Source organism: Lathyrus oleraceus, chromosome 2 (assembly GCF_024323335.1).
Source record: "Lathyrus oleraceus cultivar Zhongwan6 chromosome 2, CAAS_Psat_ZW6_1.0, whole genome shotgun sequence".
Classification (NCBI taxonomy): Eukaryota; Viridiplantae; Streptophyta; class Magnoliopsida; order Fabales; family Fabaceae; genus Lathyrus; species Lathyrus oleraceus.
The window spans coordinates 113,010,412-113,082,500 of NC_066580.1; the positions used below are offsets into that span (position 1 = coordinate 113,010,412).

General features: G+C 37.6%; 1 protein-coding gene across 1 annotated transcript; it reads right to left on the reverse strand.

Annotated features, from left to right (window-relative positions):
* Positions 1–26,200: 26,200 nt before the first annotated feature.
* LOC127121205 (uncharacterized) lies at positions 26,201–26,934 on the reverse strand. The gene is made up of 4 exons (XM_051051777.1): positions 26,826–26,934; positions 26,666–26,735; positions 26,462–26,557; positions 26,201–26,365 (listed from the first exon to the last, which is right to left on the reverse strand). The coding sequence occupies exons 1-4, from the start codon at positions 26,912–26,914 to the stop codon at positions 26,273–26,275; spliced, it is 348 nt and encodes a 115-aa protein (XP_050907734.1). The 5' UTR covers positions 26,915–26,934; the 3' UTR covers positions 26,201–26,272.
* Between the last annotated feature and the right edge of the window lie 45,155 nt (positions 26,935–72,089).

Consider the following 72,089-nt stretch of genomic DNA (forward strand, 5'->3'; position numbering starts at 1 on the left):
TTTTTGGGCGAAGATATGCATTGAGTCTTCGTTCCTCATTAAGCTGGCTGGTAAGTTCTAACACTTTCTTCCTCTCGGCGCCGAACTGGGCTTCAAAAGTATCCCTTTCCTCTCTCAACTGGATCCAGGATCTCTTCAATTCTTCAACATCGGTAGGCATATCTGGATAAGGAATGATCTGAGGAGTACCTCCCTCAACTTCTGGTTCAACAATCAGCGGTCCGACTGCAAGATATGGCATGACAAGCTCACGAGCTCTGGCGCGTACCCATCTGAGATAAGGTTCCATAGGAATAGAATTTTTCTGTCCTAAAGTACCTCTTTTCACCATGCCCCAGGCTCGTACAAACCTTTGACGGAGACCTTGAGAGTCGTTGTCATAGTCAAACACAGTGCCTTGAATAATTACTTCATGTGGACCATCTCTTCGAGCATAACCAAACTGGCGTAGGGCTAAAGCTGGGTTATAAGTAATACCTCCTCTTATCCCCAGGAGTGGTACGTTAGGGAATTCTCCACAACGGTCAATGATGATAACATTTTCTTTGAGATGAGGACACCAACGGATGTCTGAATGGGAGAGCGACATTATCCTTTGAGACCATTTCAGATTTTGCTCATTCTTCAAGGCTGATTGAGGAAGGTGCGAAATAAACCACCTAGACAATAGAGGTATGCAGCACATGAGAGTCCCTTGCCTTTTCATAGTACGAGTGTGAAGGGAATGCAAGATGTCTCCAAGCAAGGTAGGCACAGGGTTATGAGTGAGGAATATCTTAATAGCATTCCCATCTATGAACTGGTCTGGATTAGGGAATAACACCAAACCATAGATTAGTAATGCTAGAACATCTTCGAAAGCATGGACATTCATAACTTTTAGGAATTCTCGGGCCTTACTTATCAGAAATTTGGCAAGTAATCCCTTAACTCCACTTCTCGTTACCCAATTAGTTTCAATGTCGGGTTTTGTCATGTGTAAAGCTGCGGCAACTTCTTCAGACTTTGGAATCCTTTCTAAACCACTGAAAGGTGTCTGATCAAGAATAGGTATCCCAAGCAACTTGGAGAATTCTTCTAATGTGGGTACCAACTGATAATCTGGGAAAGTGAAGCAATGATGTTTAGGATCGAAGAACTGGAATAGAACTCTCATCATATCTTCTTTGAAACCAGTGGTAACCAAATTGAGGATAGAACCATGTTTCTTGATGAACTGAGCATGATCGGGAAGTTCTGACACTAAATCCTTGAGTTGAGGAGAGATCGTTACAAGATTGATCCGGATAGTCTTCCTGGAAGCCATAACCTGTTTAATAGAGCAAAGCTAAATTCCTAAGTCCTTGAAATGGTTAGTACAATGATGTTATGATGTTATGATGTTATGTAAGCAGCAAACATAAACCAGTCACACAATCATTCCTAGGTTTTAAGGCTTGCATGAGTTCCATAGGTAAGTACCCTCCCCACTGAAGTTTGGTTGGTTTAACCTGTCCTAGAATAGTAACCGGGTTCTAGAAGGATCTCAAATCATTGACCTTTCTTTAAGTCCACTTCAGTGCAACACCAAGTGGTTGACTGAAGCTTCCCTAAAGTCCAATCTCAAAGAGTGTAGTATCGAGTCTCAACCAACCTCAGTCGGAACCGAAGCCAATTATCTCACTACTTTCTAATGGCTAGGATGAGTCAATTAGGGTTCTAAAGATCTGGTTAATGCTTTGATGACACCACGCGAATGCCAAATTTTTCCTCAAGTAAACATGAGGAACATCAGGACATCCAAAGTGTCACATTAACCGTAGCCATCATTTTAACCATTCCAGTAAACGCCGGATAGTCGCGATGATCTATTGCTACTTACCTAAGGTACACTAGATCCGGGTGTAGGATCTTTCACTCAAAAATTCCCTTAAAAGAAGGAACAATTTGAAAACATAAATGATTTTTTAAGGTGACCTCTCTTTCTCGTCCCCAGCAGAGTCGCCAGTTCTGTCATACGGTGAACTGACTTGGGGTGTTTTGCTTTTAGTCGCAATGTCGCGGATAGCAAGAGTCGCCACCGACTTTTCTTTTATCCAATAAGGAAAGGTGGAAAAGAACAGGAAAGACCTTAATTAGATTTTGGGTTCGGGAGGTACATTATACAAAGGGAAGGTGTTAGCACCCTTTGTATCCATGGTTATCCATGGGCTCTTAATTACTTGATCACTTATGTTTGTCTGAAAAAGTGGTTGTGCATTGTTTAGAAAGTGTTTTGAAAAGAGACTTTAACTTTGTAATGATTCTTGTGTGAATGTATACAAAGTGGTTATCTCGTTTAGTTTTGAAAGTTGTTTAGAAAAATATAACCCGGTAACGATTCTAGTATGAATGTATACCAAGTGGTGATTTTCTAAAAGATGTTTTGAAAAGTGTGAGCTGTGAAGAGTATTTTTAAATTATGAGTAAGCAATTAAGAGTTATACCTACCCAAGGTCTTTATGGGCATTTCCTATCCTTATGAGGGTAAAACTGTCTTTACTATTGAGAAGTAAGTAGTTTTATGCTTTGGATGTAGAAGGATCATCGAAGGGTCATTGATTGGTCATTGAAGGCAACAGTTGTGAGGATACATTAGCATTCGAAGGGAAAATCATCATTTAACCGTAGGCTATACCGAAGGGTCATCGAGGGACAAAGGCAACATTCGAGGGACTATGATGATTTAACCGAAGGGTCTTTGCTAAGTGCATCCCCACATTCGCGGGACATGACCATAATACCGTAATAATCATAGGGTAACAAAGAGAGGTCCAAGATCACTTATTTAAAGGCAAAGTTTTACAATTAATTAGAGAGCCGTAATCGACTAGGTAATTAGGTCCACATTAAAATTGATGAAATCAATACATTAAAATCAGCTAGGTAATTTAGGATGCATCTCCACATTAAAATTAAGTAATTCAGAATCCATCTCCATAAGGGTATCCCACACATGAGGTGGAATACCTGGCCGGCCGTTTCCTCGGGAATATGTAAGCCTTTACACCATTCAGCACACGGGTTAGAGCATCGAGATAAAGTACAATTGGAAATTGCACCACAACACAACAAACATTAAGTCAGGCCAAATAATGCAGAATTATAATGAATATTGATCAGATAAACATAAGGCAGAACAACAAAGGAACAAAACAGCCACTATCCTGTTCGCCCCTGCTTCGCCTAGCGAAGGCTTAGCGAGGGCTCGCTCCAGGCTCGCTTAGCGATGTGCTAGCGAGCGGCGACAAATTTTGAGTTTGACGGCAGCATGATCTCCGGAACCCTGACCTTCATGGCATTTAATTATAGGAATAGCATGGACAAACATTCAGGATATTCAGGCATACTTAAATTCATACATGAAATCATATTACATATCCGAAAGTTTAATCATGATGCCTTATATATGTAAAGATTATCGATTAAAAGCATAAAACATTGGTGATACGCAAACCTGTTTGTAACTGAACTTGGTATCGAATGGAGTTGGGCGGAGGTAGCTTCGGCGCGGATGAGCGGCCTTCAGGGTTTCTTTACTCGGAATACTCTGAGTTGATCTCCAGGGTTTCTATGCCAGGGTTTCCGTCCGTCTTTCTCTGTCCTCTCTTCGTGACTGAAGCTTGGCTATTTATAATGCTCTTGTTGTGACCTAATGGGCTCAGAATGAAGCCCATAAATTCTGATATTCGCAAGCTTCGCTAGGCGAAGGAGTTGCTCGCCTAGCGAGCCAGCTAGTTTGGGCTTTTTCTGGATCTGGTGCTTCGCTGGGGCGAGTGTCATAACGAGGGGTTCGCTAGGCGAAGGAATTGCTCGCCTAGCAAGCAGGCCAGTTTGGGCCATTTTCTGGATTGGGCCTGTTGTGAGCTGGGCTTTTGTCCCTTTAAGGTTAGTGCCTTGCAGAATAAGTCGGAGTACTTCGAGAAATGTTTTGCAAGATTAATGGGCAAATTTTGGGGTATGACACCAACCACCAACGCTTGGCTCATGTAGTAGGTTATATGAAAGGTGATGCCCTTGGATGGTATCAATGGATGTTTCACAACCTTCTATTGTCGACATGGGATGCTTTCATTAAGGATTTGGAGGTCCGTTTTGGTCCCTCTGCTTATGACAACCATCAACAAGCATTGTTTAAACTCAAACAAACAACAACAGTGACAGATTACCAAAGAGAATTTGAACGCCTCTGCAACAGGGTAAACGGTCTTTCACCTACCGCTATAATTGATTGTTTCATTTCTGGTTTGAAAAATCATATTCAAAATGAGTTAGCTATCCACCAACCCACCAGCATATCGCAAGCTATTGGCTTGGCAAAACTAATCGAATCAAAAACACTTGCTTCCCGACCTTACCAAACTAACCCCTCTAAGTTTTCTAAACCACCACTGTTACCCACTCCTTTCACTCCTACTTTACCAAAACCACCAGACCCACAACAACATATTCCAATACGCCGTCTAAACCTAACGAAAATGCAACAACGAAAATCCCAAGGCCTTTGTTTCAATTGCGATGAACGTTTCCATCCCGGTCACCGCTGCAAAACAAAACCCTTCTTGCTTTTACTCACAGATGAAAAACATTTAACCCTAACCGACACAACTGACCCCACTTCCACCCTTGTTGAAACCCATGATTCACCTGCATTTCCTACGGAAACCGAATCTGAAACAGCCCCAGATTCCATTCAACTTTCATTACAGGCAGCCACCGACCAACCATCTCCACACACCCTTCGTTTCACTGCCTCTATTTATGGCTACAATCTCACTGTCCTAGTTGACTCAGGAAGCTCCCACAACATTATACAACCTAGAATTGCAACATTCCTACACCTACCCATTCATAATTTCCCATCTTTCCCTGTCATGGTTGGAAATGGTGAATACTTGCATTGTTCCGGCCTATGTATGGATACACCATTAATGATTCAAAACCACCTTTTCACAACCCCTCTCTATGTACCTCCAATTCAAGGGGCAGACCTAGTCCTAGGAGTCTAATGGCTGCAAACACTAGGACCTTTTATCTCTGATTTCTCCGTCCCCTCAATGCAATTCCACCACCAAAATACACAACTTACAATCACCGGCACCAAACCACAACTTGCCACTCCCGCATCCATCCACCAACTTAACAGAATGATACACACACACACTCAGTGGCCACATTCCACTCGGTTACCATGATACCCCTCACCCAATCTACCATAACTCATGCACAAAATGATTCAACAGACAGGGACGACTTTATCCTCAACTGTCACCCAGATATACAACAACCACTCCTTCAATTTTCCCACATTTTTGACAAACCAAAAACTCTTCCACCAACAAGACCACACGATCACCACATACATCTAAACCCCAACACCCAACCCATCAACATCAAACCATATCGATACCCCCATTACCAAAAAGACGCTATGACAAAACTCATTTCGGAAATGCTTCAAGATGGTATCATCCAACCAAGCACTAGCCCTTACTCGTCCCCGGTACTATTGGTCAAGAAAAAGGACGGCACTTGGCGTTTTTGTGTCGACTATAGAGCCTTAAACACCATCACCATCAAAGACCGATTCCCCATTCCCACTATTGACGAACTCTTAGATGAGTTGCATGGTGCGATATTCTTCTCAAAAATAGACCTCCGTTCGGGATATCACCAAATCAGATTGGTCCCAGAAGACATTCATAAAACAGGATTTCGCACTTTTGATGGGCATTACGAGTTCCTCGTTATGCCCTTTGGTCTTTCTAACGCCCCCTCTACTTTCCAAGCTGCCATGAATGACCTTCTTCGACCATTCTTGCGCAAATTTGCGCTTGTTTTCTTTGATGACATCCTTGTATACAGTCCCTCATGGGAAACTCACCTTACTCACCTACACTAAGTTCTGTCCATCCTATCTACCCATAAATTTTTTGCCAAACTAGCAAAATGCTAATTTGGTGTGCACTCTGTTGACTACTTAGGGCATACCATCAAAAACAGTAGTGTACAAGCTGACCCAACTAAAATCCAAGTCATGACTGCCTGGCCAACACCTAAAAATATCACAGGCCTTCGTGCATTCCTGGGTCTAACTGGATTCTACAGACGCTTTGTCCTAAATTACGCAGCGATAGCTAGCCCTCTTACGGATTTACTCAAAGCTAACGCTTTCGTATGGACAGACACCGCAACCACAACTTTCGAGAAATTAAAACAAGCAATGGCAAAACTACCAGCACTTACCCTTCCAGATTTCGAGCAGCATTTTGAAGTAACCACAGATGCTTCAAACACTGCCATAGGCGCTGTGTTATCTCAGAACTCCCGACCCTTAGCCTTCTTTAGCAAAAAGTTGTGCCCCAGACTGAGTTCGTCCTCCACATACGTGCGTGAGCTCTATGCTTTAACTGAAGCAATAAAAAAATGGAGACAATACCTATTAGGATCCACCTTCAAAATTTACACTGACCACAAAAGCCTCAAAAACCTCATGACCCAAACCATCCAAACACCCGGACAACAAAAATGGTTGACTAAATTAGTTTGCTATAACTATGAGATCCATTACAAACCTGGTAAAGAGAATGTTGTCGCAGATGCATTATCGCGAGTAAATGAGCCACCAGTTGCAGAAATTTGTGCCATGATTAGTTCCCCCTGCTCCCTTGTTATTTCCAAATTGCAAAAAAAAATCTTGACTAACCCTGCAGGTCAGAAGTTGTTAAAGAAAGCATCGGAAGATCAACTTATGCAGCAAAAATTCACAGTTAAGGCAGATTTGCTCTACTTCAAAGACAAACTATTCATACCTACAGAATCAGGGCTCATTTCCTCACTGCTAACAGAATTCCATGCATCTCCTCTAGGTGGCCACTCCGGCATTCAAGCCACCCTTGCTCGTTTGTCCGCTTCCTTTTATTGGCCTGAAATGCATAAAGATTTCAAAACGTTTGTTACTGCTTGTCACATTTGTCAACACAACAAGTATAATACTCATGCCCCCTATGGTCTTTTGCAACCTTTACCATTACCTCAACAAGTATGGGACGATATCTCGATGGATTTCATCACCCATCTTCCATGTTCCAACAACAAAACTGCCATCTGGGTCATCGTAGATCGTCTCACCAAATTTTCTCACTTCATAGCGCTCCCCACAAGTTTTACAGCAACATCCCTAGCCCCAACTTTCATTTCTGAAATCTACAAGCTTCATGGTGCCCCCAAAACCATTGTCAGCGATCGGGACCGTATTTTCGTGAGCCAATTTTGGCGTTCTCTCTTCAAACACCTGGGCACAACATTACACTTTAGCAGCTCATACCATCCCCAATCAGATGGTCAGACAGAAGTTTTGAATAGGTGTTTGGAAACTTACCTTAGGTGTTTTGTCAGCGAAGAACCTAAGTTGTGGACACGTTTTCTCTCCCTTGCCGAGTTTTGGTACAACACTTCATTCCATTCTTCAATCGGCATGACGCCTTTCGAAGCACTTTATGGTCGAAAACCTCCATCCTTGTTACCATATCCTGCAGGAAAATCCAACATTCAATCATTAGATGAGATTTTGTCTAACAAATCCAGAATCCTCAGAGTTTTAAAGGAAAACCTTACCAGAGCTAGAAATCGGATGGTTCAACAGGAAACTCGTCATAGGAAGGACAAATCCTTTGCAGTAGACCAATGGGTTTTCCTAAAACTTCAGCCTTATCGCCAAAGCTCTGTCCACCAACGATCTTCTCAGAAACTCGCGAAACGTTACTTTGGGCCGTTCCGGATCATCAAGAAGATTGGTTCTGTGGCTTATGAGTTGGATCTCCCCAAGGCTTCACGAATCCACCCTGTATTTCACGTTTCTCTACTCAAACTTTGTCAGGGAACCCCTACTACCCAAACCGCTCCATTTCCGGATCTAGACGTTTTTCCGTCGGCGACCCCTAACCCCTTCGCCGTTTTGAACCATCGCACCATCAACAATGAAATCACCGAGGTTTTGATCCAATGGGAAGGACATCCTGCATCTGAGGCCACGTGGGAAAGCACTTGTGAACTGACATCGAAATTTCCGCACTTTAATCTTGAGGACAAGATTTGTCTCAATGGGTACGGTAATGTTATAAAGCCAAAGGAAACAGTTCAGAAAAATCTAACTGGGCTTACTAAAACAACACAACATGGGCTTGTTCGTAAGTCACAAAGGAAGATACAAAAGCCCATTAGGTTTATCACTTGAAGAATTCCTGATTAAGCATCCAATAGTACTAGTATTGAGCTGGATTTTGGTACTGTAAGCTGTCAACAACTGTCCTGCAAAAGGATAAGAACAAACAATAATTTAGAATTTTGTTTTATTTTTGAAGGATAAGGACAAGTGTCTCTAGATCCTTCTTCTAGAATGTAATTGTGGATCCCTACTCTATAAAGGGAATGACAGATAAATGAAAAAGGGCAGAAAAGTATAATATTCTTATTCTAATATTATCTCTCTCTCACCTTAAGACTTTTCCCTATACAGGGGAATTTAATTCTGGTACTGTTTTTCTAACAAAACCACTACAACTGCCTTCGAAGATTTTGTTTATCTCTTTCATTTCCTCTTGTGAGTTGTCTTTTTTATTTCACATTTTAATTGATTTCTCCAAAAAAAATTATTTAAGTCCTAAATTATTTATTTATTTTTATTTTGAAACATCACTGTTTTTATTAGAAATCACTTTCTTCATGTTGTTTAAATTTCTTTCAGTGTTAAATGTAAGTTTCAAAATAAATAAATAAAGGATCAAATTTTATTTAGATTTATAGCTTTTACGTCTATGTTTATGGATAAAGAGATATTTGATTAGTTTTTATAGTTTCTTTCCATTTATTATGTTTTTAATTATATTTGTGGAGATATAGAACATATGTTGAGAATCTAAGAGATACATTACATAGAAGGTGTGGTTGAAGCAATGAAAAACTAAAAAATCAAAATTCACAACACATTAATTTTGAAGGATGAATCTCATATTAAAGGTCTTTTTGATGGTGTCCTTAGCTTTTTCTAGACAAAAATGAATAATTTCGGAATTAGTGAAGAAAAATATTTATTACAAAGTTTAAAAGATATTCAAAAGGATTTTTATGTATTTCATCTTCTTGCGTGCGTGCGTGCGTGCGTGTGTGTGAAAAATTGATTATCGATTAAATGCATTGAGGTTGGAATTGTGAATAGTATCACTTTTCTTATAAGTATTTCAAGCACTCTCAAATGTCTTACAGTTGGAATGCAGTAATACCCAGGATAATTCTACCTATACTCGAGTTTGCATAAGACCGATGAAAACTCGAATGTAAGAAAGATGAAATCCATAATTTTCTATGAAGAATATAGGCTTTTCTAATATGTTTTATGAATCCATAATTCTCAATTTATAGGCCAAACTGGTGTTGTTTCATAAGGTTGTGACCCTTGATGAAACACACACTTTCAGCAACACCTATCTTAAATGTTGTATTGTTTCGTCTGCAACATTACTTTTTTCACCTACACCAACAGTTTTACCAAAATTTGCACTATTTCACATACAATAACAGTTTTCAAAGATTGATTGTTTTACATTCTGCAACACTTCACGAAGTGTTACCTATTTCCGAATTCAAACCTACTGCGACATTTCACAAGTGTTTCCTATTTTTGAATTCAAATCTACTGCAACATTTCACAAGTGTTGTCTCTTTCTGAATTCAAAAATTAATCTTCACTTGAATTTTCTTGTCATTATGGAACACACTCAAGATTATTAATTGTTAATAATTTACAACAATCTCACACTTGTTCTAATAATGACAAGATCAATCCAGAAAAAATGAAAAAAAGAATGTTACTACAATTAGGTATCTTTTGATTTATAACTTAACCTCAGTGAGAAAAACGCAAAGTCTAATCGGAGTATTAGGTAGCAATGCTTTTAAACCATTAATCCATATGATTAGACCGACGTTATCTTACACACACTCTTTAAGGATTCTTCCCTTACATATCTCGCCTAGCACTTACTTATGGCCATGTTCTTTTCCCGTTTTCGTGAATTTTAATGAGAGAAATTCCAACTCTCACTTTGAGACGGAACCATATCGAAATTCACATAGGTGAAGTTCATGTATCATTTTCCATGAAATACTTATTCTCGACATTGAACTTCATTAAGAGTTTGAAAAACTCAATCCTTAATTTAAAATAGTCAACATTATTATCAAATGTCCGACAAACATCCAAATCAACGACTTGTTGTTACCATTGAATCTTGAGGTTAATGTTATGTTAACGTAAGATTAGGTTGTCACCGCTGTTGAAACTCTTATTCAAGAGGTTTCAACCCCATACCTTTCGAGGTTATCTTTACTAAGTCCTACTTATAATTCGATCGTATATATGTAAATGAAATGATTACATCCTTAGTCAATTTTTTTCACTAAAGAATGTCTAAGTCCTACTTGCCTATACTTTCTGTTATACACTTTTAGTATGCTCTACATAAAGTGGCTTGACTACTGCAATGAATCAACACCTTTGAAACATTATCTTTAGCCAATGGAACTTCCAACAAAAGGTCCCTCAACCATTCAACTTCTTCACTAGCGGAAGAAAAAGCCTTGAACTCTGATTCTATGGTTAAGAGACTGATCCACATTTGTTTCTTTCTCTTCTAAGAAATTCCACCCCCGACTAGTGTAAATGTCCACATGAATGCAGATTTATGATATTCAACACTTGATATCAAACTCGCATCGGTATATCCTTCTAATATGGAAAGAAATCTACCATAATGGAGACCAAGATTTTTGGTTTACATAAGATAGCCAAAAATCCTAATGATGACCTTCCAGTGCTCACCATTTGGATTGCTAGTAAAATCTACTCATTTTACTAATTGCAAATGTTATGTTGGGTCTAGTACATTGCATGCACTTGCATATTTCAATTGAGCCAAAACTCTTTCATCATTATTTTGAAGTTTAACACGAGGATCAAATGGAATGGTCACTTTCTTGAAATATAAGTGATTGAACTTTATGAGTACTTTCTCAACATAATGCGTTTGGCTAAGTTCATAACCCCCACTATTTCGCTTTATTTTGATCCCCAAAGTGTGTCAACTAGTCAAATATCATTCATCTTAAATGTAGAAGTTAGAAATCTCTTTGTTTCTAAAATTCCATTCATCTCATTTCTAATGACAAATATGTAATCAACATAGAGACAAAGGAATATCACAATGTTGTCACACAACTTTGTGTACAAGCACTTGTCACAAGAATTAGATGAAGAAGGTTTTTAGATAATCATGCATGATGATGCAAAAAGGCTTTTAGATGAAGTGAGGGATGAAGTTCTGAGCAATTTAAAGTAATATAGTATGAATTGCAATGAGTATCTTATTTATGTTCACTTGTCTCAAATCTTCACTTCTTGATCAACTTCATTATTGATGTACATGACACTTTTGATCCCTTTCTTAATTGATAATCTTTGTCTTCATCAAAATTGAACTAGACATAAAATGTATTCTTCATAATCTTTCTATTTTGATGATAACCAAATATTTTGAATTCGTGTTTTGATAATGATTAAAAAGCCTCCCCCCTTAAGTTGTGTGTTCAAACTTTTAATATCATTGTTTCAGTGCTTGTTTTAATCCATACAATGATTTGACAAGTTTGCACACATTTTATCCATTACCAGGAAACACATAACCTATTGGTTGCTCAATGTAAATCTCCTCGTCGAGATCTCTACTTATGAATGATGTTTTGACATCCATTTGATGAACTATAAGGTTATGCAAGGAAGCTAATGCAAACAAAACTCACATTTTCTTGTACTTGTTACTAGTACATATGTGTTGAAATAATCAACGTCTTACTTTTGTCTAAAACTCTTGGTTAATAATATATCCTTGTAGGTATTAAGTGTGCCATCACTATGATACTTTCTTCTAAATACACACTTGCATCTAACGAGTCTTGATTTTTTAAGTAAACCGACAAGTTCCTAAGTGTGGTTTGGCATTATTGAATCATTTCGTCTTGGATAATATCATTCCAAGAGAAGTCCCTTATAGTTATTTCTTCCTTGTAAATCTAAGGACCATCTTCCACTTGAAGAATAATAGAAATCTTACGAACAAAACACTCACTATTTCTTTCAACTAGATAAGAGAAATAAGTTGGGAATCAATTTTCTTTGGTCCTAGATCCTTAACTTTCTGGACTTTCTAACTTATCCTTAGTTTGGGATGTGTTTCAACAATCTATGAAGAGCTTTTGGTTTGTATTTCAATAATCTATGGAGAACCTTCCTCGCGAGGTTATTTATTTGTGGGAATCTTGAATTCATTATCCTTTATGTAAGGTTCTCAAAGAACTTCACATTTCAGGATTCAATAATTTTATTAGACTCTAAATTCAAAAGTCTATATGCTTTAACGTTAGGCGCATAGCCTACAAAAGCACATTTGATCCTTCGAGGACTCAACTTAGTCCTTTTCTTTCTTCTGACTACACATTTTTGCTATAGTGTATGAGGTGCGGAACATTTATGTATAATAACATATTCTTCAAAATATGTATATATCAAGTTCAATAGAAAAATATTCTCTGCCCATATCACTCATAAGCACTTTATTATTTCATTTTTATGCTTCAAAAGATATACATATGTGAATCTAGAGCAATCATTAGTAATAAAATATGTATTTCCTCAACGGGTTAACATGTCATTAAATTCACATAGATCCGAATCAAAATTCAATTGTATAATTTGGAATCATAAATCTTTGATAAATATGACCACTTTAGTGATTAAGAAAAATTTCTAATATAAATAATTTCAAAATTACAATTCATTTATTTAAATAATAATAATAATAATAAATAGATAATAATATTTTTTTATTAAAAAAACAAACGTTAATAAACATGTTTTGTTATACGCATATTTAATTTTTGAAATCATTTCTAGACAATACAGTATCATGAAACACTCAAGGCCTTCAATTTAATTTGATTTCAAATCTACATTCGTACAAAACTGCCTGATACAGTATGTATGTTTTATTTTGACATTAAATCATTCACATGCAAGAATCGTGATGCATACATACTGGGTAAAACAATTTAATTCTAAACCTTTATGATACAGTAGATAAATCTTATAATTTATAATGTACTTTATTTTCTCATTAAGTGTCTTTATCTTATGTATTATCTACCTTTAAATTTGAAAACTATATTCTTTTAAAGTTAGAATAATATATTAAATATCCAGTATATAGCTTTGCCAAAATGAAAATTTTCAAATGCTTTAACAGAAACACGTAACAAAATGAATTATCCTAATATACTTTTAAAATTAATTATCAGCTACGGACACCACACACACGCCATAGAAATACATGTTACTGCACCCATATCAATTATAAATGCAAACAAAACTCAAGTCTTATGAAAATGATTCCGAAATAATATAGGACCATATATATTTTTAATGTCACATAATCATCGAAAAACCTAATATTGATAATATTGCTTCAATACCAAATGTAAAATTAATTATATTTATGATCTTTATATTATGATTTCCACAATTTTATAAATTTTTATGGAAGAGTAGCGAAAGGTATCCGGATCTTTATATTATGATTTCCACAATGATGTTCATTCTCGTTAGATTTTTGATTTTGAGTTCCAGGAATATATATATGATAATTCAGCCTATACTCGAGTCTGCACAAGATCGATAAAAATTTAAATGTAAGGAAGATGAAATCCGGAATTTTGTGTGAAAAATATATGCTTTTCTAATATGTTCTATGAATCCAGAATGCTCAATTTATAGGTCAAACCGACCTTGTTTAATGAGGTTGTGACCCTTGATAAAACATACACTTTCAGCAACACTTTTTTTAAATGTTGCATTGTTTCGTCTACAACAACATTTTTCAAACGTTGCACTGTTTCGCATACAACAACACTTTTACTAAATGTTGTACTGTTTCACATACAACAACAATTATCAGATGTTGACTGTCTCGCATTCTGCAATACTTCACGAAGTGTTCCCTATTTCTGAATTCAAACTTATTGCAACACTTTACAAATATTACCTATTTCTGAATTCAAACTTACTATAACACTTCACAAGTGTTACCTATTTCTGAATTTAAAAATTAATCTTCACTTGAATATTTTCTTGTCATTTTGAAACACACTCAAAATTATTAGTTGTTAATAAATTACAACAGATAGATATGTGAAAACGTATTGAGGAAGAAGATGTAAATTTTATATTGGAATCAATGCAATTAAATTAAATCAATGTATTGAGTTAGAAAGTGTTGCACAAAAATAATTATTGTTAGGGTCCACTTCCATAAATGATAATGAATTATATTTAATCATAAAAGTTTTATAATAAATTTGAGACCCTCAATTTTTTGAAAATGTGGATATGCTTGCTCTGATCCAAGATTGATCCTAGCAATAAACCATATATATAAGTTGGAATGCTTAATAGGATCATAATGACATATATTTGTTGTTTTAATGGCTTATTATGGTGGACATATTCAATAAGAGTAGTTCACCAAGGAAATAAATAAGTAATGGGTTTTTCCCTTATCTTTTGATATCCTCTTTTTATTTAATTTTAAAAATCGGACTAATACTTCCAAATTTAAAGCAAAAGATCTAAGTTGATTAATTTCAAATTTAAAGCAAAACATCAAATTTGAAAATATTATTTAATTATAAAACACATATCGATTATTGACCGGATTTTTTTAAGACCAAATAATATTTTTAAAAAAAATGTCTTTTAAGAAAAGTGATTTTTTTAATAAGAATAAAAAATACAATTTAAGGAGCTTCTACTAAAATAGTTAAAAGGAATTTTATAAAAAAAATTCAGAATATTTTCTTGTACATAACTACCTATATCTTTGAATTTTAGTAAACATAATTTATACTATCTAGATATTATAAATTGTTTTTCAATTTTTTACTCGAGCATACATTTTCATAATTCTCCCCATATTACTTTATTTCATCTAATTTTTTTAAAAAATTATTTATTTGCCAACATCATTGTTATTGTTATGCAGTATTTAACTACGATGAAAGATTACATAATTTATTAATTTAATTTGTTAAAATTATTTATTTTAAAAATTTAAATTTTTTCCATGACGTCAATTGTTTCTTTTAATTAGTGATTTATTCACTCACATGCACATTTGCAAATATTTATAAAATATATTCATTTAGTTTTTTATAACATATTTCATATCTTTTAGTAATATAGTAGTAGTAAAAATAACTTTTACAATCGAAAAAAAACTCGGCCAAACAGTATCGTCTCACATGTTTTATGAGAAATGAATAAATTCAACCATTCATTCTTGAACATTTGAAAATTTAAAATTATCTTTTATAAATTCAGAATTTATTTAAAATTTATTTTGACTAATTATAGTATTTATCCGGTATTTACACATTCAGATAAAATTTTATATAATATTTTTATGCGTAATTCACATATATTAAATAGTTAGTTTTAATTTAAATTTATGATTTAATAACATTAAATTGAAAAGTTAAATATATTTTGTATCTTTTAAATATAACAACTTTTGTTTTTAATCTCAAACATTTCTTTTAAATATTAGTACTCTAAATATTTTATTAGCAAAACTACTATTTTCTTAAACAAAAGTTCACGTTACATATTTTAAATGATATTTTTATGACATTATATATTATAAAACATTAACATATTATTAGCTTAGTAATTGAAATATTTAATCTTTAATAGTCATAAAATATGAATAGAGCAAATATGAATAGTACACATCTTAATGTCAATACATAAATTGTTGATTCATGAAATGCAACAAAATTCAGCATCATTGATGTGTTAAAAAAAAAAATCACGAGAGAGATCAAGACATATACCGTACTTCGAAAAGGAGGAAGAGACCAAGAAATGATTTTCATTCCAAGAAATGAATGAAGAGGGTGAAGATTGAACGTTCCAAATGAATGAAGATGGTGAAGATGAAGATTTCACTATCGTCGACGTCTAGTTTGCTAGGACATATGTTATAAAGTAAATAAGGAACCTATTATATTTTAATTTTGCAGTAAATAATTTCAACACGGTCCCAATACCAATCGTAGTGAAATATATATAATAACGGTTGATAAGAACAATTGTAGTTAATTGTTTGAATTTTTTTTTTAAATATCCAAAAATTTCAAAAAAATTTCAAAAATATCCAATTTTTCAAAATAATTACACAAATGGCCAAAATTGGCCATTTTTTACACTTAGGCGCCACCCTAGTTGGCGCCTACCCTTAATGGGTAGGGCAAGTCGCCACTAGGGGTGGCGCCTATGCCCAATCCATTTTTTTTTTTTTTTTAATGTTTTTTTTTTTTTTAAATTTTTTTTTATTTATAAATTTATGTTTTTTATTAAGTATATTAATTTATGTTCACACATATATATAAATAAATTTTTTTATTTATATATATATATATATATATATATATATATATATATATATTAATTTATATGTATATATTAATTTATATATATATATATATATATATATATATATTAATATAATTTATAAGTAATTAATATTATTTGTAAATTTTTGGAAAAAAAATTATTTTATATATGTATAAAGATATGATAGACAATATTTTTAAAGATAAAGATAAAGATATAAAGATAATAAACAAAAAATATTTTTATTTAAATAATAGACAAGGCAAATATTACAAAGATATGATTAATCACATATGATGCGGTCCCTTGTACGATCCGCACGGGGGAGGTCTAGTTACTCGCCTAGACGGTTCACGTGGTGGTGGTGCTTCCCTATTACCACCCCTTGCCCTAACACGCCCCCTTGCCGCTTGCCGTTGTGGTTCGGTCGAAGTCCCTTCAGTGCTGTAGGAAAGACGGGTCCCCTCTGCGCCCTCGAAGCTTTGTCTCGGTGGGACAAACTGACTACTGCTGGGTGCGCCCTCGAATTGTGGTCTTTGGTAGTTTAGGGTTGAATCGGGTTGGCCAAAGTGCAATGTTTGTTGTGGTGTGTAGTAGTCCTGTTGGTAGTCCTCTTGTATACCCGTGTCGGGGCTAGGTGGAGGACTGGAAGAGCTTGGGAAATTGTCGTGTTGGAAGTGTTGGGATTGGTGGAAGTAGGGGGATTGATATTGTGGTAGGTGTTGGGACTGTTGATGGTGGTGGGAATGTTGAGTTTGTTGTTGGTAGTCTTCATGGTATTGGGATTGAGTTTGTGGTATGTATTGTTGATTTGGTTGGGGGGTGGATATGTGTTGTGGTTGTTGTTGTTGGTAATATGGTGGTGGTGGTTGTTGTTGGTAATAAGGTGGTGGTGGTTGTTGTTGGTAAAATGGTTGTGGTGGTTGTTGTTGGTAATAAGGTGGTGGTTGTTGTTGTTGGGAATACTGTGGTGGTTGTTGTTGTTGGAAATATGGCTGTTGCATCCGGGGATCGTCCAAATAGAACGGGTCAGACACAATCATTTCTGGATTGGTATTTGCTCTATACCATTCCACATATTCCCTTGTCGGCTTCATTTCGTTGGGCGCCACCGGAAATTGTAGAACATAGTGGGCACGGTCTTTCCACATTTTTCGAAACTCCTTAGCAAATTCCTTCCAATTTTGGGCATACCACTGGTGGCTGACTTTTTTTAGATGCCAAGGTTCCATGGACATTGGGGGGCCTGGGATGTCTTGATGCATTCCGAATTGAAGCTTGACACGGTCACTTTGGTGCATCTCCACAGTGGTGAACCGCATTATGGCCGTTTTTGCTGTCCAAACAGCTGCATCTTCGGGGTTGGGTTGATGTTCCAATCCCAAATATGGCCTCCAAATAAACTGCAAAGAAAAAAGTAAATATGTTATTTATCGAGAATGCATGACATTAATAAATCAGTTAGAAGTTGAGTGATTTAGTGGTAATACATCCTGTGCTCGGAGACGATCCAACAGTTGACGATAAAATATAATTTTATTTTTGGGGGTAAGACTGTAATCCAGTCCGGTTGTAATGAACCTAAACAAAAAAAGATAAATAATATTAGTTACAAATATTTATAGAATAAATATACAAAATGAAATAAGATCATAAATTTACCTAGTTGCGTAGGGGAAGGAGTAGTCATTAGGATTTTCTGGGGCTAGCCTCGGCAATCTCCACCACCCCCATGTTTGAAGCAAAAAAGCACATCCAGAAAATGTACAGTGCTCATTTTGTGCATTTTTACACAAAGAGCTATATAGGAATGCTAATACTGCAGAACCCCAACTATATGTGCTTATTCTATCAATGTCCCCGAGCAAACTCAAGTACATAAAATTTATGCTATTTCCCGTCCCTTCGGGAAATAGCAAGTTCCCAAACAATAGCATAATGTAAACCCAGGTTTTTATGACTTTTTCTTGTTCGGAGGATTCCTCAGTCAAAGTTATGGAGTCGTGGTACAATTGTAGGCTAGATAATTTAATACCCTGACCCCTTGCTTTGGCAGACCCCTCACCCTCGACCAGATCTACCCCCAACATTTGAACACATATTTGGTTAGGCTGTTGAACATTTCCGGTCACAGGCTTACCATCTATTCTAAGACCTAAAAGCATGTACACGTCCTCTAATGTGACGGTACATTCACCAGTTGGTAGGTGAAAGGTGTGTGTCTCAGGTCTCCAACGTTCACACAGAGCCAAAATGAATTTGGCATCAATGGTGGCATTTACGACATGCATTACATGACCGAAACCCGCACGCTCTATGTAAGGTACGCACCATGGGTCTGGATAAGGCATTGGGTGTGAACGTTGACGAAATTTCTTGGGATCCTTTAAAAACAAACAATATAAAAAATCATTATATTGGACTTTTAAAAAACTAATTACAAACATACGAAAGAGGCAATGTTCAAGAAAAACTTACGAATGAGGCAATGTTTTCCCTAGTTCCTCTGTGTTCTTGGCCCATGGTAAGAAGCGACATGACTGCAATGTAGGAAGAAGCTTGGTGGATGAGAAGTTTCGCCTGAGTTCTCTGAATAAAAGTGTTAGTGGTTGATGAAAACTTGCAAGAATGACCCTCTATTTATACTCGTTTTCAAGTAGACTGAATATGCAAAAATGTGACAAGTGTAAGGCATGCGTGGTAGTGTTGGCATGCATTGGTGGAATCTGATGATGCAGAAACGTGACAAGTGTAAAGCATGCGTGGGAATCTTGCATGCATAGGTGCAGACTAGGTGGGAGTTGTCTTGTCTTGGGGAAGACTTGGTGGAATCTGATGATGCAAAGGTGTGACAAGTGTAAGGCATGCGTGGGAATCTTGCAGAATAGGTGCAGACTAGGTGGCAGTGTTGGCATGCATAGGTGCAGACTAGGTGGGAGTTGTCTTGTCTTGGGGAAGACTTGGTGGAATCTGATGATGCAAAGGTGTGACACGTGGAAGGCATGCATGGGAATCTTGCAGAATAGGTGCAGACTAGGTGGTAGTGTTGGCATGCATTGGTGCAGACTAGGTGGGAGTTGTCTTGTCTTGGGGAAGACTTGGTGGAATCTGATGATGCAAAGGTGTGACACGTGGAAGGCATGCATGGGAATCTTGCAGAATAGGTGCAGACTAGGTGGTAGTGTTGGCATGCATTGGTGCAGACTAGGTGGTTATGGGTAATCGATCTTAAAATTCACCAAAAGTTTATTTGATTGGAATGAAAAAAATAAAATAAAACAATAACTGATATCAATATTTTGGTGTCTAAATATATTTCTCGAACACATTTACATTAGCATAATTTGTTACTATGATGCATAATAGAACAAAGCCACAAGCAGAAGCTGTCCATAGCTGTAACTCTGGGATCCCTAAATCTCTTGCCACTCTTCCAGCCAACCCGAAAGTTCCATCAGCATGGAAGGATTCACATGACCCTGTGCTGGAAATGGTACGAATTGGTGGTGAAGACTTGATGGGGAACAGGCATGCATGGGAATCTCTGAGACTAGGTTCAGGCTATAGGTGGATAGGTTGGCATGCATTAGTACAGACTAGGTGGGAGTGTTGCATTCAAGGGTGTGACACGTGTAAGGCATGCGTGGGAATCTCTGAGACTTGGTGGTGAAGACTTGATGGGGAACAGGCATGCATGGGAATCTCTGAGACTAGGTTCAGGCTATAGGTGGATAGGTTGGCATGCATTAGTACAGACTAGGTGGGAGTGTTGCATTCAAGGGTGTGACACGTGTAAGGCATGCGTGGGAATCTCTGAGACTTGGTGGTGAAGACTTGATGGGGAACAGGCATGCGTGGGAATCTCTGAGACTTGGTGGTGAAGACTTGATGGGGAACAGGCATGCGTGGGAATCTCTGAGACTTGGTGGTGAAGACTTGATGGGGAACAGGCATGCATGGGAATCTCTGAGACTAGGTTCAGGCTATAGGTGGATAGGTTGGCATGCATTAGTACAGACTAGGTGGGAGTGTTGCATTCAAGGGTGTGACACGTGTAAGGCATGCGTGGGAATCTCTGAGGTATTCACAATATCTTCACAGCAATCTTCACACACATATCTTCACAGCAATCTTCAGTAAGATTCTTGCAGTATAAATATTCACACACATTTTCAAAGGGATTCACAATATCTTCACAGCAATCTTCACAAAACCTTGACAATATCTTCACAAAACCTTCACAAAACCTTCACAAAACCTTCACAAAACCTTCACAAAACCTTCACAATGTCTTCACAAAACATGTCATCTTCTTCACAATACAAAGTCAAAGCTCACGTCAACGGTGAGACTTATGAATGTGATGTGTCTGGCTTCCTATTTAGAAACACCGAATGCACTCGGTTTTGTCTAAATAGAGGAGCTGACTTCTCTTATCTGAAAAGGAAGATTGAGTCCAAACTAAGACAACCCGTGTCCCAAATTTTTTATCAACAACCTTTTTTTTCAGAAAACAACTCTGTCAAGTTTTATAAGTCATTGATTCAAAATGACATGGAGACACAATACATGCTTCGTAACCATGAGTACTCTGGTTACGACTACATAGTGTTGTACATTGTGTTGGAACAACCTCAACCAACTCAGAATATTCAATCACAGGTTATTGATCCTGTGATTGATGACGAACAAGATGCTGAGCACCACGTTGAAGACGATGTGGTTGATGATGCTGAAGACGTGGTTGATGACTTGGTGAACCGTCATTCTGAAGACGAAGACCAACCTCAAATACCTATAGCGCAACGCTACTCACCTCCTGCGCACTTCACAACACTTAACTTGGGCGAGGATGAGCCCTCATCAGATATGTTCTACAACCCATATATGAGGTCTGATGAGGACTTAAAAAAGGGTGACCAATTTCGGACCAAGGAAGAGTGTCTGTTAGCAATAAAGAACTGGCACTTGAAAAATTGTGTTGACTACGATGTTATCAAATCAAATCCGGAAAGATACGTTATTGAATGCAAAAATCCGGAGTGTGGATATAGGTTGATGGCATCGTACAAGAAGAAGCATAATGCGTGGGTGATAGGGTCCATATCTCAAGCTCACATTTGCGTCAACACCAACATGGCACAGGATCATCGCAAACTTAGCCATGACATGATCTGCCATTCCATATTACCTCTAGTTGAGGCTGACCCGTCACTGAAGGTCAAAACAATTATCTCCCATTGTGTGGCTGTTTTCAAATATACACCGTCATACAGAAAGGCTTGGTTAGCGAAAACCAAGGCAATTGAACTGGTGTACGGTAACTGGGAGGAATCATACAAACAACTACCACGCTACCTGGCTGCACTACGATTGTATTCACCTGGGACGGTTACTATAATGGAGACCTTGCCTGCACAATCCCCTGACGGAACTCGTCTAGAAGGTAATGGAATTTTCCACAGACTTTTCTGGGCATTCCGTCCCTGCATCATCGGGTTCACATTCTGCAAACCACTTGTTCAAGTCGATGGAACTTGGCTGTATGGGAAATACAAAGGATCGTTACTGATGGCGGTCGCACAAGATGGCAATTCAAATATTTTCCCAATAGCCTTTGCATTGGTGGAAGGAGAAACGGCTGCTGCATGGAGTTTCTTCCTTAAGAATCTTCGAACGCACGTGACTCCACAAGCTGGCATCTGCGTGATTTCTGACAGGCACGCTTCAATAGACAGTGCATACAATAATCCAGCAAATGGTTGGCATGACCCCCCGTCTACCCATGTTTACTGCATCAGGCATATTGCCCAAAATTTTATGCGGGAGTTCAAGGATAACTTCTTGAAGCAACATTTGATAAACGCGGGGTATGCCTTAAACCAACCTGGATTCCAATACTATCGCCGGGAAATAGTGTTGGCAAATTCTGATGCAGGGAGGTGGATCGATAATATCGACCGAGCGAAGTGGGCTAGATCATATGACGATGGGGTGAGGTGGGGCCACATGACAACAAATCTTGTGGAATCAATGAACGGCGTCTTTAAGGGGATACGTAACCTCCCGGTAACCGCATTGGTGAGTGCGACGTATTTTCGGATGGCAACGTTGTTCGTAACAAGAGGCAGGCGCTGGAATGAAGTGTTGCAGACGAGTCAGGTATATAGTGATGCCTGCATGAAGTTTATGAGGCAGGAATCTGCCAAAGCCAGCAGCCATCGGGTTACGGAATTCGACCGCCATGGCCACACTTTTAGTGTCAAGGAAACAATTGACCACAACCAAGGGCTGCCCAGACAAGAGTATAGGGTCCTAATACCAGACCGTTGGTGCGACTGTGGTCAATTTCAGGCCTATCGTATGCCTTGTTCCCATGTCATTGCAGCGTGTTCACACAGCCACTTCGATGCATTATCGCTAGTGTCTCCAATCTACAAAGTTGCAACATTGCTCAATGTATACGACAATCCCTTTCCGGTGGTAGCATTGGAGGCGTATTGGCCAGAGTATGACGGGGAAATTGTTTGGCACAACGAATCGATGCGGCGGAATAAAAGTGGTCGCCCAAATAGCAGGCGCATTAGAACTGAAATGGACGTCGCAGAGAAAATGCAGAGGAAGTGTAGCATATGTAGACAACTAGGGCATAATAAGAACAAATGTCCATATCGTGGATCTAGTTCCACAACTTAGTTTTCACTTTCATAAATCTGTGTACCAAAATCATTTTAAATTAAAGTTTACTTTTTATTCCAAATAGAAGATGACACTTGAACAACAAACACAAACATCTAACATTACAACACCAATTACTAAAACAAAAACAAATACTGGAACAAAAACAAGTACTAAAACAAGAACAAGTACTAGAACAATAACAAATACAACAACAACATGACAAACAACCATTAAAATCTAAGAAATTACAACAGTTAACACTATGTCGTCTGATCCATGCATCATTTGGATGCAATCAATGTCGCTTTCAACTTCAACCCACCAACGTATCGTTTCTCCAGTTTCAAATGAGAACCTTGTTCTAAGCCTCTGAATCCTTCTGATGACTTCACCAGGTTGGTAATCTCCCTCTAACCAAGACATCAAGGACCTTTTTAGTTGGTCCAACGAACGGATGTTCCAAAATTTCATCTCCATTGGGGGTTTCAAAGGCGAGAAAATAACATGCCCATCCCTTTTTAAGATTACTGGTTCAGGATCCGGGCGCCTTGATGATGTTCGCTGCCATGACGACGGTCTTGGGGATGCCATGAACTCAACTTGATACAGAAGGTGGTAGGAAACAGTGGTGAAGAAAATGCAAGGAAATAACACTTTATTTATAGGAAAAGATCTGGGTTGTACACCAGTCTACCTAACCCTAATTAGTGTCGCACTTGATTAATTAGGGTTTCAATTAGGTCATAACTACCAAACTCGGATTATAACCGATCAATAAACCCTAATTATAATTGATACATTAACCTTAACATGAATAACCCTAATTCTCCCAAAAATTTATAAATAATATTATTTACTTATAAATTAAATTAATATATATATAAATTAATATATATATATATATATATATATATATATATATATATATATATATATATATATATATATATATATATATATATATATATATATATATATATATATATATATATCTTGTAAATAAATATTTATATATATTAATTAAATGTGTATAATATTAATTGTTTATAAATTAAATTAATATATATATATATATATATATATATAAATTAATATATATATATATCTTGTAATAATTTTATTTATATATAAGTGTTAATATAAATTAATATAATTTATAAAAAAAATATATTTATCAAATATCTAATATTTTAAAAAAAAAAATTTAAAAAAGAAATTAATAAAACATTTAAAAAAAAAAAAAAAAAAAAAAAAAAAAGGGATTGGGCATAGGCGCCACTCCTAGTGGCGACTTGCCCTACCCATTAAGGGTAGGCGCCAACTAGGGTGGCGCCTATGTACACAATTAGGGCAAATTTTGCCCATTTGTGTAATTTTTTTGAAAAAATGGTTAATTTTGAATTTTTTTTTAAAATTTTGGATATTTAAAAAAAAAATTCTAATTGTTTTTCAATTTTTATTTAACAATATAAGTTAAGGGACACACATTTTTTTTATAGAAAAAATAGAAAAAATATTGATGCTGGAATTTGAAGCTTGTAACCTTGAATCTATCACCACGGTTGTTATTATAAATTGTGATTAAAATTATTTAAAAATAAATAAATTAGACACGTAAAAATAAGATATTACTACGGTTTGCATAATGGTCGTAGTAATAGGATATTACCAAATGTATATTTCATAGTAGTGTACCTTGTTTACAAATGCTCTTACCGTAACAAACTTGGTCACCTAGAGCCATTTTATTTTGATAAATTAAGAATGTCTAAAGGTAGTAATTCTAGACCTCTTAGAACTACTAACACACCAAGACCCAAGGAAATTTGGGTACCAAAGGTGAAAACCTAGTGTGATTTGCAGGGATGCTTTGCAGCTTTAATGAAGCTGTAACGTTTATTAAATGAAGTTGTGCAAAACAAAGAGTATACCTTGACTTATATGGTAATGTTTGATTATACTACTGCTCGTGATCCAAGAATGTTCACTTGATGTATATCAACGATCATGATCAAATGGAATGTTGGTTGAGGATGGACTCAACATTTATGATATGTGATGATCAACTGACTTCTTAGTAGGTTGAGAAGATAAGTCTATAATGGATCTATCTACCTCGTGTGTTTAGAGATTGAATAATCGGAAAACTTTGATTAACCCTATAAATAAGTGTTTATTATTTTCATATCAATTTAAAATTATTATTACTAATAAAGTGAATGAACTTCTAGACTTTTTCAAGAAAAGAGTGTAAACATAATGAACAAATAGTGTCAAAAGCAGTGTACCAAAGTTAAAAATCAACTCAAGACCCAAAAGCACCAAGGAGGATGAAAAACATGGAACTAATCAACTAGCTTATCAATTAGATAACCTACGTGTTTCAAGTTTCAGAAATAATCAAATTTAATCTCCGCCTCCAAGTAATCAAATTAGTGCATTGATGGAAAACATGCGAGATCTCCAAAACCATCCACTACGTCAAATAAGGGAAAAGAGGGCGCTTATTTTGGCCTATAACAACGCTTTTAAGCGCCCTCTAAAGTGGCGCTGACATAAGTAAAGACAGCGCTTTGTTTTCCTGGAGAAAGCGCTGTCTAAAGTGGCCCTTTAAGGGCCACATTATAGTGCGCTTTCAGAAAAAAGCGCCCTCTGGAGTGGTCCATAAAGGGCCACCTTAGAGGGCGCTTTCTGAACAAAGCGCCCTCTAAAGTTGTCAATGTAAAGTGTTTAGAGGGCGCTTCCTACAGAAAGCGCCCTCTAAAGTGTTAGTTATTTTAAAAAAATTTGTTTGAAAAACAGTGGGTATTTAATTGGGAACCTGTTCGCATGCTGCAAAAGTGTAAAATTCATATTGATTTCATCCTTTAATCCAATGTTATACACCATTAATCCATTGATATATACAACATGAATCCATTTATATACAACTTTAATCCTCCATATATACAACATTAATATATATTCATGCATGTACAACAACATTCCATACATATATGTACAACAATATACAACCTATATGATTCTTTGATCAATAATGAATTGACACAATTCATCCTTCATTTCATCCAAATGAGCTCTTGAGTAAGATTTGTATTCGTCAAAGTACTACAATTAAGAGAATAAAATATATTCATGATTTAGTAACAAATTAGATGAAATATCCGATAATATTAAAATAAACCCTAAGTTATTATTCCATACCATTTTTGGGATGTCTATACGATTCAACACAATGATATCTCTCATAAATCTCAATACAAAAAATCCGCAATCGACCGAATTGTTTTGCTGAGGACACTACACAGAAAAACAAACAATATATATATATAGTTAATTTCTTACAAACACTATTATAAGCAAAAAACAAACACTATTATAAGCAAAAATAAGATACTTAATATATACCTGAACTCTGACCCAGGTAATGTCCTTCCTATTACGATAATTCTTTTTCGATCTAAATTTTAGTATTGCCCTAACAAAATAAAAACGTATATTGAGATCAATCTGACAGACATAATTAAATATACAAATACACACGAATATTTAGGGGAATTTCACTTACGCGTCAACCGTCTTCTTCATACTCGGATATTTACTCCAATCACCCGATAACGAATCGAGATAATACACCATTAGTCTCGAAAGATCCATAGCAACCAACACCCAGTGACCACTGTAAAATAAAACAAAAATTTAGATGCATGAAAATTTTCTACGTAAAAGATATACATAGATTAGAATGAAATTATTAGAAAGAAAATCTAACCCGTTGCCAGAATTAAACGGTAAAAAATACAAACTGGGTGTAGTATTATCGCCGGCCGCCATGAATCTATCGACTAGTTCATTCTTTACGGATGTTGGATTTTTCGTTATAAACGTTGTGTTGATACGGGAAGCAGCAATAAAATTGAATCGGTTACACAATTCAGTTCCCCGCATCAATGTGTCATACATATACCTTAAATAGAAACATAATAAACATTAGACTACTCATTGAAATGTGTAAATAAATTGTTCAACTAAGTAAATAATAGATTGATCGGAGTACCATATGTATGTATGAATGACAGCGATGCCCAATTCTTCGTGTTCAAAAAGTTGTTGCATGTCCTCCTTTGCAATTATTTCGGAATGAGCAATTCCGAAAACACCTTCATCAAAATCTACACTACGGATGGCGCCGTGCATAATATCGGACTCTTCCACCATTTTCTCAAGACGCATCATAATTTGAGATTTTGTCCCGGACGTCGTTGGAATATCCTTACCAGCTTTTTCAACATTCGACCGGGAACCTAAAAATTCATATAAATTAAATCATGACTTTTTGTGATGCAATAGAATCGTTGCGTATATAATTCAATGGGTATATATATTTGTACCTCTTTTTGAGATGCAACCGACTCGATGCGTCTTGAAATCCCTTTACCAGCTTTATGTGTGGGTCTTGTAGGAGTCTAACATTACCATGTAATAAGGATTGATTAAATATCATAATTGTAGCTGAATTGAAATGTGAATACTAAATATTCATAATCATTTAGAACATATATACCTCGGCATCTGGGAAAATTAGATCTGACGGCCATCCAACAAAGGACCCGACTGCATCTCGCATCAACGTTGTCTCTGAAACAACGTCAGGTAATGGTAGAAGCGCGTCCGTATCTAATACAAGGTCAACCGAAACTTTCATATATCCCACCGGGAGGGGATTATGGTGAAGTAATTCACCCGAAGTGTTGTGCACTTTTCCCTTGCCAACTATGCGATAAGTTGGTGACGATAGATACAGCTGACAAGGTGTAATGCCCTAAACCAATAATAAATGTTATTGTTAACGTGTATATGTGTCAAGTAAAAAAGTGCTATTTTAATTTCATAATAACATATATAATTACCTCGGGAAATTTCGGTTGACAATTGATACTAGCTCGGTCACTAGTATCTTTTGCCTCGGAACCGCACCTTTCCTCTCTATACCTTGCATTCTCCTTTTGCAGTTCGAGTACTTGTGCCCTTAACTCCGCCAAGGTCTCCATCACCTCTTTGTTGGTAGGATTTTTTGTTTTTGGTTTTTTATAAAATGACGACGGAGTCACACCAAAACCCTTACCCCTCACACGACCGGAATACTCAGGAACATTTAGTACTTGACTAAGTACGCTCCTGCAATCCTGGACCTCGGTTGAAGGTAAGGTTTGGGATAAAGTCTCCTGAAATATTATTAGAGGAGATTAAAAATGAATTATATGTCTAACAAAATTTTCGATATAATTAAAGAAATAATGTTACATATACTTATACATTCGTCATAAACATTTTGAACCGCTTCAACGACAGCCCCATCCTTCCCAACCCGAGCAGCCTTCCACAATACGTGCTCCGGAAGAGATATTGCGTCACTTTTCTCCTCGGCTAGCTACACATTGAATCAGATTATAAGATCATCAATTATAACATATTGTGACAATGTATAAGCTCATAGCATTTGAATATACTCACAATTCTTTGTTGTAACCGTGCATATCCCGTACGCCCTTTTTTGTACGGATACGCGAGTTTTGATGCCCTTTTCCGATTTTTGTCGCTTACTTCCTGGATAAAAAAGTTTAAGGCATATTAGAACCAAGTAACTTAACAATTGTATAATACCATAATTAATAGACATTACATGGAATTTTTCGTTTCTTCGTTTGGCGACAAAGTTATCCCATTCTTCGGCTGAAATAATCTCCGCATACTTCATTGGCCGTTCTGCTTCAACAAATTTTCCTTCCTCATCCTTGAGAAATTTGTTGGACAAAAAGGATCGAAATCCTCGGAGTCTTTTTCCGGCCAATTGAATACAATATTTTTGCCGGCTTTCATCGATGTGAAAGGATCTCTAAAAAACATACACATGGAGTGTGTTATTATAAGTAATATTATAACAATATATGGTCAACAAATAGTCAACAAAAAAAACATATAACAATATATGGTAAGTACCTGTATCTCGGACCATATTTTTTCTTTGCCAACCTTCAATTCCGGACTTCTCCAATTATCACATGTAATCGGAATATGTTGTCGAACAAGGAAACCAATGTAACTTGCCAACATTGAACCGTTAGGCTCAATTAGTTGGTCTTCAGCACTCCAATGTACTTCGAATTTTTCACCCTTGTCTCTTGCACGAATGATTGACTTCATAACAGTCAATCCTCGTTTGATTTCTTTTTCAACATTGTTACGTGATCCACTCGCGTCATGGGTATCGTCTTGGTTAGCCATTTTATCTGTAATATAGAAATGATTCAATAAGACCCAAGTAAGACAATGACCATATTCGTGAAGCTACACAAAAAACACATTCATATACCTTCCATTTCTCTCATGTTACAACAATCTAAACTCTCTCTTTTTTTATTATTATTGAATACAAACTCACACACACCTACTGCATACAAAAGACCAATGCAAACTTATGGTGTTTGGAACATGAACAAACCTGCATCCATAATCATCAAACTTCCAAGCACAAGCTCAAACACACTCCAAATGATCAGAAATAAAAAACCTTACAACAAGGTGCTCATGAACACCATATAGTGCTCGTTTGCCCTAAACAACATTAATCAACATAATGCACAAAATGTAAAACTCAGTTTAGAAAATGCCCTAATCAAACACCTGAAGAAAGTGAACGGTAGCGATGGAGAAGAGAAATACCTTCAAGGTGACGGTAACGAGGGAAAAGAAAGTGAACAGCGACGGTGGACGTAGATAACTCAGTGAACGTGAACGCAGCAGCAGAAAAAGGCGACGGCGACGACGACGGTGAGGGAGGGAGAACGAACGGAGGACGAGAGTAATCGCAGTAGAGAGAAAACCCAGTTACGTAAACGAAATAGCATATAGAGAGGGAAAATAAAGAGACATGCAGTATATGTTATAATTTTAATGTTTACTAAAGGGGACCTTAGAGGGCGCTTGTGTAAAAAAAAACGCCCTCTAAAGGGGGCATAAGAGGGCGCTTCTAAAAGCGCTCTCTAAGGCTTTCCAAAAGCGCCTTATAAACTGGAAATGTACATGGACTTAGAGAGCGCTTTTCTAAAAGCGCCCTCTAAGGGTACCCTTAGAGGGCGCTTTCATAAACGCGCCCTCTATTGGTGTCCCTCCATTTCCTCATTATTTTTTTGCTTCACTTTAGAGGGCGCTTTGTTACAAAAGCGCCCTCTAAAGTGCGCTGTCTATTCCAGTTGTTCGCTCCTTATTTTTTCTCTTCACTTTAGAGTGCTCTTCTTTAAGAAAGCGCCCTCTAAGGTGCGCTGTCTATTCCAGTTTTTGGCGTAGTGATCATGATCTAATCGACTAGGACATAAATCTAATCGATTAGACGGCTTGTTTTAGTAGGAGTTGGTTCTCATATTTTTTGGACTGAATATTCAATGATTTTGTGAAGTTTTTGCACACTGAACCGTCATAAGAAACACTATAAATAGGTAACTATATTCCCTTCTCTTACATATCATTCTTTTCTTTCTTCTTATTGTGTTCTTGTGTGTGTTTCACTCTACGTCATAAGTATCATCACTCTCGGCCCCAACAAAAAGCTTTTATTATGTAAATTCTTCATTAGGAAGAATATTTGTAGAAGGTACAACATTAGGAAATCAAGAAAGGAGTTTGATGCCCAACCGAAAGGTAATATGACACATTTTTATGGAGGAGAATTTCCTCAACAACTTCAAGTTGTACGTTCAGATCTCTCAAAGATTGCTAAGATAACTCTTCACAAAGGTACCAGATCAAATATTCCCCAATCTTGTGAGATAATTCCAACCTAACGTTTTAATATTCATCCTTAAAGTCATCTATAAAAGGAATAGAAATCAACATCCATAGAGATCAATTCGAAAGAATTTTTGAGCTTCCCTTCTATGGGGTATCTTATACCTACGGGGGACCAATAAAGATTAAGAAGTTGAAACTCTCCATTGTCGTTATATCCTTTATTATGAATCACATGGATGTTATGAAACATCCTATCAAAGCAAGCTATCTGAAGGTGAAGATTCGTGTTGTGCACTACCTGATTACAAGGATACTCCTCCCAAGGCAAGACAACCTTGACTTTGTCATTAAAGAAGAAGTCGTCCCTCTATGGTTACTAACTCAACAATTTTAAATAAATTAGGTTAAATGCATGTTTCTTCACATGATCTATTGTAAATAAACTCAAAAAATAGGATTTCCATAAGGAGCTTGATGAATTCTCGGCAAGTGTACCGATAATTTCGAAGTAATAAAAAGATTGAATCCACAGGGACTATCTTCAAGTAAGACAAAATGTGTGCAATGTATAGAAAACTAGTAAAAGAGGGAGGGGGTCCAGTTTCAGTTCGAAAAGTAAATAAACGAGTAAACAATATCACAAAAGTGGTCAGGTTGTATTCTAGAATCCTCTATTCCTCTATTATTGATGTTTGATGCCTTGTATGAATGGTCTTATCACTATAACACCACGTCGAATTAACAAAACCATTATAGTCAATCCCTCACGAAATAACTCACTAACCACTACTCAGAGCTTTCTATCCCTAGTTTTCCAGCGTAAGCAGGGTTTGACGATGTATAGAACGTTAATTCTATATGCCATTACTCGGGGTCTCCTATACCTATTCAACCAGTGTAAGTACAATAATTTCCCTAGGTCCAACACATAGACTAATGGTCAGTATTCCTTATGTATCCAAAATCAGATTAAAAGAGTATCTCACATAAAAAACATTAAGAACAATAAGCAATTGAATGGTATTATAGATCAAAAGGTTCACACAATAGTCAAATCAACATAGAATCAAGCAATATAGAAATAGGCTCTTCATAACACAACCTAACCTAGAATAGCTTAGCTACTCATATTGCAATTAACAAGACCACGATTGATAGATGAAAATAACATGTCAAAACCCTTGAAGTAATGGCCTCAAATGGCTTTAAATGCTCTAAAAATCACCATTTGTGCTCTCAAAATCGTGCCTTGATCTCCCAATTTTCTAACCCTTGTAAAAGTGCATAAAATCCTTTTTTAAAGGCGTCATAATAGACTAGAATGCGTCACAAAATCCCAAAAAAGTGCTTACCATGCGTGTGATACCTTTCACCGCTCACGATGTAGCCTTTATGTCACTATCGTGTGCACGATATTGCACGTGATTATTCCAGTGGCTGCCCGCTTTTGCTCCTTTTTTCACTCAAATTTTCCCTAAGTCCATAATTTTCACACTTAGCTATTTTTTCCTCATTTTTTGGTCATTCTTCTTCATTTTAGCTCAACTTTCACTTGTTTTGCTCTGATTCTTCGACTAAATATATGCAATGATGAACTGTCATCACAACCCCAAACTTGAATAATTGCTTGTCCTAAGTAACTCACCTACAACTGCACATTTCAACAGACAACAAGTCTCACAATAATAGTCGAGCATCACCAAATTAAATATTTCTTTTACCTGACCATTGTTCTAGCTTCCAACTTATATCCGGTGAATTCGGAAAACGTCCTCAACATTTACGAGTACTCAACCTGTCTCTTAGCTCACTATAACTTACTCAAAGGATGTGGTGATCTCTCAATCAATATGCAAAATCAATTATACTTAGCTTGATCATGTTCTAATAGAGTTCATCATAGAAATCATAACACACACATCAGATGTCTTTTCAGGTTGTAACTTGGCTTATGTTTGGGTAGGATATTTTGAGGAAAGTAGGTTTAAACCTTTGGATTTAGGTACCTAGTTCTCCTTCTATCATCAAACCTCTTTGTTCCTTTATGACGTTACTAGATAATTTTGGTCCTTCTTATAATATCGTTCTTTACTTTTCTCTTTTTTTAAGAAGTGCCCTTTTCCACTTCTTTTTTCGCAAATGTTTTTGAAATTTTGGACCATCTTCTCTAGTACCCCAACCCCAAACTTAAAACTTTGATCACTTCCAAGAGCAACCTCAAACTTAATCTTTTTCATATATTTTAGGAACTATACTCCTATTTAACTCCAAAGAGAGGTTGGAAAGAAAAGATATTTCAAGTAATATAGCTAAGAATTTTAGGCTACGTCACCGAAAGAAAGGCTAAGGCTCAAAGTGGTTAGCAATGGATATACCTATTACTACATGGTGGTTTAAAAAGGCTCAAAGTTATAAACAAAAAACTACCTCAGTATGTGTCGGTTAAACCAGATAACTTAATAAAAAATATATCAAACCAAATAAGATAATAATGCATGGATACACTCTTAAAGAAAAAAATGAACAATGGAAATATTTGGCTCAAACCTTACTAGATGATGTATCTGTAGGTTGAGTACAAGTTCGTTGATTCTTTTCTCATCCTCCGCCTACAAGTTGCTAGTTGATATTGAGATGATCAAGTTTCTATTGGATCATTTGTTCAATCCTAAAGTGCCAAACTTATAAATATGAAGAAAGAAAAACAAAATAACTATAAACTTGTTTATTAAAGACAACATAGATCTGCATTTTAGGGTTACGCTTGAGTAGCCAATTCCTCTTGAGGATGGTCTTGAATAGAAATAAAGTAAATTATGTAAAATAAAAACTGATTAAAAATGATGGGTTGCCTCTCATCCAACGCTTCTTTCCCGTCATTAGCTTGACGATAACAATCAGGGGTCTGACAATATTAGTTAATCTTTTTCACTTGGATTCTCTCCTCCATAATAATGCTTAATTCATTGTCTATTCACTTTAAATTTTCTCATGTCACCATGATCTTGAATTTCAATAGCTCTGCTTTTACAAACCTCAGTAACCACAAATGGTCCTGACCATTTGGACTCCATCTTTCCCGGAAATAATCTCAACCATAATTAAACAGTAATACTTGCTGGCCTACTTAGAAGTTCCTCCGAACAAGTTTCTCGTCATGATATATTTTTGTCCTTTCCTTATAAATCAACGCATTTCCATATTGGGACAATCATATTTCTTCAAATTTATCCAATTTCAATAACCTCTTCCGTCCAGCCAACCTTTCATCAAAACTTAGGGAACTTTACTGCCCAATATGCTTTATGATCCTATTCGACAGGAAGATGACATGCTTTCCTATACACCAGTTGATACGGGGAAAACCCAAATGCGTTTTGGAAGCTGTTATGTATTCCCATAAGGCGTCTCCTAATTTTGTTGACCAATCCTTTCGCGATACGGCCATAATTTTCTCCAGGATTTGGTTTAGTTGTCTATTCGATACTTCCACTTGATCACATGTTTGTGGATGATATGGTGTTGACTCCTTATGTTTGACATTATATTTCTCCAACAACCTTTCCAAATATCTATTGCGAAAATGTGTCCCTCCATCACTGGTTAGCACCCTGGGTACATCGAACTTGGCAAAAATATTCTTTTTCAAAAAATTAGTAACAGTATGTGCATCATTAGCACTACAAGCAATGTCTTCCACCCACTTAATGACATAATCAACACATACTAGAATATAAATATACATATTTGATTAGGGAAATGGACCCATGAAATCAATTCCCCAACAATTAAATGATTCTACTTCAAGCATAACATTCAAAGGAATTCCGTCTCGTTTGGAGATGTTACATGTTTTGTTACATTAAGGGCATGTAAACACATATAACTTACAATCATTAAATAAATTAGGCCACCAAAACCCACTTTGTAGTATCTTAGCTTATGTTATTTCTCCATTATGGTGTCCCCCATATGTTGAGCTATGGAAATGCCACATAATGCTATCCGCTTCTATAATTGTCACGCACCTGCGAAGTAAACCATCAGGGCTTCTCTTGAATAAGTATGGGTCATCCCATAGATAAAAATTAGCCTCTTTGTAGAAGCGTTTCCTTTGTGGGCAAATGTATTCTTCTAGTACGACATTTGTCGCTTTATAATTTTCCATATTTGTAAAACATGGTCTTTCACTAATCGCCATTAGTTTATCATCCGAAAAGGTTTCCGTAATACCTTGCTTATTTTTTGTCACTTCAACATTTTTCTAACCATGAAAGGTGATCTGCCACCACATTTTCTACCTCTTTTTTGTCTTTGATTTCAAAATAAAATTCTTGCAACAGAAGAATCCATCTTAGAAATCTTGGTTTGGAGTCACTCTTGTTGAATAATTACTTCAAAGCTGCAAGATCTGTAAAAAAACAATAACCTTGGGACCAATAAAATAATGGAAAAAAATTTCCATAGAAAATAATACTGCTACCAATTCTTTTTCAGTGGTGGTGTGATTAACTTGATTATCATTTAAAACCTTGCTAGCATAGTAAGTTTCCTGGAAAAAAATTGCGTGTCTTTGGCCAAGAACGGCGCCAACTGCATAATCGCTGGCATCACACACAATTTCAAAAGGTAGCTCCCAATTAGGAAACACAATTACAGGAGCGGTTGTCAACTTATTTTTTATGATGGAAAAAGAGATTAGGAAATCTTTATCAAAGTTGAATTCATTTTTTTTATCAGCAGGTTATACAAGGGTTTTGAAATTATAGAAAAATCCTTAATAAACCTCCTATAAAAACCTGCATGACCTTGAAAACTCCTCACTCCTTTAACATTTATCTCGCCTGAAGTTTTTCTATCACCTCAATCTTTAATTGATCGACCTCAATGCCTTTAGCATAAATTTTATGTCCGAGCACAATACCTTCAGTTACCATAAAAGGACATTTTCCCCAATTCAAAACCAAGTTTGTCTCGGTGCATGTCTTAAGGACATCATTCAATCGATCAAGACAACAATCAAAAGATTTACAAAAAATAGAAAAATCATCCCTAAATACCTCTATTGAGTTTTCAACCATGCCAGAAAAAATAGAAAGCATGATCCTTTGAAACGATGCTAGCGCGTTACATAGTCTGAATAGCATCCTCCTATACGCAAAAACTCTGAATGGACATGTGAATGCGATTTTCTCTTGATCAGTGGGATCTACATCAATTTGGTTATACCCCGAATATCCATCCAGAAAATAATAGTAAGCTTGTACAACTAATCTCTCGAGCATTTTGGTCCATAAATGGCAGTAGAAATGATCATTTTGTGTAGCTAAATTTAACCTTTGATAGTCAATATACATTCTCCATCCCATAATAGTACGAGTTGGGATTAATTCATTTTTTTCATTACGAATAACAATGGTGCCACATTTTTTTGGAACTACATGCACTAGACTTACCCACAAACTATCAGAAATAGGATAAATCATACTTGCTTCAAGTAACTTAAGGACTTATTTTGTTACCACTTCTTTCATGGTTGGATTTAAATGTTGTTGAGGTTAAACAACTGGTTTAAATTCTTCGTGGAGTTTTATTTTATGCATGCATTATGCTGGACTAATACCTTTCAAATCTGCTACATTCCACCCCAATGCTTCTTTGTTTTCTTTTAGTACTAATACCAACTTTTCCTCTTCAATTTTTGACAGAGTACTACTAATAATTGTGGGGTGCCTATTTCCTTGGCTTAGAAAAACATATTTCATATGCTCGGGGAGTTCTTTTAGTCCGGGTTCTGTTGGTTTCTCCTCACTACTTCCTCATAACTCTTCAAAAAATTAATATCCAATTGAGCTGCTTGAAATTGTAAAACTAACTCATTTACCTCAACACCATCGTCCTTTTTGCTCGTTTCCTCAATAGGTTGTACCAAAACTTTTTCTATTGGAGATGAAAGATTTTCTTTCTTCCACTACTATGGAAAACACGTATAATGACGGTTGAGAAACACATATAATAACGGTTGCATGCCCGTTGTTAGGTAGCGTGTGGTTGTATGTATGATGGTTTCAACAATGGGCGACAGATCATAGTTATAAGTTAGGTAGCGCACTACCTATAACAACGGTTTATTCAATCAACCATTATGAAATAATTTATAGGTCCTGGATTCGAATCCCAACAAAGTAATTCATGCCTTTTATTATTTTGGATAATGCACTTTGCTTATAACAATGATTAAGTTAAAAACTGTTGTGATATAATTTTCTTTTTTTATATATATATATATTTCAATTTTACAGCAAACTCAAATTTTAAACCTGGATATTTTTTAATCATATCAGACTAGAAACAACAATACGACCATTTTTTAATTGAATTACACCAAAAAATGTATTACATCAATGACACAATTCTATTAGGAACCAAAAATTGTATATTACATCAAAACCAAAATGGACAAAATAACCTGCAATGTACACATCATTACAACAAATAATATTATCTTGTTGTCTTGGTGTCTTGACTTTAAACACCTATAATTTCAAATAATAATAGTTGTTAGAAAACAACATTATTATTAATTATAACATACAATAAATTATGAATGAGGAATATAAAGTACTTACTTTATAATTTTTCCATATACATTCTTGATGATCGTTACGAATAGCATGCACATCATCTCGATCAACTTCCTCATATGAATTAGGCACTTTTGTTGCATAAGAAGAAGTGGAAGGAATATCAAAAATTTCATCATCACTAGGAGGAATGTGTTTTCCTTTGAGAACAATTGACCATCTCCTCGAAAAGTCCGAAGGGTATGTCACATAAAAAAACTTGTTTTGCTTGAGTAGCCATGATGTATGGTTCGGTGTTATAAGTTGCCTTGCCAAGATCAACCCGTGTGAATCCTAACTCATCAATTTGGACATCATTGTTATTGGGAACCCACTTGAATTTAAATAAAGACACTTTGAAAGTAACATAATCAATCTCCAAAATCTCCTCAATAAAACCATAGAATGTAGAAGTTTCCAAAATTGGATTCTTATCTTTCGAACTAGAGAAATACTTGGATTCGGCCTTAACCATAATCCCATTATTTTGCATTGTACTACAATCATCTTTTGCTTTTTTATAAAAGGAATAATTAGAAATTTCGTATTCCGTCCAAGTTATCACAGTAAATTTTGGCATGCACGATAACCATTTAATTGTCTTGAATGTACAATCATCACTAGAAATCCTCATATTAAACCAACTTATGAATTCCTTGTTATGTTGGGTCAACAACAACTTGTCATTCATTCGGGGATACTTTTTCTTTATAGTTTTTTTGTGAGCAGCTATGTAAGGTTCAACTTGTTGGTGTAAGTCCTAGAGGCCAATACTTTTGGTATTTGTATTGAATTATTTATTAATAAAAGACTTCTTCTTTATTATGTTTATTTAATAAAGTCCCTAAAATAGTTGATCCATTTAATGTATCAAGTGTGACTTAATCATGAGATCCCATTAAACATAAGGATATTATTCTTAAAGCATCCGTAGTCGAGCTTTGTTATGAAGTGGGATAACATTAAAGCATTAAAACTATTATGTATATAGACTGATGATCACATCTCATGGATCATGGATAAGGAGTTATCAAGTCTTACACACATGTATGAATATTAGGAGTATATTTATACTGGATTGACCCGCTATGAGAATACTACATAGAATGTTATGCAAGTGTCATAAGTTATTCTCATGGTGATAGTTGTGTATACCACCCTTCGACCTGAAACCACTATGGACCCTATATGTAGAGTCAAGTGCTTTATTGCTGATCAAACGTTGTTCATAACTGGATGACCATAAAGACAGTTGATGGATACTCCACGAAGCATGTTGAGGGACATGAGTGACCTAGATGGAATTTGCCCATCCTGCGTAACAGGATAAATGTCTAAGGGACCAATATTGAACTGGACAAGGATGACACGGTCTATGCCTTATGTTCAATATAGACATAGGGGCAAAAAGGGTAATTGTATACATAAGTATTATCACAAAAAGGGATTTGTCAGATCACATGACATTTTCGTGTCTTGGGTAGCAGTGATGTATTGCTAGATACCGCTCACTGTTTATTATATTAAATACGTGATTTAATATAATTACCAATATCACGAAAACCTACAGGGCCACACGCAAAAGGACGGATTGATGATAAGCAAAGTAAATAAGGAACACCGTAAGGTACGGTGCACTTAAGTGAATTGTAGAACATCGTAAGGTACGATTCACTTAAGTAGAATATGAAATATGGTAAGATACCACTCGCTTAAGTGCTTTTCGGTATACCATAAGATATGGGCCACATACACTTAAGTGGACTTTTTAGCTTGCATCTCACACAAGTGGTTCTATAAATAAAACCATTTCACTTGATGAAATTTTGTTTCTCTCTCTCTCTCTCTCTCTCTCTCTCTCACACACACACACACACACACACACTCACACACACACACACACACACACACACACACACACACACACACACACACACTCAAAGCCTTCATTTGTAGCAGTTAGCACTGGGACTGAAGGAATTCGTTCGTGTGGAATGAGTAGAGGAATTGTCACCATTCAACACCCGTGATCACTCCTTAGATATGCATCAAAGGTTTCAGTCGCCACAAGAGGTAACGATTTCTATCACTGATCATGCCCATTCACAAGGATCACTAAAGGAAAACTTTTAATTTCTGCTGCGTTTTGGATCACAATTTTCCTTCACAACTACACTAAGATTATTCAAAATATAGAAATGTTCTTGAAGTACTACATCCCGAACCATTGGCTTAACATTTAAACCTTGAGTACCTCTACCTTCAAATCTTTCAGCATGACGAGACTTTGGAATTCCAATAGACTCTGTTTCCAACAAATAGTTTGAACAAAACTCAAGAGCTTCTTTTGTGATATACCTTTCAACGATAAAAGCTTCCAGCCGGTGATGATTCTTTGTATATCCTTTAAATATCTTCATGTATCACTCTATAGCATACATCCACCTTAAATAAACCGGACCATAATATTTGTTTTCTCTGGCTAGATGAATAAGTAAGTGAACCATTATGTCAAAAAATGATGGAGGAAAATACATCTCCAATTGACACAATATTATTGCAGTCTCACCTTCTAATTCATCTAGTTTTTTGAAATCAAGAAATTTATTATATATAGAATTGAAGAATAAGCAAAATCTGGTTATAGTTACTTTTACATTTCTTGGAAGGATGCCATGGATAGCCACTGGTAGAAGTTGTTGCATCAGGACATGACAATCATGAGATTTTAAGCCAACTAACTTGAGATCTTTCATTGATACAAGTTTCTTGATGTTTGAAGAGTAACCCTGGGGGGCTTTGATATTATGCAAACACTCGTAAAAACTTTTCTTTTCCTTTTTAGATAGAGTGTCACGTGCCAGAGGCAAATAAGATCTTTTTCCTTTATCTTCTGGAGCCAATTGTTGTCGTATACCCATCTCAACCATATCTAAACGGGAATTATTATTATCTTTAGTCTTTCCTGGAATGTTTAAAAGTGTTACTATCAAACTGTCACACACATTTTTCTCCACATGCATCACATTAAAATAATGCCTTACATCAAGTCTAGACCAATATAGAAGATCAAAGAACACCGACCTCTTTTTCCAAATATTTCTCTCAACCAAATCGTCTTTTTTCTTTCAAAAGACAACATTAAGGTATTTTTATCATTGATAAATTTCATCTTCAATTAAAGGTGTATGAGCACTTTCAAACTCCTTCTCTCCGTTGAAAGCCTTCTGAAATCTACGATAAGGATGGTTGGGTTTTATATTTGATGCCCAAGGTAAACAGTCTTTTTTCCAAACTCAAGCTGGTGAAAATAGGTATTAGATTCACATATAGGACACGTTGTATGTCCTTTGACACCATATCCAACCAAATTACAATATGCAGGAAAGTTGATGATTGTGCAGAATAACATTGCATGCATCTTAAACTTTTCACCAGAACATGCATCATCAACGTAAACACCTTTATCCCACAAAAGTTTTAAATCCTCAGTTAATGGACTTAGATAAACATCTATGTTGTTTCCAGGTTGTCTTGGTCAAGAAATCATATACGTAACATCATATACTTGCTTTTCATTCACAACCAAGGATATATGTTGTAAATTGTGATAAGAATAGGCCACGAAGAATGGTTAGTGCTCATATTACCAAAGGGGTTCGTTCCATCTGTGGCAAGCCAAGCCTAAGGTTTCTTGGCTCAAGGCCAAAATCCAAAAACATTGAATCAATTTCTTCCATTGTAAAGAATCAGCTACATGGAGAATGTTTTCATCATATTTTCTTTTATATGCATGCCATATAATATTTTTTGGCATCATTTGCATTAGCGAAAAGTCTATTTAACCTCTAAATTATTGGCAAGTACCATAATACTTTTGCAGGAGGGCGCTTCTTACTAACATTGTCATTGCCATCACCATTTTTGTTCTTCAACTTGTAGCGCGACTCACCATATTATGGACATTGATCCAAATTTTCATACCCTTTCCTGTATAATATGAAATCATTAGGGTGAAGCTAGCAGAAATATACCCGAACGCATCGCACGTTCGAACATACAACAAAGTTGCTGTCAAACTTTATTTATTTCCGAAGGAAAGGGAAAACATCGATAAAACCCGGGGAAAGAGAATACTGGGTAAGGAAGTTGGTTATGCAAGGGGAAGGTATTAACATCCCTAACGTCCATGGTACTCCATGGGAACCACTTTGATTGTTCTTGCTCGAATGAGTGTTATATCTAAATATTACTCGCGAAAGAATAAGGGAAAATAATGGAATAGATAAAGTGTTCAGAGAGGATTATGGCCCTCATGCCTACGTATTCTTATAGTGCAATAAGGAATTCAGAGCTCCATAATTCATGGAACTAATGGTGGGAGGTGAAAGAAGCTGTGATAAAGGTATGGTCTGAACCGAAGGATAATGTTGTTTGAACTCCAACAAGGGGTGAAATCTGAACCCAAGAGTAAAATTGGTGTTGACCAATATGTGGGATAGCCGGAAGCGTCTGCCACGTATGGTATAACCGAAAACAAATAGAATTAAGTGTTTGGTTTCACAGCACAAACAACTCTTCATTCACAATGTGACACAAGATGAAGCTCAAAGAGATAATGTATTTGGCTCAAAAGTAGTATATCACATGGAGTGAATGAAGGTAGATTATGAATGGAAAATACCCTAAGGTAGGAGGAATAATTAGAAATGTGCTTTCCAATGATTCGCATCCTCTTGCCTACGTGTTCTCATTATGTAATGAGGAAGTCAGAGCATTCGTAGTTCATGGAACCACAAGAACAAAGGAAAAAGATTGATAGTGTTGAAAAGTATAACTTGCACCAACAGAATGGTAACATGGGTATTTGTCTACGCAGCAGGGGCTCACAAGACAAACTTAATTTCAAAGGTTAGCTGCAGTAGAAACAAAAAGAGAGATATTTGTCTAAGCAACGGGGACTCACAAGACAAAGACCACTTCAAGGATTGATTGCAATATTGCATAGTACAAGGAATAATGTATCACTGGCTGGGGAATAATCAATTTGAAATAAAAGAAGAAGAATATCTTAGATCCATGAAGGAAATAGACTCTGAACTGAAGAGTAAACAAGAGTCTTATCCAAAAAAGAAGGAATTAAATGTTTGGGTACAAGCCAAAAAACTCTTGGTTCACAAGGTGGATTGCCGCTATATCATCCTAAAAGGATGTGCATGGTGAAATTCTGGTGTAGTCAGAATTCAGATGTTCTACTCCAAGTCATGACATCTGATCTAACATTGTAACTAATACAGCAAGACAGTTATTAACCACTGTACTAATATGCACTCGTTCACAGATGTCACGACATCTCATTCTATGTCACCCTAGAATGGATGAACACCTGGTTCTGTGCATCAGGAAGAAAGACTCAACATAGATCAATCCTAGCACTCACTTCTGTTGTTTTCTTACACAGTTATCCGCATGATGTCTTACTGTAGATTTTGGACATCATCTGTTACCTTGTTCCAGTGTGTTTGTCTTTTTCTTGTATTTCCTGAATTAAAGGTTGAACACGTTAATCTAATTACCACTTATTAGATTGCTAACAACTAGGCTATTTGTTAGGTTCATTAATTGTAGGTTAGTAGTTGGTTTCCTGGATTTTAGCTCAGCTGTTGAATCCCTGAAGAATGGCCTGAGAAAAATACTGAAACAGAAAAACCAATCATCCTACACTTTAGCACATGCTGTTGGGAATGAATGTCACAACATTCAGTTCGACAGCCAGACCATATGCTGGTTCTGTTATGTTCCTGGAAACGGACTGTGCTAAGTTTGCAGTACTGTAAAAGACCAACTAGTCTCTACTTCAGTATCAGCTTTCAGTATCAACTGTCAAAACATCCAGTTTGACAGTTTCACAATGATCCTTCGGCCAGGTCTGTTATCCTTGAAAAGAACAGACTTAAATAAATACTGAACTGAAATTAACCTGCTTATTATTCAGTATACGCTGTCACTAATGAATGTTACAACATTCTGATTGACATTCAAACAGAAGGCTATATACCAGATCTGTTATCATCTTGATAAGCTGACTGGAATACCAGCTGAGTTATGAAAGTAATAAAAACACATGCAGAAGGAAAACAAACACAGGAAATTGTTAACCCACTTCAGTCCAACATGACCTACATCTGGGGGCTACCAAGCCAGGAAGAAGATCCACTATTAGCAGTATTAATTCAGAGTTAAACTCCCCCGTTTATAACTCTTCACTTAATCCCTACCCAATGCAATCTATACCTAGGAACTCCTAGATAGAAACCTCCAGTTTCCATTCCTATCACTACAAATACAATGTAATGTTAACACACCTTGAACTTGCTTCACAACTTCATTCAAGAACAAAATCACTCTTGCCTACAGGCTTTGAGTTACAAACACTCTCAGCTTTGACCACTGAGAAACACATGGTAACCTTCCCACAGATTGGGAGGTTTACCTTACACACACCCCTAAAAATTCATTCTAAGAGGCTTACAAATACTAGGTTACAATTAGCTATTTATAACCTAATCACCCAACTGGATTTGGGCCTTCAGAAATCGCAGCAGACTTGTTCTTTGCTGTTACAACTTCAGCAGAAAAATTCTGCTACAAACAAGGTCTTCAATCCTAGAATCTCTCCATATATATCTCCATATTTAGAGCCTATATATATTCTGATTAAGTCTTTAAGACCTCCACATGGGAGTTAGGATATTCACCAGATATCCTTGCTAATCCTAGAAATATATACTGAATTAATTAATTCAGTTTTCTACACATGTGCGATGTCATAGGCTTGATGTCGTGACATTGTACATGACATGTTGGTCCAGATGTTGAACTTCTTCAACCCAACATATTAAAACAACAGAGATGATTACATTATTTGTTTTACAAAATTAATCCCAATCCTAAGGTATTAACAATCTCCCCCTTTGGCAAATTTTAGCTAAAACAAATAAACATTACACTGGACAAAACATCCCATTATGGGTATGCTCTTCATCTCTGTCATTGACTCCACCACCACAAACACCAAAGTTGGTGTACATGAGAAAGTAGAGGTACCAGAATCAGTTGTACCAGAACCCTTCCCCTCAATAGGAGAGCTTCCTGAAGAATATGTAATGCTGAGTACATAGACAATGTAACTCAGATCACAAGGCACATCTGTCTTCTTAACTCAGATCACAAGACACAAGTGGTATACCCAGTTGGTGGATTTTGTGCCTGACACCCACTTCTGTTTGCTACCACAGTTAGCTTGCTTCTGGTACATTCTCAACCCCAGGACTGTATTTCTCTCCCCCTTTTTTGCTAAACATTTGTAAAGGCACCCCTCACAAAACTAGATCCAGGCGCAGCTTGCCCGAACCTTAACATACCCCATGATTCTGAGGGAATGGAGTGTTTCACTTGTGAGAAGAAGAGGGCTATTACATCCTTTAAATAGTCCAGCCCGTGCTTAGGAATTAACGGTAGGAATAAATGCTTGGTCAAGATTCATTAATTTTTGCTGAGAAACAGTCAGAGAATCACCAACAAAATCTCAGACTATCTTTGAATACCTTTTATAGCTCTTGACTGTTTCTTTTCCAAAACAGCAGTTCCAGTGCATGGAGACTATTCCATATATGCAGTCAGACACGTTGCACGCGATGTCTTAACATTCCACGCGGCTTTTTCCTGCATTCTGCCAGTATTCAACATTTCCCAAGACCCCTGTCATACCTCCAGTAGAGACTTGACATCTGGCACTGCTACAGCCAAATTCCCACACTTCAGCAGATGGTTACTCCCCCTGTACCACACAGCTGTAGCCATCAGGCTTATTCTGATTTATCAGAATTTGACACATCACCCTTATAATTCCTAATGACTTTAAGACTCAGAAGGAATTTATAGCATTGTTCAGGGCAATGTCATGACATCCGGTCAGACATTCTTCCTTGACATACATCACAACATCCTGATAACTGACAAGGTGCCATATCTAGTTATCTGAGAATACGTAGACCACAAGCTTGATGATTTCTTGCAGCACACAGACAGAACTCCCCCTGTCATGAACAACCCACTCTCCTCTTGAAACTTGGAGATCACACATGGGCATATCCAACATCCCAAAGTTGGACCTTCACATACTTCCTGATTCAAAGAGAATCCAGACCACTTGATGAATGAAAAACATAAGACGCATCTTCATGTCTTCAAGAGCACACCCTCTGTTCAACCCTCTTAGCTAAACACATTCACACTCTGTGTCAATCTCTCTTCTAACCAGAACAGAAGACCACTTCACAAGATGTTCTAACATCAGTTGGGACATCCTTCATAACAAGACAAGGCACACCATCTGATAGTCTTCAGATATCACTGAGTCACCGGCTTGATCAAGAAGAACCCAGACATACATTGGGACATATACATTTTCATCCCATTACAAGAGATAATCTTCCATAGATGGCTCAGAACTCCTACCACAAGCTCCAAGGGATGAATAGAAAACACCTCCTTTTGTCTTCAACTTAATACTTTTCTGCTCAAAAGTAATTCGTCTCAGACTTTCCTCAAGAATAATCAGCTGCCATATGTTGATTATCTTGATTCTTCGAACTCACTTCTGAGGTAGACCAACTGCCAGTGGTTGATTACCTCCTTCATGAATCCTCATATGAAAAAGTCAAATGCCACCTTTTGACCTCTCCAAGTTTATCAGACTTCTCCCAAAGATATTCTGACCTTCCAAGTGAGATTTGAACTTCAAGCCTTTTGAAGTGTCCAATCTACAACCCTGCAGACCCTTCTATCTTAAGTTGATGTGCCACTTCACCAACCAAGAATCTGATGTTGAACCAAATGTCACAACATTGTGTTTTGACATCCAGCTGTTGAATTCAGCTCCTTCTTCTGCCACTTGAAAGAGCTTCCTCCCTTCACAGAACAAGAGTTCAATGTTCTCATAGACTTGATTGTGGAACCAAGTTTGAGTAAACAACCTCCATCCTGCAGGTTTGCAGTTAAGTCATCCAAGTTCACACCTTGATGAATCCCTGCTTCTTCTCCAAAGACATCAGACACTCTGGTGCATGAGTCTTCAGAAGGACCAGTTAGCAACTAACCCTTCAGCTATACCAAGGATTCTACTTCCTAAAGCACGACTGTTTCCATGATGTTAAGAAAGCTGCCACTTGTTCTTAACTTCATAGTGTGCATTAGCCAATGCACTTCCTTACCTAGATCAGGAATAAGCTGATCCAAGTAACCACCATCAAGACTATGATGTCTTCTTCTTCTTGTACATACCAAGGCTGAACATGTTTCTTGCCAGGAAACCTTTTCAGAGATCATATGCTTTTGCTGCCACCAAAGAGATAGATCATAAGCCAATGTACTATCCTTCCTGTGATTCTGCACAGGGTCTTGAAGAAGAGATGTTCCAACATCTTTAAGAACATCAGATATCTTGAGCTCCAAGGATAATCAATTAAATACTTGTACTTGGCACAAGCTGACATTGATCTTAAATCCTTTCCCAATATTCCTTTCAGATACTTCCACCATAAGACTACTTTGAACATACTCTTCTAGTGTCAACATCTTCTGCTTGCAAGCACTTCAACGGTTTTGAAAATCTTCTCAGATTAAATTCACCCTTAGGAATGAGAGAGATAAATTCTTCCTTGCAAGTGTGTCACACAACCACCAGAACCCATATGACACAGGTCAACAGCCAACCAGACCTTAGGCTGACCAAATGTGAGGAGGTTAACCAAAACTCCCCCTCAAATTAACAATCATGGAAACTTCACACCAATATCCATGCATTGTACAGACATGTCTCAACATGACATACACCATCCCTACCGGTGGCACCTAACTCTATGAGTTATACCTATACATACTCCAATCACACCAATCAGACTTCAGCTGACCATAAGTACTAGTGAAAGACATCAACACCAGTCCATAGTAGATATGCATTGCCAGAGCACACTACCTCAACCAACCTCTGAATCTTCATATTCTCACTCCTTGAAAGAACTGCCACTTCTGAACGTGGTGTTTGAACAACAAGATTCATGGTTCCAATCCTCTTAAATGATATAGTAATTAGGTTACCCCAATATTGACTTCTAACATTCAGGGGACTTGTCTTCCACCACTACAGTACTTCAGGGAACAACTATCCCACTCTGATCAATCTACAGGAGTAAGACAACCAGCAGGAAATTGCACAATGTCACACCTCAACCAACTCCACTTCTAGAGATCTGACTTCTATGAGTGACCTTCTTGAGCACACACCCGGTTGACCCTGCCCTTGTCAACTGAGCACACACAGATGTCTCCTCTTCCAGGTCAGGAGTAGGTTCCAAACAAGAGTATCCCTTTGTTTGACACCTAAAAACATCTGTTCTTCAACCAGCAGCTGCATACTTGTTGAACAACATGTTCTAACATCACATAGAACATTGGTTTCACCTCCTTGGAACAAACCCTCCTTGAAAGTCTTCAAGGTCTTCATATACACTACCCAAGAGTGTAAAAGAATCAGTGATCAGGTGATTCTTACCATCCTGACGTGAGAACTGTCGCATCTCGAAAAATGCGATTCCTCGCAATGATCGCGGAAAAATTATGTTCGAACAGAGTCGCCACCGAACTTTATTTACTCCAATGAAGGAATAGGAAAATATCGATAAAACCTTTGAAAAATAGAATAATGGTCATCGCAACCATATTCGGGTTCGGGAGTCGATTACGCAAGGGGAAGGTATTAGCACCCCTCACGTCCGTTGTACTCAACGGGAACCTTTTAGTCTAATTTGCTATTTGAATGTTAGTTTATTGTTATTTGCTTGCTTCGAGAAATTAGAATTGATGATAGATATGGGTGAAGACCTCAAAATGGAAAAGGGGAGGTTTTTTATTAGTGTGCTCGCGAAGATACAGCAATCTCCTGCCTACGTATCCTTATGGTGCAATAAGGAAATCAGAGCATTTGTAGTTCGGGCAACTACGGTTTTTTGTTGGTGTCTTTTAATGAACGACTGTGTAGATCGCGTTCTAAAGGCTAAACGCTGGCTTGTTTACTCTCGGCGGAGGCCTAAGCATTGGTTTGTTATGCGCATTAGAAAGGATTAACAGTGTCCTTTTGAAAAGAAATTTTAGGTTGTAGGTCGCACGGGGGCGAGACATTAGTTTGATTTGTTAAGGTATTTTAAAGAACGACGAAAGATTGAGCAATATGGTGTACACCAATCGTTCAATTCTTTCGAGGAGTAATAAGGCGTCCGCCTTCTATTCCTTTTTCATTCGAATTATTTTGAAATTTTGTTAGTGGATGTTGAATATGCACGGTAGTGAGGCGTACGCCTCCTACTTGCTTATTCAAGGAATAAAGAGACGTACGCCACCTATTCCCTTATCCAAGTTTATTTAAAGTGTTTTAGTCGGAAGTCGATAATTTGTGCAATATGGCGTACGCCAATTATTCAAATAATCGAGAGATTGTGAGGCGTACGCCTCCCATCTTTTATCGTCCGAAGTTTAATTTAAGAAAGATATGTTTGGATGATGTATTTGATTTACGGAAATAGTTTGAATTTTGGATTTGTAGGTTTGGATTTAAAGATAATTTGAGCTTGTATGATAGTGGTTTAAATTAAATGACGAAGATCCGAGCAATATGGCGTACGCCAATTATTCGAATAATCGAGAGATAATAAAGCGGAAGCTTACTATTCTCCTTTTCATTTAAAATTAATTATTAAAAATAAGGCTTTTAGAATTAATAAATAATTTGGAGGAGTGATATTAATCTTATAGAATTTTAAGGTTTAAATTGAATGACGAAGATCCGAGCAATATGGCGTACGCCAATTATTCGAATAATCGAGAGGTAATGAAGCGGATGCTCACTATTCTCCTTTTCATTCAAAGATTGATTATTAAAAATAAGGCTTTTAGAATTAAATTAATTTGGAGAGTGATTTTAATTTCATAGAATTTTTAGGGTTTAAATTGAATGACGAAGATCCGAGCAATATGGCGTACGCCAATTATTCGAATAATCGAGAGATAATGAAGCGGATGCTCACTAATCTCCTTTTCATCCAAAATTAATTTAAAATAATACTTTTAGGATTTGTAATTAATTTGAGAAAATAATTTTAATTTTATAGAGTTTTTTAGGATTTTAATTAAATGACAAAAATTCGAGCAATATGGCGTACGCCAATTATTCGAATAATCGAGAGATAATGAAGCGGATGCTCATTAATCTCCTTTTCATTTAAAGATTAATTATTAAGATAGAGACTTTTAGAATAGTTAAATCGGGGAAATGATTTTAATTTTATATAATTTTTAGGGTTTTAATTGAATGACGAAAATCCGAGCAATATGGCGTACGCCAATTATTCGAATAGTCGAGAGGTAGTAAAGCGGAAGCTTACTATTCTCTTTTTCATCCAAAATTAATTTAAGACTTAAAAGAATACGTTAATAACTAAAAGATTTAGATTAGAATTTATTAAGATTAATCGGATTTTAAGTGAATTACTTGATATTGGACCAAAGTTTCAACTTAAATAAAATAAGTTTTTATTTATCTATCGATATTCAACTATCCGTTCAATCAATCATGTATTTTAATAGGAGTTAAAAATCATAATTCAAAATCGAATCAAAACAATAGTCTATTTTTTGCTACTATTATTACCACCATAATTATCTAAACATATGAATAGAATATCAAAATAATGTAACAAAAATAAATGAAGTTCAAACAGACTGGATGTGTGAAAGCAAACTGAGGGGTGCTTATTTAAACCCAAAGTGAGCCAGAAGCCCGGCCCAATTGAACCTTTATCATGTGCCAACAAAACAAAAGGGTGCCTATGGATAAAACACGGGTCCAAAAAGAAGAGGAAAAGATCTGAACCAAAAAGCAAAGGGGAAGAATGGGAAACGACACATATTCCTCTTGTGTACCCGTCAGCATCCCTCCCAAATGGAATTGATTAGCCTTAATTTTCAATAATAATAATAAATCTAATTGCCATAAAGAAACCCAATAGCCCCCATTTCTCCTCCCTGTACGTGTACTCCCAAGGCATGGGGAGACTAAACACCAATCCACTTTAAAAAATATTTGTCATTTGTTAGACAGAAAGTTCAAGAAATATATTAACTACAGTTGGATCAAAACCAAGACCTCTTCACTTAACGAGGACCATTTCTTTAAAATCTCCTTCCTTAGTTCTTCTTTCTCCTAACCGTGAATACCTTAAACCCTTTTTCAATCCTATCTTTGAATCCCTAAACGGAACTTCTACACTCTTAAGTGCCTCCAACACTTACCTTAAACCAACAACTTAAAACGATAACAAAAAAAACTATCCTTAGGCCACCGATTCAAACGCACGCAAACAAACTTTAAGATTCGCAAATAACCAAAACAAATCGCAACAGTATGGTAAAAGGCATGCACAATCATTTATACAAAGAAAGCATAAGGTTTAATGCATGAAGAAGAGATATGAAGCTCGCCGGAAAATAGAGTTCCCGACGAGCGTACCGGCGATATGACCCAACCTCGAGGTATTTTGATTTCTTCTCCTTTTCTTCCTTCTGAACTTGGGGTCCTCCTTTTTCTACGCTTCCTCTTCTCCTCCGTTTTTCCTTACGATTTGGGTTTGCTTTGGTTTTGACAGGGGTCTAGCTCGAGCTTGTTGAGCTTCGGTGTGAAAATCTCAACAAGTTCAGAACGGAGCTTTTTAATGGGGGTTTTTGGAGTGATTTTTTCAGAGTAACGGCGCAGAAAATCGGATCCCCTACCCTAATGATGGAGGGTCCTTATATAGAGCTTTGGAGGTACGAGGTTTCCCATTCCTCTTTCATGAGCTGGCAAATTTTTGGGAGAATCATTCCGTTAGGTAGCAGGATTTTTCTCAGAGTTGGTGGTCCTCCAAATTGATGTGGTCCCTCAAATGACCGGATAAGGTTTTGTCTGTAGTGAATCCATGGTAACCACCTATTTTCACTTTCTACTGCAGTAATTGTCCTGTTTTACTGGCTTATTGACTCTTTGTGATGACTGGCCAACCTTACTGGTGTAAATTTTGCAGTTTCTCTCTTCTTGGCCTTCCACCAACAGTTCATTATTACTTGTGCATCACGCTTCTGGAATGGCTAGCAAGGTTGAAACCGTCTTACAGGACGCATAGCTTCAGGTAATTTTAATGATGTCCTTTAGAGGTGACACATATCACGGCATACTGTTTACTCAATCTTCCGTTCGTTCTTGCTTTAACCTCTTTGTTGGGATGTTCTCTTCTAATTGTCACAACCAGGGCTAGCTTAATGTTCAAGGTTTGAAATCATTTTGCTTTGATCATTAGGCTGCTATCTTTGGACATTTAGGCTTTTGAAAAAACTCCAGGTTTCACTCATCTTCAGTCACAACTTGGTAAGGCACACTTCTCAAATGGCATTGTGCATTTTGGCGGACTCTTCCTTCATATTTGATGTAAAAGAAACTCCTTCCCATGATCATGTAGGTCACCACCAAGCCAATCTAAATCCAGGTCAAGAGTATCGTTCGGCGACATTTATAACTTACTCGACAACTGTTTGGAAATGATGAGTCCATGCTCAAAGTGACAGACGGATCCTTTCTGGCTGGAAATTTGGAACTATCCTGTAAAACTCTTGCCATTGTTTTGGAACATTGAGTCACATATATAGTTTGCCTTGTAGCCCCTTTATTGTTTCAAATATGTAGCAATGAACTGTAGTTTGGATTGACATGGGTTTAGGTTTATGGATTATGGCTGCAAAATGGTTAATGCAGGTCTGGCTGCTGTAAGGATGGAAGTCATGGTGATGGCGAATTCATGATGCTTGGCATGACTTTGTTGTTGTGGTGATTTCAGGCTGATGTAGAGCAGCAGCATTTTGTCTTGCTTGGCCTTAGGTACGTTATGCGTTGTGTATCTTGGTATCATGGTGCGGTTATGCTGAATTGATTTCTGGTTGAATATGCCGCTCATGCTGCAGTTTGATGATCACCGTTTTGCAGGACCCGTGATTTGTTTTTTGAGAAGGATTTCAGTTGAATTTCCCCGGTGAACCTTTACTTGTTAGTTTTTTGATTTGGGTTGAAAAATCCAACTTTCTGTATGCATTGCCGGTGTTTGTTTTTATTGACTTTGGCTTATTGGTTTAGGACTGCTTAACAGTTGGTGGCTCACAGCTTTGCTAGGCATCACGGTAGCTTGCGGCGTGGTACTATAAATCTCTTACTGCTTTGACAACCTTTGGACGTCCGGAACTCTTGGGAAGTTTATTGAATGGCTCTGTTATTTTGCAGGGTGCTGTTATGTTTCTGTTGTCACTTTGGTTTTTTTTTTGACATTTTAACCATGCTACCGATCGTGACCCGTAATTGCTTTTGATGTGCTTGTGGTATGCAGGTTTTTCCATGCGCGGTTCTGATGAAAACCAGGTGGTTCTGCATCAAATTCTTCCTGCATTGCTTGTCGGTTATGCGTGACTAAGGATTTGTTAGCAAGGTTGCAGACCTTCACTTTTGATGTCCATTCGCTATGTTCAGAATAATTCTCACCCCACAACATTTGCTTGTAATACATAGTGCCTTAGGGTAGGTCATTCATCTGTGCTCAACCGTGTATTTACTTCATAATTTGAGGCATATACGGACTGCCCATAATTGGAATAACTGTATGCCACACTTGTTGATTTGTGAATGTAATTGTAATTTTAGCACGTGATCATGTTTTGCCACTGCATTATTATTATAGTTTCCACCGTGAATTATAATGGGCCAAAAGGTGAAATATGGAGGAATATCAAGAGATTTTTGGATGGTAACATGATTGTCTTGACTTTGGCTTTTGGTAACTCATTCTTTTTAAAACTTTCATGTGTGTGGTCATAGTATTTGTACCTCGGATCAAACGTGTATCGCATGAAATTTCTTGTAAATAATAAGCCTTGGATTTCAACCGTATTGATGAATTTTAGTCCCTTGTGAGTCATGTGTGAGTGGAGGTATCTCTTTATTTGGGCAACACCACCATAATCTAAATGGACATTTTATGGACCAAGTACTTATGGTAATAACAATGACAAGAAGTGGATCCGAATAATCTTGAATATCCTAAACCAAATGAAAACATGCAAAACATGTATCATGTGTCCCCCCTTCTTTTAAAAACAAATGGACTAGTTCAATCATGTACTCGGAACCAAACGAAAGGACCTAATCACATGGTACACATGTGGTAGCATGAGGTTTATAAAATTAATATCAAGAAAATCCACCAACAAGGACTTTTGTACAACAGGTTGAGTGACATCTTCCCAAGTCACAACACTAAGTCACAATGTTGTGAAGGAAGGAATTTTTGGGCCTTTAAGAAGGCACGGAACAAGACTAGGGTTTATGGACATTTGATCGAGTGAAGATCCTTTTACGGGAATTTATGCATCATGTTGTCTGTTTGTGAAATGCTAAAATCTTTTTATCATGCCCGGACAAAATTGGGGTATGACAACTGCCCCTATTTAATTACCATGAACTGGAAAGTAAGAATGACAGTAGTCTTCATGCGTTCGTAGTGACAGGTAATTAAATACAAGAAGACCCGAATTTTGTCCTTCGAAATGGAAGGAAAAGAAAAAAAAGTAGTGAGGGATACATTATGAGGAAGAATCGTCAGCACAGTATCTTGGATGATTATAATCAAGGTATCCCATTAAAGGAATAATATCCCAACTGTATCCAAGACTGCCTGATAATAAGCAGAACAATGTTTCTTAAAACTGAATGAGACTCTTCATGTTGATGAAGCAGCATCTCAACCGGTAAAGAAAAAAAATGAGACTCTCTGTATCGAGTCGAAGCAGCATCTCATATGATGGAACTAAGGTATTCCGAACAAGGGAGTGATACCTTAATTGAATCTGAGACTCTCCGAGGATACTAGAGTGGTATTTTAAACGAAAAACTAAAATGAGACTCCTCATATTGATGAGACAGCATCTCAAACAGCAAAAGATGAGATTCTCTGTATCGAGTCGAAGCAGCATCTCATATGATAGAATTAAGATATTCCGAACAAGGGAATGATACCTTAATTGAATCTGAGACTCTCCGAGGATACTAGAGCAGTATCTCAAAAGAAAAACTGGAATGAGACTCCTCATATTGATGAGACAGCATCTCAGACAGCAAAAGATGAGGTTCTCTGCATCGAGTCGAAGCAGCATCTCATATGATCGAATTAAGATATTCCGAACAAGGGAATGGTACCTTAATTGAATCTGAGACTCTCCGAGGATACTAGAGCAGTATCTCAAAAGAAAAACTGGAATGAGACTCCTCATATTGACGAGACAACATCTCAAACAGCAAAAGATGAGATTCTCTATATCGAGTCGAAGCAGCATCTCATATGATCGAATCAAGATATTCCGAACAAGGGAATGATACCTTGATTGAATCTGAGATTCTCCGAGGATACTAGAGCAGTATCTCAAAAGAAAAACTGGAATGAGACTCCTCATATTGACGAGACAGCATCTCAAACAGCAAAAGATGAGATTCTCTGTATCGAGTCGAAGCAGCATCTCATATGATCGAATCAAGATATTCCGAACAAGGGAATGATACCTTGATTGAATCTGAGACTCTCCGAGGATACTAGAGCAGTATCTCAAAAGAAAAAACTGGAATGAGACTCCTCATATTGACGAGACAGCATCTCAAACAGCAAAAGATGAGATTCTCTGTATTGAGTCGAAGCAGCATCTCATATGATCGAATCAAGATATTCCGAACAAGGGAATGATACCTTGATTGAATCTGAGACTCTCCGAGGATACTAGAGCAGTATCTCAAAAGAAAAACTGGAATGAGACTCCTCATATTGATGAGACAGCATCTCAGACAGCAAAAGATGAGATTCTCTGTATCGAGTCGAAGCAACATCTCATATGATCGAATCAAGATATTCCGAACAAGGGAATGATACCTTGATTGAATCTGAGACTCTCCGAGGATACTAGAGCAGTATCTCAAAAAAAAAACTGGAATGAGACTCCTCATATTGATGAGACAGCATCTCAGACAGCAAAAGATGAGATTCTCTGTATCGAGTCGAAGCAGCATCTCATATGATCGAATTAAGATATTCCGAACAAGGGAATGATACCTTAATTGAATCTGAGACTCTCCGAGGATACTAGAGCAGTATCTCAAAAAGAAAAACTAGAGTGAGACTCCTCATATTGATGAGACAACATCTCAAACAGTAACGAACGAGATTCTCCATATAAATGAAGTAATATCTTAAAGAATGAATGTCTGTTGGGGGATATTTTTAGAAAAGATTCCTTTTGGAGGAAATATGCTGAAGAAGCTCTGCAGGGGAGAAGCTCATAAGAGACTTTTATGGTAACCTCTGCTTGGGGAGCAATGGTAGCAAAGAAAATGCTGGGAATATCACTATCACCCACGAAGTTGAGAGAAACGACTAGCCAGGAAATGATTCCACGAACACATGCAAGGTAATAACTCTATTGAATTAAATGAGGAAAGTCCGGGATACATATGGACAACCCTGGATCTTGATATTTATTGTTTGTATGATGTTCAACTTTGGGTGGCAATGCCATGCATGGGAGGATGCCTGAGGTGTATGCGTTATGTGTTTGCTGGGGATGTTTTACTGTGCATATAGGAATGCGAATCGTGTAAGGCTATGCATATGGATGCCCATGATTGATATGATTTCTTAATGGTGAATCTTCCTACTTGGTAGGAAAATTATGCATGAAATGATGCATGTGAGAATGTAATTGGGTAATTGGATGTTTTTGTAGGGTTTTATTATGGATTGCCAATGAGGTTGGACTTTAAATGGGAATTGTCAGATGAGAATTGGTGAACAATATTGAACTGTCAGATGAGAACAGAACTTGAAGGATATGTCACCAGACGAGAACTGGTGGAAATAATTGAAATGTCAGATGGGACTGAATTTATTTTTGTTTGTCAGCCGAGAACTGACTTTTAAAGTGGGCTACCAGACGAGAACTGGTTACGAAAAAAAGACTACCAGACGAGAACTGGTATTGAAATAGGTGACCTACCAGACGAGAACTGGTATTAAGAGATAATTTACCAGACGAGAACTGGTATTTGGCAAATGATTTTTGATATAGTTCGCCAGCCGGGAACTGGACTTTAGAATAAGTTGCCAGACGAGAACTGGACCTTGAAATGAATTGCCAGACGGGAACTGGGTTTTTGAAATAAGTTGTCAGACAAGAACTGGACTTTGAAAAAGGTTTGCCAGACGGGAACTGGGGTTTGAAATAAAATCCCAAACGAGAATTGGACTTTGAAAAGGTTTTCCAGACGGGAACTGGACTTTGAAATGAATGCTAAACGAGAATTAGACTTTGAAAAGGTTTGCCAGACGGGAACTGGACTTTGAATTGCCAAGCGATGTTGGACTTTGGTGTCAGATTTTGTGTTATAAGGCTTTTTGATGTCAGGTTCAACGCTATGGGGTTAGACCTGATAAATGAAATGATATGCATGGCTTTATGCTAGAGCAAAGCGACATGACTAATGCATGATGATGATTCATGTAATGATTGAAAGGTTTTTCAAAATGCCTCTGCATGGGTATTGGAAGAGAAGGTTCTTTGCAACAAGGCTTATGTCTGCCAGATGGTTGTTTTATGGGGTGGTAGCATGATTCCCCGACACTCATCTTGAACTTTGCAATTGGTGACGTGTGAAAAAGCTTTCCTTTGAACAGCTTAAAGTCAGGGAGATGACTTGCTCCTGTATGGCTCATCTTGCCCTAATGTGATGGGTTTATGCACAACGTTTACCTCGAAAGGATTTTGAAAGCAATTGTACCATGATTTGGAGATGGCTTGCCCCAGAATTTTGATCCATGAAAGGATTTATCCTTGATTAACCGACTCTCGGAGTAGTTAACTTTTCTGTGCTCTGGAGGTAGCTTGCCCCGGTATGAGCGTTGAAGCGACTTAACTCGCCCTAACTGAACATTGAAGGGGTCTGCCCCTTGGCCAATAGAACCTCTAGGTGATCTGCCCATAGTTAATAGGGTCTTGAGATGATTTTCTATAGATCAACTGATTCTTGAAATAACTTTCCCCCGATTAACAGATGTTTGGAGACTGTTTAAGACTGGCCAATTCTTGGAGTAATCTTCCTATGATCAACTGTTGTTTTTGGGTGGCATGCCCCTGATTCATGGGTTATGAGGTAGTCTTGATTCGGATCAGCACCAACGAATGTCCAAGTTCCTCTGATTGTTCCTTATTGTTGGAATTTCCTTAACGTCAAGTACTGACTTGCAGTTAAAATTGTTTGTTCAGAAATGGTAATTTTAATGCGATACTCATGCAAGTTTTGAAAAATCGTTTATTTGAATTATGTGATAGTGTGTGGCGAATGGACCATGAGTCCAAGCGCAATTTTGGTTTAATAGTATGAAAGATACAGCAAGAAGATTATACCAAAGTAGATGGTTAGCAAAACTTTTAGGAGTCAGTTTACGCAACGTTGCTGTAATATGCTTTCAGAAATAACCCTGCTTCAATTAGGTCTTTTATGGGTTGTAACATGGCTTGGTTCATGGTTATTGAAACAAAAGGATATAAGGCTCAAAATTATTTTTGTACCCACCCTTCTTCTTAATAAACTCCAATCCTACGCTCAGTTAATTCAACATACACATTCATCTTTTTGAAGGTGTAAGGATAAAGATGGTGATTCAAGGTCTCTTGAAATGGCAGCCACCTTATTTTGTTTTTTTGAATGTCGGTGACCCTTTGATTTTGGTATGGTGGTCACTGAATCTTGTTTTGGTTTTGCTGAGGATTTTCGAGACCTCTTTTGATTTTTTTCTTGATCCCTAACTTTTGCCTGAACTGCTTTTGAAGCGTTTAGTCCATCGGGATTGCCCTAATTTTTGCCTAAGTCGCCTCTTGGGTGTTCGACTTAGCGGGCTTTTCTTTGATTTTATTTTTGATAGGTCGTGACTACCAAGTCAATGGTCATTGAAGAACAACCGTCATAACTTTGGATTTTTCAGCGTTCCTTCGACACTTTAGGATGTGTGTGAAGAATGACATGTAGTTGATCAACAGACGGGATGTTTCATCTTGTAATTTGAATGCATAGTCAGATTAACTGAGCACTACCCTTCCCCAGGTTAAACATAAGGGTTTGTAGATCCGAAAGAAACTCCTACTTCTAGGCTCGAAGTGGTTGACTAGGGATTAACTCCTTATCTCTCCAGTGTTTGGGAATTTGAAACAATGCCTGTACATCATCAGCAGGATCTTATCAGAAAGCATACAATCAGCAGTTATGGGTATTTCATTTTTGTCATCCTCCCTCCAATTTTGCTAAAACAACAATTTGATAAAGAAGGTGAGGTAAATAACATGGATGTATTTTTTGTTGTTTTTTTTTTTAAAAACAAGAGAAGAAAAATGAGCGAATGCGAGATAATTTGTTCAAAACATGCATCATTGCTTCATTAATATTACCATTGTCACACGGTGAACTGACTTGGTGTGTTTTGCTTTTTATCGCAATGTCGCGGATAGCAAGAGTCGCCACCGACTTTTCTTTTATCCAATAAGGAAAGGTGGAAAAGAACAGGAAAGACCTCAATAGATTTTGGGTTCGGGAGGTACATTATACAAAGGGAAGGTGTTAGCACCCTTTGTATCCATGGTTATCCATGGGCTCTTAATTGCTGGATCACTTATATTTTTGTCTGAAAAGTGTTGGTGAATTGTTTAAAAATGTTTCGAAAAGAGAGTTTAACTTTGTAATGATTCTCGTATGAATGTATACAAAGTATTTATCTCGTTTGATTTTGAAAAACAGTTTAGAAAAATATAACTTGGTAATGATTCTAGTATGAATATATACCAAGTGGTGATTTTCTAGGATTTGCAAAGTGTGAGGGGTGGAAAATGTTTTAGGTTATGATCCAGCAATTGAGAGTTATACCTTCCTAAGGTCGTTATGAGCGTTTCATATCCTTATGAGGGTAAAACTGTCCTTACTATTGAGAAGTAAGTAATTTTACCCTTTGGGATGTTTAAGGGTCATCGTAGGGTCATCGATAGGTCATTGAAGGCAACAGTTGTAAGGATACCTTAGCATTCGAAGGGACGATCATCATTTAACCGTAGGCTACACCGAAGGGTCATCGAGGGACAAAATCATATATTCGAAGGCAACATCCGAGGGACTATGATTTATTTTATGATGATTTGATCGAAGGGTCTTTGCTAAGTGTATCCCCACATTCGCGGGACATGACCGTAATACCGTAATATCATAAGGCAAAAGAGAGGTCCAAGATCACATATTTAAAGGCCGCATTTTAAAGTTAATTAGGTGATTATGATGAATCTCTACATTAAAGTCAATACATTAAAAATAATACATTAAAATTAATACATTAAAATTAATTATTAAAATTAACACATTAAAATTAATTATTAAAATTAACACATTAAAATTAATTAAGCAATTTAGGGTGAGCCTCCACAAGGGTATCCCACAAATAAAGTGGAAGACCTAACGGCGGTCTTTTTTCTGGGACATATGAACCTTTGCAAAATTCAACAAACGGGTTAGCATACCAAATCAGGGTGCAATCGAGGATTACACCGCAAAAGAAATCACAACAGTAATAGGATCAAATAAACAATGCCTGGCTATGATAAAACATGAATGAAAAGTCAGAACAGAAAAGTTGGCTACTGTCAGGTTCGCGCCTGCCTCGCCTAGCGAAGGCTTAGCGAATACTCGCTGCATGCTCGCTTAGCGATGTGCTAGCGAGCGGCTGCGGATTCCGGTTTTAATAACGATATAATGGCAGCAAGCTTCACACTTTATAGCATTCATTACAGAGATTATGTGGTTAGACATTCAACGGTTCATGCATACTTAAATTCATATGTAAAACTTAAGATAGTTTCATAAATTCAATCATGATACCATGTGCAAATTAAGAACATAGGGTAGTAATAGCAATGCCAACCTGTTTGTAATCGAATTGTAACCTTGAATTGGCTGATCGGATCGAATTGAGCGGAAGTGACCTTGCCGCCGCCGGCTTTTCCTTCAGGGCTTCCTTCAGGGTTTTCCGTCTGTGAGCGCTAGGGTTTGCTTGCTAGAGTTCTCCTCTCTCCTTTTTTCGTCCTCTTTTTCATTACTGAAGTGCTGGTATTTATAATGCCCTTTTCATGACCTAATGGGCTCAGAACGAAGCCCGAAATTTTTTGTTGTCTGTCAGCTTCGCTAGGCGAGCTGGTAGCGAACGTTTGCTTCGCTAGGCGAGCGTGTAGCGAACGTTCGCTAGGCGAGCGTGTAGCGAACGTAACGTTCGCTAGGCGGGCGTGTAGCGAACAGGCCAGTTTGGGCCATTTTCTGGATTGGGCCATTCGTGAGCTGGGCCTTTGTTCCTTTAAGATCAGTGTCATAAAAATGAGTCGGAGTGCCCTGAAAAATGTCTTGAAATATTAATGGGCAAATTTTGGGGTATGACAGCTGCCCCTGTTCAATATTCTTGAACCGAGAGAGTCAGAATGGTATGTGCCGTTCGTGGTCTGGAGGTGAAAGATTATTGAACACTAGAATGCCCCAACAATTTGTGTAACACCCTTCTAAATACCCCAAATTATTTAATTAAAATAATAACATGTTAATCAGAGTAATTATGCCCCGAAGGGTGTCACACAATCATTTCACAAACATTTATCAAAACATCCTGTCATGCTCATTTATTTATCAAATAAAACGGTTGCATAATACGCAGCGGATACAAAACATCAACAATTCAAAGCATGTACTACATTACATGTAAAGTTGATCAACAACTAAATTAAAACATAGTCAAACATCCCCTCCCGATGTTACATCTACCAGAGCATGACCCACTAAGGACGACACTAGACTCCATAGCACTAGCTTCTACTCAACTCACTGCTCGTTACCTGAAAAATAGTTGTAAGGGTGAGTTCTTCAATCAATATAATAAGCATTATAGAACAACATGTAATGCTAAGTAAATAACACATTAATTCACCCTAATCAAACTACGCACTCAGCAACGGCAATATCCATCCAACCATCATATTCAACAGTAAAAATCTCAATCATATTCAACATTAACAACACAACACACAACACACATATGATACTGGAATGCATCCATTCATATCATATGCCATACATTCATTGTGCAATGAGACTCTTATGCATGCGGTACCGACTATGTTGTGAACATATAGTTCAACCTCACCGTCCAAATCCAGGCACGGCTACCAAGCTCACTAGTCCCACTCATTTGAGACATAGTGACTCACTCACTAATTCCTCACCATGGGAATTAGCTACCACCCCAAATGGGCCATGATATGCACGCTAATCACCTAGCATGCAAACAACAACAACAACAATCAACATGACTTACTCACTAATTCCTCACCATGGGAATTAGCTACCACCCGAAGGACACAATACGCATGCTAATCACCTAGCAATGCAACATCAACGATAATCAAGAATAGACACATGCTCACACTCTAAGCCATAGAATAGTCTATTCACAAATGCATACATTCACAACATCATGTATACCATTCCACATTATCAACACAATTTATCACAAAAGCATATTACATCATGCCAAACAACAACCACAATATTAGTACACTCCACTAATATCTATACTGCTCAAAACAGCGGGAATTAATCTCTATTACATCATAGGCCAACATAGGCCAACCCTCAAATAGGCACACAACATTAAAATTAACATTTTTCCACTCTGCAACAGCGTTAACCGGTTAACGCCCTGGGTTAACCGGTTAACGCAGCACAACACGCCTTCTGTCTCAAAATTTAACAGTGTTAACCGGTTAACGCCCTGGGTTAACCGGTTAACGCAGCACAAACAGCCAAATATCAGAAATTACAACAGTGTTAACCGGTTAACACCCTGGGTTAACCGGTTAACGCAGACAAAACAGCACATCTTCATAATCCAACACAATGTTAACCGGTTAACACCCTGGGTTAACCGGTTAACGCAAGACAGAAGCTGTTCCTGCGCTAACTCAAGGCAGAATGCAGAATTCTCCGCATTTTCCGCCATTGGAGGACTTCCGGACCTCCGAATCCGATTCCGTAAAAAGCCATACGATCGGGAAATTACAACAGACTCAATTACCGACTAAATTTCAACTCCTAACACGGTTCATCCAACAAAATTTCAGCATTCACAATTCCCAATTAGGGTCAATCAACAGCTTATCACTACCCATGACATATTATCCCATAATACCCGTTAATTGACGATAAACCCCCCTTACCTGAGTTAATCCGGCGAATCCCTAAGCTCAAGCCCTTCCTTCTTCAACCTTCAGCCCTCGCTCTGTCTCTTTGCCCTTTTCCTCTTCTTTCACGATCGTTCTCTGTTTCACGTAAAACCTTTTCTTACCAAATGGGATATTTCCTTAAGTCCCACTTCTATATTTTCCAAAATAATAATCCAATAATAATAATAATAAAATTTCCAATTATCTAATTAAATTAATAAATAAATTACTAACTCAATTCAAATAATTATTTTATTATTATCGGGGTGTTACAACTCTCCCCCACTAAAAGAGTTTTCGTCCTCGAAAACATACCTCAAGCGAATAACTCCGGATAAGACTCTTTCATCTGACTCTCAAGTTCCCAAGTCACATTGCCTCCTGCTGGTCCTCCCCAAGCTACCTTCACCAAGGCAATCTCTTTACCCCGCAACTGCTTCAACTCTCGATCCTCAATCCTCATAGGTGATGTTTCAACAGTCAGGTTATCTCTCACCTGTACATCATCTACTTGGACTACATGCGACGGGTCATGAATGTACCTCCTCAACTGAGACACATGAAAAACGTCATGCAAATTCGCAAGCGACGGCGGTAAAGCGACACGATAGGCTACCTCCCCTATCCTCTCCAAAATCTGATAAGGACCAATAAATCGAGGTGTCAACTTCTTCGACTTCAAAGCTCGACCAACACCAGTTATCGGAGTAACACGAAGAAACACATGATCTCCCTCTTGGAACTCAAGTGACTTCCTCCTATTATCATGATAACTCTTCTGACGACTCTGAGCAATTCTCATCTTCTCCTGAATCATCTTAATCTTGTCTGTAGTCTGTTGAACAATCTCCGGTCCAACCACAGCACTCTCACCGGACTCATACCAACATAAAGGCGTCCGACATCTCCTACCATACAAAGCTTCAAACGGTGCCATACCAATACTCGAATGAAAACTATTGTTGTAGGTAAACTCAATCAACGGCAAATAACAATCCCAAGCACCTCCTTTTTCCAAAACACACGCTCTCAAAAGATCCTCTAATGACTGAATCGTCCTCTCAGTCTGACCATCAGTCTGCGGATGATATGTAGAACTCAATCTCAGCTTAGTTCCCAAAGCTCTCTGCAAACCTTCCCAGAACTTCGATGTAAATCTAGGATCTCTGTCCGAAACAATACTCGACGGAATACCATGCAAACTTACAATCTTCTCAATATACAACTCGGCTAGCCTCTCTAACGGATAATCCATTCTGATCGGAATGAAATGAGCCGACTTCGTCAATCTATCAACAATTACCCATATAGCCTCAAAATTCTTACTTGTCCTCGGCAAACCAGAAACAAAATCCATACTGATACTATCCCACTTCCACTCTGGAATAGCCAACGGTTGCATTAGCCCAGACGGCTTCTGATGCTCAATCTTTGACTTCTGACAAGTCAAACAGGAATAAACAAAACTCGCAATTTCTTTCTTCATTCCCGGCCACCAAAATAACTTTTTCAAATCATGATACATCTTCGTAGCTCCAGGATGAATACTCAAACCACTACGATGTCCTTCTTCAAGAATACTCTTCTTAAGCTCAGTAACATCCGGGATACACACCCGACTACCAAATTTCAAAACACCATTCTCATCAACTCTGAATTCACCACCTTGACCTTGATTCACCAAAGTCAACTTGTCCACCAAAAGCATATCGGATCTTTGACCCTCTCTAATCTCATCCAGAATACCACTCGTTAACTTCAACATTCCCAATTTAACACTATTGTGAGTATTCTCACACACCAAACTCAAATCTCTAAACTGCTCAATTAAATCCAACTCTTTCACCATTAACATAGACATATGCAATGATTTCCGACTCAATGCATCAGCTACTACGTTTGCTTTACCCGGATGGTAATTCAAACCAAAATCATAATCCTTCAGAAATTCTAACCATCTCCTCTGTCTCATATTCAGCTCTTTCTGATCAAACAAATACTTTAAACTTTTATGATCACTGAAAACCTCAAATCTTGATCCGTACAAATAATGCCTCCATAACTTCAGAACAAATACCACAGCTGCCAACTCTAAATCGTGTGTCGGATAGTTCCTCTCATGAACCCTCAGCTGTCTCGAAGCATAAGCTATAACCTGCTTATTCTGCATCAACACACCACCCAAACCCAACAATGAAGCGTCACAGTAAACCTCAAATGATTCCGACGAACTCGGTAATATCAGAATAGGAGCAGTAGTCAACCTTCTCTTTAACTCTTGGAAACCTTCTTCACATTTTGAGTCCCAAACAAATGCTTGCCCCTTTCTAGTCAACATCGTCAACGGTAACGCCAACTTAGAAAATCCCTCAATGAATTTCCTATAGTAACCTGCAAGTCCAAGGAAACTTCTTATCTCAGAAAGTGACTTCGGAGCTTCCCACTTAGACACCGCTTCTATCTTAGAAGGATCAACAGCAACACCACCTCTTGAAATCACATGACCAAGAAAACTAACCTCTTCTAACCAAAATTCACATTTTGAGAGTTTAGCAAATAACTTCTTTTCTCGTAGAACTTCCAACACCACTCTCAAATGCTCAGCATGTTCTTCTTCAGATTTCGAATACACCAAAATGCCATCAATAAACACCACAACAAACTGATCTAGATACGGATGAAAAATCCTATTCATATACTCCATGAATACTCCAGGCGCATTAGTCACCCCAAAAGGCATTACAGAATACTCATAATGTCCATACCTTGTTCTGAAAGCAGTCTTCTGAATATCTTCAGTCTTCACACGTATCTGATGATACCCAGATCTCAAATCTATCTTGCTGAACACACTAGCACCAACCAATTGATCCATCAAATCATCAATCCTCGGTAAAGGATACCGATTCTTGATCGTCACTTTATTCAGTTGTCTGTAATCCACACACAACCTCATAGTACCTTCTTTCTTCTTAACCAACAACACTGGTGCACCCCACGGTGACACACTCGGACGAATAAATTTCTTATCCAACAAATCTTCCAACTGACTCTTCAATTCAGCTAGCTCAACAGCAGACATACGATAAGGAGCCATCGATATCGGTCTAGTACCAGGTACCAAATCAATCGTGAACTCAACTTCACGCTCTGGCGGTAATTCATTCACTTCTTCCGGAAACACATCAGGAAAATCACACACCACAGCTAGATCACCAATCACCAGTTTATCTTTAGCCTCCAAAGTCGCTAACAGCATAAACAACTCTGCCCCATCTGCTACTTCCTCATTCACCTGCCTCGCTGATAGAAACAAACTCTTGCCTTCCTCAATCTCAGGAAATATCACAGTCTTATCAAAACAATTGATAGAAACCCGGTTAAACACCAACCAGTTCATACCCAAGATAACATCAATCTGCACTAATGGAAGACACACAAGGTCTATCCCAAAGTTCCTACCAAAAATACTCAAAGGGCAACTTAAACAAATTGAAGTAGTAGTCACTGAACCCTTCGCAGGAGTGTCAATCACCATACTACCAAACATCTCAGATATTTCTAACTTAAGTTTCACAGCACAATCCAAAGATATAAAGGAATGAGTAGCACCGGTGTCAATAATAGCTACAAGAGGAAAGCCATTAATATAACACGTACCTCGGATCAAACGCTCATCTGCAAAAGTCTCAGAACCTGATAAAGCAAAAACCTTGCCTCCCGACTGATTCTCTTTCTTTGGCTTAGGACACTGTGGACTGATATGACCCACCTCTCCACAGTTGAAGCAAGTCACAGTCTTCAACCGGCAATCTGCAGCCAAATGACCACCTTTCCCACATTTGAAACACTTCTTCTCATTACTGGTACACTCATGGATACGATGTCCAGCCTGACCACATCTGTAACACTTAGCAGGAGCACTAGAATCTCCTCCACTAGGCCTCCTCATTCCACTCTGCCTCTGAAAACCTTTGCCAGCTGCATACGGTTTCCCACGATCAACCTGATTCTTACCCTTCCTATCAACCCTCTGCTGATAGCTCTCTGCTCTGGCTTTGGAATCCTGTTCAAAAATCCTGCAACAGTCAACCAAATCAGAAAACACCCTGATTCGCTGATATCCAATTGCCTGCTTGATCTCGGGACGCAACCCGTTCTCAAACTTCACACACTTCGAAAATTCTCCAGCAGTCTCACTATAAGGAGTATAGTACTTTGACAGCTCTGTGAACTTCGCAGCATACTCAGTAACAGACCTGTTACCCTGCTTCAATTCCAAGAATTCTATCTCTTTCTTCCCTCTGACATCCTCTGGAAAGTACTTCCTCAGGAATCTTTCCCTGAACACAGCCCAAGTAATCTCAGCATTTCCAGCAGTTTCCAACTCAGTGCGGGTAGCAACCCACCAATCATCAGCTTCTTCTGACAGCATATGTGTACCGAACCTGACCTTCTGGTTATCAGCACACTCAGTTACTCTGAAGATCCTCTCTATCTCTTTCAACCACTTCTGAGCACCATCTGGATCGTATGCTCCTTTGAACATCGGAGGATTGTTCTTCTGGAACTCACTCAACTGACGAGCAGCTCCCATCCCCACAACATTCGGATTTCCTCCAAGTACTCCAGCTAGCATACCCAGAGCCTCAGCAATCGCAGCATCATCTCTACCTCTTCCAGCCATCTCTATTCTGAAAACCCAACAACTAAAACAAATAAGTACTGATAGGGTTACACAACACCTATCCCGTACAGGGGAACAGAATAACTACGACTCAACACGACCGACTATGCTCTGATACCACTAATGTAACACCCTTCTAAATACCCCAAATTATTTAATTAAAATAATAACATGTTAATCAGAGTAATTATGCCCCGAAGGGTGTCACACAATCATTTCACAAACATTTATCAAAACATCCTGTCATGCTCATTTATTTATCAAATAAAACGGTTGCATAATACGCAGCGGATACAAAACATCAACAATTCAAAGCATGTACTACATTACATGTAAAGTTGATCAACAACTAAATTAAAACATAGTCAAACATCCCCTCCCGATGTTACATCTACCAGAGCATGACCCACTAAGGACGACACTAGACTCCATAGCACTAGCTTCTACTCAACTCACTGCTCGTTACCTGAAAAATAGTTGTAAGGGTGAGTTCTTCAATCAATATAATAAGCATTATAGAACAACATGTAATGCTAAGTAAATAACACATTAATTCACCCTAATCAAACTACGCACTCAGCAACGGCAATATCCATCCAACCATCATATTCAACAGTAAAAATCTCAATCATATTCAACATTAACAACACAACACACAACACACATATGATACTGGAATACATCCATTCATATCATATGCCATACATTCATTGTGCAATGAGACTCTTATGCATGCGGTACCGACTATGTTGTGAACATATAGTTCAACCTCACCGTCCAAATCCAGGCACGGCTACCAAGCTCACTAGTCCCACTCATTTGAGACATAGTGACTCACTCACTAATTCCTCACCATGGGAATTAGCTACCACCCCAAATGGGCCATGATATGCACGCTAATCACCTAGCATGCAAACAACAACAACAACAATCAACATGACTTACTCACTAATTCCTCACCATGGGAATTAGCTACCACCCGAAGGACACAATACGCATGCTAATCACCTAGCAATGCAACATCAACGATAATCAAGAATAGACACATGCTCACACTCTAAGCCATAGAATAGTCTATTCACAAATGCATACATTCACAACATCATGTATACCATTCCACATTATCAACACAATTTATCACAAAAGCATATTACATCATGCCAAACAACAACCACAATATTAGTACACTCCACTAATATCTATACTGCTCAAAACAGCGGGAATTAATCTCTATTACATCATAGGCCAACATAGGCCAACCCTCAAATAGGCACACAACATTAAAATTAACATTTTTCCACTCTGCAACAGCGTTAACCGGTTAACGCCCTGGGTTAACCGGTTAACGCAGCACAACACGCCTTCTGTCTCAAAATTTAACAGTGTTAACCGGTTAACGCCCTGGGTTAACCGGTTAACGCAGCACAAACAGCCAAATATCAGAAATTACAACAGTGTTAACCGGTTAACACCCTGGGTTAACCGGTTAACGCAGACAAAACAGCACATCTTCATAATCCAACACAGTGTTAACCGGTTAACACCCTGGGTTAACCGGTTAACGCAAGACAGAAGCTGTTCCTGCGCTAACTCAAGGCAGAATGCAGAATTCTCCGCATTTTCCGCCATTGGAGGACTTCCGGACCTCCGAATCCGATTCCGTAAAAAGCCATACGATCGGGAAATTACAACAGACTCAATTACCGACTAAATTTCAACTCCTAACACGGTTCATCCAACAAAATTTCAGCATTCACAATTCCCAATTAGGGTCAATCAACAGCTTATCACTACCCATGACATATTATCCCATAATACCCGTTAATTGACGATAAACCCCCCTTACCTGAGTTAATCCGGCGAATCCCTAAGCTCAAGCCCTTCCTTCTTCAACCTTCAGCCCTCGCTCTGTCTCTTTGCCCTTTTCCTCTTCTTTCACGATCGTTCTCTGTTTCACGTAAAACCTTTTCTTACCAAATGGGATATTTCCTTAAGTCCCACTTCTATATTTTCCAAAATAATAATCCAATAATAATAATAATAAAATTTCCAATTATCTAATTAAATTAATAAATAAATTACTAACTCAATTCAAATAATTATTTTATTATTATCGGGGTGTTACAATTTGCGCTTGTCCATCAGTCTTGACGGAGATGGGCTTAAAGATGCCATCCAGGAAACTTGATGAGGAGATTTCCAGATTGTGTCGTACGTTAGACGATATCTGGAGACATGGGTGTCACACCGGGTCGTACATCGGACCGTATAGTGAGTCATCCATTATGCTGTCGACTTCGCCGGGGAGTCGGAGTATGCTATATACTGCTGGGGATAAGGGATCAGAATGGATCATACACTGGACCGTATCTGAATACCAGAGTGAGTTGTTCGTTAGGCAGATGACTTTGCCGAGGATGAAAAATCAGAACGGATCGTACGCTAGATCGTCTCTGAGTTGAAGATCCAAATGGGTCTTATGACAGGCTGTATTGGAGTTGCAGGATGAGCCGTCCGTTAGGTTGTGTCTGATGATGAAAGGGGGGGTAGTCGTACGCTAGACTACAATTCAGAAATGTACCTGTCACTAGGTAGCATCTGAGGAGATGAAGGTCTAACTTGGTCGTACATTAAACCGTATCTGAGCATAATGAGCCGTCCATTAGGCTGAATCTGACGATGAAAGGGAGGTAGTCGTACGCTAGACTACAATTCAGAAATGTACCTGTCACGAAGGTAGCATCTGAGTAGATGAAGGTCTAACTTGGTCGTACATTAAAGCATATCTGAGCAGAATGAGCCGTCCATTAGGCTGAATCTGCTTAAAAGGGAGTAGTCGTATACTAGACTACCATTTAGAAATGTACCTGTCCGAAGGTAGCATCTGAGTAACAGAATGAGCCGCCCGTTAGGCTGAATCTGCTTAAAAGGGAGTAGTCGTATACTAGACTACCATTCAGAAATGTACCTGTCCGAAGGTAGCATCTGAGTAACAGAATGAGCCGTCCGTTAGGCTGAATCTGCTTAAAAGGGAGTAGTCGTATACTAGACTACCATTCAGAAATGTACCTGTCCGAAGGTAGCATCTGAGTAACAGAATGAGTCGTCCGTTAGGCTGAATCTGCTTAAAAGGGAGTAGTCGTATACTAGACTACCATTCAGAAATGTACCTGTCCGAAGGTAGCATCTGAGTAGATGAAGGTCTAACTTGGTCGTACATTAAACCATATCTGAGCAGAATGAGTCGTCCCTTAGGCTGAATCTGCTGAAAAGGGAGTAGTCGTATACTAGACTACCATTCAGAAATGTACCTGTCCGAAGGTAGCATCTGAGTAGATGAAGGTCTAACTTGGTCGTACATTAAACCATATCTGAGCAGAATGAGCCGTCCCTTAGGCTGAATCTGCTTAAAAGGGAGTAGTCGTATACTAGACTACCATTCAGAAATGTACCTGTCCGAAGGTAGCATCTGAGTAGATGAAGGTCTAACTTGGTCGTACATTAAACCATATCTGAGCAGAATGAGCCGTCCATTAGGCTGAATCTGCTGAAAAGGGAGTAGTCGTATACTAGACTACCATTCAGAAATGTACCTGTCCGAAGGTAGCATCTGAGTAGATGAAGGTCTAACTTGGTCGTACATTAAACCATATCTGAGCAGAATGAGTCGTCCCTTAGGCTGAATCTGCTTAAAAGGGAGTAGTCGTATACTAGACTACCATTCAGAAATGTACCTGTCCGAAGGTAGCATCTGAGTAGATGAAGGTCTAACTTGGTCGTACATTAAACCATATCTGAGCAGAATGAGCCGTCCCTTAGGCTGAATCTGCTTAAAAGGGAGTAGTCGTATACTAGACTACCATTCAGAAATGTACCTGTCCTAAGGTAGCATCTGAGTAACAGAATGAGCCGTCCGTTAGGCTGACTCTGCTTAAAAGGGAGTAGTCGTATACTAGACTACCATTCAGAAATGTACCTGTCCTAAGGTAGCATCTGAGGAGATGAAGGTCTAACTTGGTCGTACATTAAACCTTACTTGAGTTGTTGAAGATCAGAATGGATCGTATGCTAGATCGTATCTGAGTTGTTGAAGATCAGAATGGATCGTATGTTAGATCGTATCTGAGCTGTTGAAGATCAGAATGGATCGTATGTTAGATCGTATCTGAGCTGAAGGTCATATGTTGAGCCGAATCAGGATGAACCGTAC

Excerpts from the sequence above, each read along its gene's own strand:
- LOC127121205 (XM_051051777.1), bottom strand. The coding sequence starts at position 26,914 with ATGGATCTTTCGAGACTAATGGTGTATTATCTCGATTCGTTATCGGGT. Across the intron at positions 26,736-26,825 it reads ATGAAGAAGACGGTTGACGC|GGCAATACTAAAATTTAGAT; the intron begins GTAAGTGAAATT and ends TTATTTTGTTAG. Across the intron at positions 26,558-26,665 it reads TTACCTGGGTCAGAGTTCAG|TGTCCTCAGCAAAACAATTC; the intron begins GTATATATTAAG and ends TTTTCTGTGTAG.